The sequence below is a fragment of the Populus nigra genome, chromosome 3 (genome assembly GCF_951802175.1).
Source record: "Populus nigra chromosome 3, ddPopNigr1.1, whole genome shotgun sequence".
In the NCBI taxonomy this organism is placed as follows: Eukaryota; Viridiplantae; Streptophyta; class Magnoliopsida; order Malpighiales; family Salicaceae; genus Populus; species Populus nigra.
The window spans coordinates 3,559,640-3,630,348 of NC_084854.1; the positions used below are offsets into that span (position 1 = coordinate 3,559,640).

At 33.6% G+C, this 70,709-nt stretch overlaps 8 protein-coding genes across 10 annotated transcripts; 2 read left to right on the plus strand and 6 right to left on the minus strand.

The window, feature by feature from the left end:
• Positions 1-1,518: 1,518 nt before the first annotated feature.
• On the minus strand, positions 1,519-3,580 carry LOC133690051 (profilin). Its single transcript, XM_062110198.1, has 4 exons — positions 3,319-3,580; positions 3,048-3,185; positions 1,829-1,971; positions 1,519-1,720 (listed from the first exon to the last, which is right to left on the minus strand). The coding sequence occupies exons 1-3, from the start codon at positions 3,439-3,441 to the stop codon at positions 1,837-1,839; spliced, it is 396 nt and encodes a 131-aa protein (XP_061966182.1). The 5' UTR covers positions 3,442-3,580; the 3' UTR covers positions 1,519-1,720; positions 1,829-1,836.
• A 10,957-nt stretch (positions 3,581-14,537) lies between these two features.
• On the plus strand, positions 14,538-19,557 carry LOC133688533 (ATP-dependent 6-phosphofructokinase 6-like). Of its 2 annotated transcripts, none has more exons than XM_062108037.1 (13): positions 14,538-14,844; positions 15,159-15,205; positions 15,349-15,388; positions 15,490-15,552; positions 15,662-15,799; positions 16,071-16,229; positions 16,384-16,437; positions 17,088-17,156; positions 17,278-17,407; positions 17,515-17,780; positions 18,436-18,484; positions 18,579-18,733; positions 19,069-19,557. In XM_062108037.1, the coding sequence occupies exons 1-13, from the start codon at positions 14,749-14,751 to the stop codon at positions 19,243-19,245; spliced, it is 1,443 nt and encodes a 480-aa protein (XP_061964021.1). In that variant the 5' UTR covers positions 14,538-14,748; the 3' UTR covers positions 19,246-19,557. The 2 variants fall into 2 exon arrangements, with proteins under 2 accessions (XP_061964021.1, XP_061964022.1); XM_062108038.1 differs by having other exon boundaries at positions 15,507-15,552.
• Positions 19,558-20,205: 648 nt separating this feature from the next.
• Positions 20,206-23,150, minus strand: LOC133690007 (serine/threonine-protein kinase Aurora-1). The gene is made up of 9 exons (XM_062110146.1): positions 23,000-23,150; positions 22,693-22,809; positions 22,284-22,430; positions 22,100-22,195; positions 21,783-21,878; positions 21,584-21,680; positions 21,211-21,328; positions 20,800-20,872; positions 20,206-20,557 (listed from the first exon to the last, which is right to left on the minus strand). Exons 1-9 carry the CDS (start codon positions 23,033-23,035, stop codon positions 20,456-20,458), a joined length of 882 nt encoding a protein of 293 aa, XP_061966130.1. The 5' UTR covers positions 23,036-23,150; the 3' UTR covers positions 20,206-20,455.
• Positions 23,151-25,884: 2,734 nt separating this feature from the next.
• Positions 25,885-26,782, plus strand: LOC133690009 (oleosin Ara h 15.0101-like). Its single transcript, XM_062110148.1, has one exon. The coding sequence runs from the start codon at positions 26,156-26,158 to the stop codon at positions 26,603-26,605; it is 450 nt and encodes a 149-aa protein (XP_061966132.1). The 5' UTR covers positions 25,885-26,155; the 3' UTR covers positions 26,606-26,782.
• A 384-nt stretch (positions 26,783-27,166) lies between these two features.
• Positions 27,167-30,941, minus strand: LOC133690008 (uncharacterized). Its single transcript, XM_062110147.1, has 5 exons — positions 30,905-30,941; positions 30,157-30,443; positions 29,938-30,066; positions 29,751-29,841; positions 27,167-27,952 (listed from the first exon to the last, which is right to left on the minus strand). The coding sequence occupies exons 1-5, from the start codon at positions 30,933-30,935 to the stop codon at positions 27,783-27,785; spliced, it is 708 nt and encodes a 235-aa protein (XP_061966131.1). The 5' UTR covers positions 30,936-30,941; the 3' UTR covers positions 27,167-27,782.
• A 2,028-nt stretch (positions 30,942-32,969) lies between these two features.
• Positions 32,970-36,638, minus strand: LOC133690037 (signal peptidase complex subunit 3B-like). Its single transcript, XM_062110182.1, has 6 exons — positions 36,073-36,638; positions 35,928-35,975; positions 34,253-34,315; positions 33,727-33,780; positions 33,386-33,472; positions 32,970-33,270 (listed from the first exon to the last, which is right to left on the minus strand). The coding sequence occupies exons 1-6, from the start codon at positions 36,196-36,198 to the stop codon at positions 33,139-33,141; spliced, it is 510 nt and encodes a 169-aa protein (XP_061966166.1). The 5' UTR covers positions 36,199-36,638; the 3' UTR covers positions 32,970-33,138.
• A 1,034-nt stretch (positions 36,639-37,672) lies between these two features.
• Positions 37,673-52,477, minus strand: LOC133690036 (uncharacterized). 2 transcript variants are annotated; one of them, XM_062110180.1, is made up of 22 exons: positions 51,433-52,477; positions 50,037-50,152; positions 48,798-49,006; positions 47,697-47,816; positions 46,056-46,184; positions 45,849-45,974; positions 45,070-45,125; positions 44,888-44,987; positions 44,685-44,802; positions 44,175-44,384; positions 43,510-43,843; positions 42,345-42,438; positions 41,838-41,946; positions 41,183-41,454; positions 40,889-41,016; positions 40,522-40,756; positions 39,996-40,184; positions 39,576-39,865; positions 38,826-39,042; positions 38,487-38,729; positions 38,233-38,321; positions 37,673-38,123 (listed from the first exon to the last, which is right to left on the minus strand). In XM_062110180.1, exons 1-22 carry the CDS (start codon positions 52,275-52,277, stop codon positions 37,976-37,978), a joined length of 4,377 nt encoding a protein of 1,458 aa, XP_061966164.1. In that variant the 5' UTR covers positions 52,278-52,477; the 3' UTR covers positions 37,673-37,975. The 2 variants fall into 2 exon arrangements, with proteins under 2 accessions (XP_061966164.1, XP_061966165.1); XM_062110181.1 differs by lacking the exons at positions 41,183-41,454; positions 41,838-41,946.
• A 2,091-nt stretch (positions 52,478-54,568) lies between these two features.
• On the minus strand, positions 54,569-60,006 carry LOC133690088 (RNA polymerase sigma factor sigC). The gene is made up of 7 exons (XM_062110264.1): positions 59,761-60,006; positions 59,146-59,306; positions 58,455-59,024; positions 58,138-58,368; positions 55,868-56,008; positions 55,571-55,771; positions 54,569-55,327 (listed from the first exon to the last, which is right to left on the minus strand). The coding sequence occupies exons 1-7, from the start codon at positions 59,852-59,854 to the stop codon at positions 55,046-55,048; spliced, it is 1,680 nt and encodes a 559-aa protein (XP_061966248.1). The 5' UTR covers positions 59,855-60,006; the 3' UTR covers positions 54,569-55,045.
• Between the last annotated feature and the right edge of the window lie 10,703 nt (positions 60,007-70,709).

The following is a 70,709-nucleotide window of genomic DNA, read 5'->3' on the forward strand; positions in this document are numbered from 1 at the left end:
TCCCCCCCAAACATCCATAGTCCCTTTTCCATAACAGAGTTAGCATTATTCTCACTTTTGAAATGAAAGATCAAGAAACTTTGTTGTGTCGTCATGACACTCTCAAAGTCATAATTTTTCACACTCAAAATACAATAAAATTGCCCCATGATAAGGCATCTTATAACTTGGGAAGAATCCCACCAAGCACTAGTTTCATTTGGATGCACTCTCATCAATGACATTATCCGGAATGTTCAAAATGGTGTCAATCTTTTACCGTAAAAAAAAGGCTATCTTGCTTGGGGTTGATTTGGGGGTGGTTGTGTTTTTATGGGTCATGGTGGTGTTTTGTGCGAGGGTAGTTTGGTTTTTTTATAGGGTTATTTAGGGTTGGTGTTGGTGTTTTGATGTGGTTGGTGAGTGATTTTGCTTGTGGTTGTGGTGTTTGTGGAGGTGTTAAAGAGTTTTTTTAATGGCTATGGCTGGGTTTGTAGCAGGTTGTGTGGTGAACCGGTTGACCGTTTTCTAGTGAGTCGATCGAACAATTTCTGGGTGATTTGTATCAATCTTTAAGCAATAACTTCAAAACAGCAGTACGCACAATAAAGATAGAAGTAACTAAAATCCAGTGGTTCAATTCAAGATAAGCAAGTATAGTATAACACATCAAAGAACTAGAGTGATCCAATGGTTAGATCAAACGCAATCTATAAAGAGACGATCAGATCTAAAAATTGACTGGAGATACTCTGAGGTGTAAAAATCTTTTCAAAAATGTTAGAATCTTTTCTCCATCGTTTAGAGCTTATTGGTGCTTTTAGAAATATAGAATCCCTGTACACGACGCAGCTTCCATTGATGTGGATTAGTACTCACTTGTTTAAAAATGTCATGCAGTAGAAAACAGTATTTCTAACTATTGAACATCAGGCATGTTTGGATTAACTCTTATCATTCCATGGGATTTAACTCGGAGGTGAAATGATTTTTCTTTTTTTTTAGCATAATTGATTTGCTTCCTCTCTACACCTTCGTCAAGGGATTGTGGGAATGCAAAATAGTTCTCCACCAACAATGCCAATACTGTAATCGTTCAAAATGATGGTGTATATTTGTTCAGATTCTAAACCGAGGAGGCTGCAACTGCAAGCATCCTTTGTTTAAAAAAGATCTACCAGGGGCGCGTAAAATACCTAAATGGTAAAGTGGGTTCCTGTCTCTATGTCTAGCATTTCCAAATCATCATGTCTAGAGTGACTTGTCAGCTGCCATCAATTAATCAAATATATTATGTTAAAAGTAATTTTTATAAAATAAAAAAACATTTTTTTAATATTTTTTTTTTTTAAAGACACATTTTAAATCAATACCACGTCGTAACCATGGTGGCAAGGTGCACTTTTTGGGTCTCAGCAATGATGTTAGGCAGGGCTTTGTACGATCTGTTTTCCAAAACCATTAACATATATTTATTTATTTGAAAGGAAATGAGAGGAGTAAAGAGATGCTAAAATTAAAAATCAAGAAATACAAGTCTAACCAAAAACTTCAATCTCAAATCCATTAAATCCCTTGTAGGTCCACTATATAAATCAACACACTTCCATTCAGAAGTTTGATATTAAGAATACAAATATTTCATACAAGAGAAGCCATGACTGTCACTTCAGAGAGTGCAAAACGACCTCAACCTCACACTTGGACCCCGACAAATCTTCAACTTTAAACACGAGGGCAACTGCAAGAAATTCCAACTTCGTGTGGGTACATGCAAGCCTCCAAACCAAAAATCAACTTCCCAGAGAAAGAACGGGGATAGCAGAGATAAAAGAATCAAACCACATACCTAGATGACTAAAGACCCTGGTCATATAGATAATCACCAAGCCTCTCCACAATCATGTTGCATTGACCGGGAGCTAGAGGCTCGTCATACACACCAATGACAAGTGCCTGATTGGTCTTCTTGATGGTGACACCGCCGGAACCCTGATAAAAATAACGTCAATTCAATGGAAACACATAAAGGAGAGACAAATAAAGAAAGATCATGGTAAATAAAGGCTGAACGCAGTGTACCGTGCAAGAAGAACTGTAATGTTAGTCTTTCCTTTTCTTTAAGTTTATGTACAAAACAACCAGGCTAATGCGAATTCCACAAATGCAAAATTAAGATTCAAGTTCAGTAATGAGTCTCTACAATATATATTTGGCAAGCCCCTAGCTTTCATACATTTAAAGCCATCTTTTCATTCAAACATCTTAGCTGCAAACTAGGAAATGCACAATAACAAAAGCCAAATTTGCATTTCAAATCCACATCCAGGAATCACACCATTCTTCCTTTGTTCCATCCCCAAAAAGACCAATGACAGCGACTTTAGATAACCAACCGATCATTACATTTCAAATGCCAGCTTAATACTAGCTGTTAATTAAACCATTGCCAACTTGTACATAGCAAATCTAAATCAATAAGAAAGCAGCTTTTAAACCAAATAAAACACAAAACTTCTTACAATTTGATACGCCAGGTAATAAGTGGTAACATCCGAGTCTCAAAATCATTAAATATTCAGTCAAATTTGGAGAAAGTTTGATCTTTACGAAAATTTTAGTCCATGTGCTTGTTTATTAGCATTGCAACGACTGCAGATGCAAATTGACAATAGGAAGAGCTATCAGATTAGGGCGATCTTTAAGAGATTAGTTGTTGGTAGTTGTAGTCAGTTAAACATTGTAATAATTAAACAATTTAAAATTTCAAAATTTTCATATCATCACCATTACTAACCTATGCATTAAATGCCGTTGGATATTTGATCCAAAAAGTTGTGAAAAAAAAAAGTTTGGAATTCAAATTATCCAATTATCACAACATTTAACTAACAACAGCTAATCCCTTGCAAATGCCCTAACAACACCCGTTAATCAGACCCTTACAATGTGGTAATTGTCAATGCATGAAGATAATAATAATTATTATTAGTTAAAATTGGTAAAAAAAGATTCAAGATTTCAATATTAGCAATACAATTACTGAATAAAAAAAAGGGAGCCATCACCTTCTTTCCTCGAATAACAGCTCCAGCTTCACCCTGGATCACCATGTACTTAGTGCCACCAAGGAACAACCCCGTTGGTGCAAGAGATCCAGGTTCATCAAAATCTTTCATAATCGCAGCCACTTCTTCTGCAGTAAACTGCAAAAATTTATTTAATCATTGAATAGCTGTAACAAATCAGGCATGCAAGATGAAGCAAACGACATGTCGAGCAACAAACCAATCCGATCTGAACCAGATCGGAGAAATTAAGAACTGGATGAAATAAAACCTGAGGGAAGGTAGCGCTTTGAGCCCAGACGCTGCCGTCATGGCCGATGATAGCAGCGGAAGTGAGGGTATTACCGTCAATATCGCACATCAAGTGCTCATCAACGTACTGCTGCCACGACATTTTGTTTCTGGCTTTTGCGGTGGTGGTGCCGCTGTTTTGATTGATATGACAAGTTTCTAGTAGTTATGGGTTGAGGGAAAGGATGCGTGAAGAGGAAGAGAAGGGGAGAGAGAGATATATGGTAGAGAGATGAATGAAAGTGGGCTAAAAAAGGAAGGTTGCGTTATAACTACGCTGACGACAGCCAACGCGATCGCCCACCGTGGATTATTTTATTATGCGGTGTCCCCCTTCTCTAATTATTAGATTCTTAATTAATTGAGTTTAATTTCATCCCTATATTTAATTTTTTAAAAGAGATAAATAAAATAGAGTGATAAAAATACATTCAAATTAGTTAATACTAGATTGTTCACCCGCGCTGGGTCACGAGTCAGATCAAATTATTTTTAACATGTGAAAAAAACATCCAATTATTTCTGATACTTTTCTAATAAAAAGATTTTAAATTATATAGATTAATTTAATGTGACATAATCAACTTAATGGATCTAGAAGCAGCCTAAAAAAATCAGTAAAAGCATAGTTTGATTCACAAAAAATCAAGATAGTATCTTTTTAAAAAAATAATATTGAAACAGTAAGATATTAGATTGATGTTGGTCAGCTTTGAGTTAACTAGTCAAATCAATGATTCAGATCATAAGATCATGATAACTTTATAAAAAGCAAATTAAAATAAATTATAAAACTCAATTATCAATAAATCTAATATTAAAAAATAACAAAAACAAATGACCCGGGTCAACCCAGATTAATCTACCGAACCCATGACCAAAGTCATAAAACTATGATAACCCTATAAAAAATAAATTATGAAACTCAATTTTTAATAAACTCATTGTTAAAAGTTGAAAATGAAAAAAAAAATATAAAAAAAGGACACAATAAAACAACACGAGTCTATCTTAATTAATTTGCAAAACACGTGATCCAAAAAGACTATTTTTAACACAAGAAAAAAACATTCAGGCATTTCTAATATTTTTCTAATAAGATATTTTAAATTATGTATAGGTTTACTTGACGTAACATAATCAATTTGATGAATTTAAAAGCAACTTAAAAAAATCGGTAAAGCACATAGTTTAATTCATAAAAATTCAACATAACATTTTAAAAAAATTATAATAATGAAACGGTAAGATATTGGATCCATTCGGGTCAACTTAAGTTAATTCGATAAATTTATAATCCGAATCATAAGACCATGACGATATATAAAGTAAATCAAAACAAATTATGAAATTTAATCACCAATCAATCCAATGTTGAAGAATGAGATTGAAAAAACAAAAAAATAACAAACATGTGACTTGGATCATAAGATCGAGGTATCCTTATAGAAAGTAAGCAAAAAAAATGGCTCTGGTCAACCCGAATTAATCTATCAAATCTATAACCAAGATTATGAGAATGTGATAACCTTATAAAAATCAAATAAAAACAAATTATGAAGCCTAATTTTCAATAAACTCATTGTTAAATGTTGAAAAAAAAATCAATCTAAAAACTAGACAAAATAAAACAACAAGAGTCTACTCGAGTTAACTCATAAAATGCGTGACTCGAGTCATAAAACCGGGATAACCTCATAGAAATCAAATCAAAATAAATCATGAAGCTTAATTCATAATCAACCCAACGCTGAAAGGTGAAATAATAAAAAAATACCAATTAAGAAGACAAAAAAACTCGAGTCAATTGGATTAACCCGTCAAACATGCGATTTGAGTCATAATACCAAGATAACCTCATAAAAAATAAATCAAGATAAATCATGAAACCTAATTCCAATCAATCTAATTTTAAATGATGAAATAAAAAAATAAAAAAATTATCAATTAAAAAAATAAAAAAAACTCAAGTCAACCCACTAAACCCGTGACACTAGTTACGAGACTGAACTAACTAAATATAAAACAAACCACGTTAAATTATAAAATTTAATCTTTAATAAACTAAATATTGAAATGTAAAATTAAAAAAGTAAATATAGATTTAAAAAGAAAAAAATTATTAAAATAAATAATATTTTGTAAGGCAGTGAGCAGTAAAAGCACTACTTTTAATTTATACCATAATAATATTGAATTAATAATTTCATGAAAAGCTTTATCGCTCACATTTATCTCCCAATACAAGTAGTAACGTTGAGAATTAAATTATTCTTTTTATTAATATACTTTTTAAGAATGAGAAAGCAATTATTCAACCCCAACGAAAGTCCATATATATTGAGTGTGACAATGTCTTGACCAGCATTTAAATTCAAGTTTTATTCTTCTAATCTTCGAGAGTATTGATTAACTTTAGATTTTGATGGTGATCATAAGTGGTCCTGCATTTGATTACGATAATACCCTGTAATCTTTTTTTTTTTTTTTTTTTTACACCCCACGTAAATCAAAAAAAAAAATACCCTGTAATCTTAATCCTTTCAGGAAGTCACTGGTTGAAAATGTTACCATGTGATATTTTAAATAATAAAAACAAAATCCAATTTTTTTAATTTTAAATAACGAAATTTTCAATAATTAGCTTGTTAATTTCAAAACTTTCTTCAGCTCCTATTCAGGAGTTGTAATTTTATAATGGGGAATTTAGGGCTGTCCTCGTGATCAAAGAATTTTTTTTAAAAAAAAATTAGTCAACATCTAAGAAAAATTATTAATTTTTTTTAAAAATATTATATTTTTTATCAACTGAGGACGCTCTCTTGAAATCATCTGGATAAAGATTTAATATCGGTCAACATGGAAGCTTGCTTAACAATGTTTTTATCATGAAAAAAATCATAAAGAACATCTTAAAATATTATCCTATCCGGTTTAATACCAATTTATACATGTATTATTGTCATGGATAATGATCATCCATATAAACAAAATTTAAAAATTATAATTTTAAAGGATGTAATTTAATTGATTAGACTCTAAGTTTGTTTTTTAAAGATCACCAGTTCGAGTCTCATAAATTCAAGGGTCACTAGAAGTTTATGTGGTCATAAATTTTAAGACCCGTAAAATTAGTTAAAAAACGCATAAACCCGTTCAAATATCTATATTAATAAAAAAATAGAAATTATATATATATATATATATAAAAGGGAGGTTGAATTTTAAAAGTGTGAGAAAAGACAACTAGGTTAAAGATTACGATGGTGACAACAATATTATTTTTTGGTAATTATATGGAGTAGATAATGAGGACATTTGTTTTATTAGGGAACCAACAGTTTTCTGGATACCGAGATTAGATAGAAAACTAGTCCAAGTGACCGTCCTTTATTGCAGGCTAAACCAGAATTCGATTTAATCATAAAATAAAATGGACACTGTTAAGTTTTTAGCTGATGATGAAAAATTCAAAATACGCACTGAAAGCTTGATTAGTGTGTTCAACAAAATTAATATAAGACTCATCAGGAACTACGGACTAAAAGAAAAAAAAATTTCCCTTCCCTTTTTTATCCTCGTTTTAGAGCTTGTTTGACAGTGTAGTTGCGAGTGTTTTTCAAATAATTTTTCGTACTAGAATACATGTCAATAATATTTTTTTATTTTTTAATAATTATTTTTAACATCAGCACATCAAAATAATCCAAAACGTATAAACCATATTAAATTTAAATAAAAAAATAATTTAAAATTTTTAAAAATATGGATTGAACCGCATTTCCAAACATACTCTTAATTTTTATTGGACTCTAAAAGAATGAAGTTTGAGATAAAACAAAAAAAAGCTATTAAAAAACTAGGGATTAAATATAAAAAATTAATAGTTATCAAATAATTGGATTAAAAAAAAAATGTGATAAGGGGAGATTTAAAAAAATAAAAATTACATACGTCAACATGTAAATAGATAATGCATGTAGCTTCCTCCAAAATCCGATACCGCCCGTCTTTAATGTCTGAAATTATATTGTCAGCCTTTCTATCCCACTAAGGCTCGTGTTATTGATTTGTTTATTTTTGTGTTTTAAAAAAAAATTTAAATTTTATTTTAAATTAATATTTTTTAATATTTTTAAATTATTTTAATACGCTAATATCAAAAATAAATTTTTAAAAATATAATAAATATTATTTTAATATATTTTCAAATAAAAAATACTTTAAAAAATAATTATAAGATTTCTAAGGCCACAAAATACAGCTATAAAAACCCTTTTTCCTTTTTATTTTTTTTCCTTCTTGTCTCACTCCCTTTCTTGATTTTCGTGAAAAATTAATAAAGAAAAAAAGAAGCTATTGTAGCTATCAATAATAGTCTGCGAGGGAGGCAGGTCACTGTGTATCCCTTATAAGAATTAGTTTTTTTTAATAGTGGCAAGAGTAATGATAATAATAATAATAATTTATAATAATAATTATAATTATAATAATATGGAACTTCCCTCCATTCCTTAAACTCTAATTTCCATAACCATGCCTATAATAACCCATAAATTCAAATGTAAGATATTTCATTTATATATTGTATTATTATTAAAAATACAAGAACTTTTTTTATTTTAATATTTATTTTTACCAAAAAATTAATAGAGTTTTCTTTATATTTTTCAATACCAAATTATTTACTCAGTCAAATTTCATAACTTATAAATAGAATTTCTCCATATTCCCATCATTTTATTTATTGACTTAATATAATTCAGTATTATTCTATATCTTCAAGCTAATCTTTAATTAGAACATAACTAAAACTAAAGCTTTAGTTTGATGGTTTGTTTCTTTTAAAAATTGAGTTATAGGCTACAACTCCACAAAAGGAAGGAACTCGATTTTTATTATCAACATGTCCAACTATTTTTAATTGCAACATCAAAATTGTTTAGACAATTTTAGCATGACCTTCTTTTAATTTTTAATTTATAAATGGAGTTTTATAATTTCAAGAGGTCAATTTTATTAGAAAATATCATCCCTCACTTTTATTTCCATGTAAAACTTATTCTGATTTTTTAATCACTATCAAGTTCTAAGTTCGACGGGAAGTAAACAGCAAAGCTATCTAATTTTTCAATTTTTTTTCTTTCCATTTTTCTCACCATTCAATGCAAATATTTTTCCTACCCAAATTTCAAAATATTCCTTCATCACGATGTTGCAAGTTTTCTTTTCTTTTCTTTTCTTTTTGCAAAATTCCATAATTTTCATAACTTAAATATTCATAATTTAAGCTTAATCAAGTCTTTCCAGTATCATTAAACATAAAATCCCTATTTCTTTTCAATTCATTCTTCATGTATCAAAACAAGCTATAATAATGACAAAACAATATTCATGCATTTCTTTAAAATTTTCTCCAAATTTCTCTCTTTATGGCTGGCACCAAATCCTTTACAACACTAGGATTTTTTCTTTAATTACTCATTATTTTAAGTTGTTTTCATTATTTTCCATTTCAATTTCATCAAATAAGATAAATTTCTAATTTCCTTTAATTTTTCTAATGAACCATGACCTGAAATTCATAATTAAAGCATAAATTCTAAAGAGAATTCAATATAACTTATGAAATCAAGCTTTAAACACTTTACCTTGTGATAAAGTTAGTTTTGACAATTAACTAGTCAAATGTTTTCGCAACTTCCTCTTTTCTCCTTTTTGGCCGGTTCTAAACCCTTTTTATTTTCCAAATTCCTTCACTTATTTTTGGCTTGACGTAGTTTCCCCCATTACCTGGACTACTCTCACTCAAATCCCCTGCAATTTTAATGCATTTTCTCTCAATTTTCAGTGAAAAAGATTTGAAACCTTCCCCTCTCTTTTCTTCTCCATGCAGCCGGCTCTAAAAGAGAAAGATTAGGGGTTTTTAGTCTTAACCCTAGGTAGTTATTTTATTAGTTCCATTAGTTTAGTTGTTTTATTTGTGTCCCTGTATTTTTTTTATCTAGCAATATCTGATATGTATGTGTGCGCGCGTGTATATATATATACTAGTTTTATATTATCTTCTATTGTTTTTAATTTAAATTTTGATTTAAAATTTATTAGATGATATCATTGTATGTAGTTTTTACAGTAGACCCATTCACATGCATTACGTCATGGGTCATTTTTTTCCATTCAAGCATTAAAATCATGAATTCAAAATACAATACATGCTAAACAATGTCTTTTAAAAACAATTGAAACGAAAATACAGTGGACAAATATCCTATTGAGGCGAGAAATTAATAAATTAATCTGGGTTGATCAAATTTGTGACCCAGCTCATAAAATCATGATAATCACATAAAAAATTAAAATAAATTACAAAGTTTAATTTCTAATCAAATCATTGGTGAAGGATAAAATTAGTAAAAAAATATTTAATTAAAAACAAGATAAAAACTTGAGCGAACTTGAGTTAATCTGTTAAATCTATGATTCATGTCATGCACCACATTCAAATAATTTGTATCAATGAGATCATTTTTTATTTAATTATATGCAATCACACGTGTGAGACATTTTTTTGTATCAAATAACAATGTTTCTTCGAGAAAAAAAAAAGATAGGGACGTGGGACTAAAATAAAAGAAGCATGCTTAATTTCGTTTTAAGTTAAATAAGAAAAGGATTCATTTAAATATCAAAGGATGATTTTTTTTAAGTTTAAGGGACTAAAAAAGTATTAAAAAAAAAACAAATAGGCTAGCCGCATGAAACTCGGACAACAAAAGCATGCTTAATTTTTTTAGTTAAATAATATAAATATTTATTTTTAAAAAAATTAAATGAGGAAAAGGTCCTTTAAATAAAAAAAGAAAGAATTTTTTCTTTAATGTTCAAGGGAAATAATACATTAAATAAAAAAAAATGACAGGTGCTTGGCTCTATTGGCTAATGCCTAAAGCGCCTAGGCCTCAACAGAAAAGAGTCCACATTATATTTTTATATAAATAAACGTTTAAAAAACAATCAATGAACTAATTGAACCCTTTCATGCACCTAAAAACAACTTAAAAATTGGTCCAAAAATAAAAAAATCAACTTGAAACCTAAAAATTTCTCAATGTTAGATCTATTTTTTCAGGTTTTTTGAAAGTAAAAGAACACCCTCATGTAACTCATCTCGTTTAATGAAACTTGTTGACATCAAAATTATCTATTTTGGTGGTTAAAATTGATGCTAATTGAGATTTTTTTTCTATCACCAGAATTTAATGATTTTTTCTTGTATCTCAAACCAAGGACTGAGAAATAAGAAAATGAATTTTTGGATTAATATTGAATTTTAAAAAATTATAAGTACTGAAAATCTATCAATAAAAAAGTGAGAGGATTAAAGTTAGTTTTCGCATCAATTTTAAGAAAACCACTCAGTTTTCCCATTTTTTTAACTTCGTTCCCTTAACTTCCAATCGTGCCCTTCATCAACAAATCAGAAGGTATTCACCTTCAATTTGACCATAAAAAGATTAAATCGCTCTAAAATTTCTACTATCAAAATGAAAAAAAAAATCATTGAATGAATACACAGAAACCTGAGAGGCAATATATTGTATTCATGCACAGTAAAAACCCACGACTCTTAGTTTTTTTTTGTTAATGTTCATCGATCATCCTTAGTATTTTGTTCTTCAACCACTTTTTTACATCTCGAACATTTAATCTTCAGTTTTTAACTCCGATGAAATACAATCTTAATATGAACGGGATAGGGATAGGTTATTATTCACTTACAAGAACACCAATGGCTTTGCCAACTAAATTGAGAATGTCTACTGGCTATTTGAAAAGTTTTCGTTTAAATTCAACAATGGTAGTTTTTATTTAACATGATAGGTTATGACTTTTTTGTTTTAATATTAAGGATATTATTGGACTGATTTTCACGTATAAAAATTAAATGCCTCCCTGATTGAATTCGAACAAAAAGATATCATCAAGCCATCCACACCTGAATTTGGTGCTTCTATAAAAATTATTTTTTTACAATATCCTGTAAAATACAAATCCTAGCCGAAGAGTAAATCCACTTATCAACCAATCAAAGGTATTGTTTGGTATTGTTTTTACTCAGGAAAATGATATATCCCAAAATGAACTATCTTTCTTTTAGTTAATAGGGTGTCCTGTTTTAGATAAAAAAGTAAACAAAATTAATTAAAATTTCTTTTTATGAAGAGAAGGGGTTGAAAAATCATTTTATTTTTATGATATTTTAAGTTATATTTCACTCAAAATAATACTTATTAGATCAATAAAAAATATTGAGGCATCTGCATGGAGGTCTCGAAAAATTATTGAGAGAGTGTTAGGCTCGGACGAGTTGTTTTAGCCTGGTAGAAATTGAAAATGGGTCCAAACACGCTACCTGAAGCCCTTGGTTGTTGGGTCCAAGCAATGCCTAAACCCATGTTTTTAGGATTGTTAGGGGTTTTAAACTTGTTAAATTTGAATTTATTGTGTAGAATTTTTCCAATTAATATTTGAAACAAGAGGTGGTATATTATATGTTCGTTGAGGTTTTATGTTTTAGGTGTGTGATGTGCTGTATTTTGAGTTATAAATTAATTAATTCTTGAAGACTTAGTTTGTATATTTCATTATTTTGTATCATCAAGACTCCTAAATTATAAATATTCCATGAATTCTTCAAGCTCCAGATTCATAATGTCTTTATTCTCAATATTATTATCATATATATTTTTCAAAGTCTATTTTTTTAAAATATTATTACACTTTCTCTTTATAAAAACAAATTACTTGAACATTTAATAGTTTCTAAATTTATAAAAAAAAAGATTTTTTACTGTTATCAGTCACCTTGACCTGCTAGGTATTAGGTACAAGCTACAAGCTATCAGCTACCTTGATTAGAAAGAATGTATTAATTGCTAGAATCAAGAGCTTGACTGATTATTTAATATATAAATTTTATTTCAAAACTATTTGAAATATTTTTAGACCTCTTTACTAGGAATATTATATGTAGAAATCAAATTTTAGGAACAAGAAAAATAGTCGTGTTCATTGTAGTTTTTGGTGAGCCCCATGCAGTTTCAATAATAATTTTATCTCAAGCGTCTTGGTTTTCAACTTATCTCTCTTTTCAAGCTCCAAGCTTTATCTTTTTGGAATTTATTTTTGTAAAGTTAATTAATTATTTATAATTTTATTTATCCTTTTTACAGCTTTTTTTTCTAGCAACATCTGGTATATATATATATTTTCTTTTAATTTTTTTCTTTATTATTTTAACTCTATATCTTTGATTTAATTTAACACTCTATTTTCAAGTTAATATTTTATTAACTGGATTTTTACAATGCCCATAGTGCGAACATGATGGGCTGTTGTTCATTTGGATATGATTTCCAAAACAGTTAATACCCGCAGATTTATCGGGGGGCGGCAGCTATTTTATATTAAAATTTGTTAAATGTTTCCATGGGTTGAAACGAAATGGTCAATGGGTTAAATATTAAAAAAAAATCAAGGACTTTTGTTTTTTTACAAACTCACCATTTACTTTCATTTCTTGTGTCCACGTATAACCATCGGATCAAATACATATTCTATATTATCCTCTATTGTTTTTAATTTAAATTTCGATTTAAAATTTATTAGATGCTATCATGCTATTAAACAATGTTAATTAAAAATATAATGTATATTAAACAATGTTTTTTTTTAAAACAATTGAAACAAAAACACATTAAACAAATACCCTTTTAAAATATTAAGGCGACAAATTAATGAAGTGATCTTAGTTGACTAAACTCGTGACATGATTTATGAAATTATGATAATTTTATAAAAAAATTATAAATTTTAATTTCTAATCAAATCAATAATGAAGAATGAAATTGATAAAAAAATACTTAATTTTTTAATATATTCAACATCTTTGTCAACAATTAAATATTGACACTAAAAAAATAATTATTTAAACTACCTTCAAGTCTACAACATGTCGAATATTTTTTTTTTAATCCACCATTGAAGAATGATATTTGACATCCACTTGAAATATTTTTAAACCTAATGAAACAACAATATATATTATAATTCTCATAGAAATAATTTCATCCACTAATGAATGTCCATGATAGGCCCTTGTATAAATCCTCTAGCAATTAATGTAGCTTTACATTTATCAATTGATTCATCATGAGTTTTTTTTTATATAAAAAATATCCATTCACAACCTATTGCTTTTCTGTTCTTAGGTAAGTACTCATTTGTTTTCGTGCTCTTGGTGCAATATGTGTTTTTTCTTAGTTTTAAATTTAAAAGTATCTTTCATTTATCCTTTATTAAAGAAAATAAAGTGATTTCTTAACTTTAAAAAATGGTTTCTTTTTCCTCATTAATTTCTAAATGCATCATACAAATATTTCTTAGGGTAGAGCCAAAATCTTATATTAAAATATATTTCATTTTTATTATTATTAACTCATCCTTCCAGTAATTTCAAATAATTTATGAATTTCCAAGTTGCTCCTCTAAAATTCTAGCATCTCAAGGCGTCACTGTCTAATTTAACTCTTTCATACAATGGGATGCATCTCAAGGTGTCACTATCTAATTTAATTAACTCTTTTATTATACAATGGGATGAATGTGCGGATGGACGAGTCTTGAACTTCATAATTGTTAAAGTTTGGTCTCTTTTTTTGTTCATAATTCAAAGGTTTTATACTTCGAGAGATATGGTAAAGTTGAAATAAAATCGTTGTTAGAATTGTATTTGATAGTTTAATTTTTTAGATTAATATAGTTTTTTAAATACGATGCTGGTTTAAAAAATTATCGGACAACTCAAATATATATTGTCCATTATAATCGAAAAAAAAAAATCATGCTATGTCCTAATTGATTTTTAACTTTATGTTTATAAATTTGAAAACAAGAACTTCATATTTTTCATATTTCTTTATATATAATTAACGTGTTATTTTTAATAATATTTATATTTATTTAATTATAAAAATACCATCATTCAACTTGATAATAAAAAAAAATTCCCGATGAAAAATGATAAAACCCCCGAACATCAGTTAAAGAATTCCCATTTGGTTTCAAGGTTCTTAAAACGACAAGACACCAAAACCATCCTAGATAAACCAATTCCAAAACCAGTTGGCGTCCTGTCTTATCAAATGACTCCTCAAAACCCACGCCACCTGTTTCGTCATACCCCCGCCCACAAAATCCCCCGACACACACGACGTCGCTTATAGACACACACCCCCTTAACAAACGCAAGCTATGAAAAGCTACTTCTTAGTAACTTAGTTCTTACTATGCTCTTCTTTCTTTCTGCCACCTCTTCTTCTTCAAGCACCCATAAAAGAGATCAGAGATGGCTGGAGTTTCACAGATGAAACTAGTGAATGGTGTTGCTGGTTATGTGCTTGAAGATGTGCCTCATTTAACCGACTATATTCCGCATCTCCCTGTAATGTCATCCTTCTCTTTTCATTTCTCTTACGTCTATATCATAGACGCATGATTATACGTATTTTTATCAACGTGCGAATCTGTGCTTTTGATTGTTTGCTTCTGTTCGCTGTACTCCAAAGCACTAAACCTTGCACTTCCTTTTCCTTTTGTTTAACAATCGTGTTTGCTTGCTTAATCGGTAAAATGAATTTCAGATTTACTATTTAGGTTTTTGATAGTTGAGATTTTTTCCTTTTGCATAATTTATAAATTTCGTTGTGATAAATAATAACTCTATTTTCATTCTTTTTTCATTTTTTTTTGTGGCAGACGTATCCAAATCAGTTACAAGACAATCCAGCCTATGCAGGAGTCAAGTGAGTAAAAATTTTGATATGCATATATTTGACTTATAGTTGGCATGAATCATGATTCGGTTGTTGTCTTAAGGTTATTGTACTAGTTGCTGGTTTTTTCTATTTTTTATTTCAATAAATAAAATGGAATGATTTGATTTCAGGCAGTACTTTGTTAATGTGGATGATACTGTTGCTCAAAAGGTTAGTTGCTCTGTCAATGTCGATTTCATTTTGGTAGATGTCTATAACTTTTGATAAAGATATTGGCTGTTAATGTTTTTGTTGTAATGAATGATTTTTAGATTGTTGTTCATAACAGCAGTCCAAGAGGGACACACTTTCGACGTGCCGGACCTCGTCAAAAGGTATGGTTACCCTTTACAGATTGCTGTCTGAATATGTTGAAACGCTGATATTAATCATGTGTTTATGGTGTTTATGTCCTCACTGATAGGAGCTTGTTGTTCTGCTCAGGTGTATTTTAAGTCGGATGAGGTGCGCGCGTGTATAGTAACATGTGGGGGTTTATGTCCTGGCCTCAACACGGTGATCAGGGAAATTGTGTGTGGCCTTTACCATATGTATGGTGTCACCAAGGTCCTTGGGATTGATGTGAGTGATTGATTTCTATTATATTTGATGCCTAGACATGGTTTTGACACAAACACAGTTTTGTAATCCAATTTTTGCATTTTTCTCCTGCACAGCATGCATTCAGGTGTTTTTCCTATAGTTGTTAGAATTCTTTTGTTTACAAAGTAAGAATTTGAATGTATTGGTAGTGAATTCAAAAAATGAAATGTATCGAAGTTTGAGATGTTGTACTTCAAAATTTGGTAATGTCACACGCTCAATGGCATGAATCTGTTGTGTCGCATTGTAGGGAGGCTACAGGGGTTTCTATGCCAAGAACACCATTAATTTAACTCCTAAGGTAGTTGATGACATCCATAAACGTGGCGGTACAATCCTGGGGACATCAAGAGGTGGTCATGACACATCAAAGATAGTTGACAGTATTCAGGATCGGGGGATTAATCAGGTTGGTATTGGGTGGGACTTTCTTTGTAGATTGAAGTTGCCAAACAAAAAAAATGAATTTTTGAGTGCATTGTTAATTTAAATTTCATTTTTCACTGTAGTGTAGGCCTACACTTTCCATGTGAAGGCACTGATCATCTCCTCTTGTGGTCCAGGTTTATATAATTGGAGGTGATGGAACTCAAAAAGGAGCAGCAGTGATATATGAGGTAAGCTTTATGTGTAACAGTTGATTTGTTCAATGGCTTCTTTGATCTACCGATCATAACATACCACTAGCTGAAAATGATATATTAGACACATGGGGCACATAGTTTGAATTATTATGGCTGCTTGAATAATAAGGAATTCTTGAATGTGCGTTGAGCCACACTTTTCCATTGAATTTTTTCTCCTCCTCTAGTCAACATATTCTTCAGCGATTTTGAGCTACTGTCAGCATAAAATTGTTTTTTGATGATTTAGCTTGGATGGAATTACTTTATTATCTTACCAATTAATTCAATGCTACCATCCTTAGCAGGTTGCTTTTTTTTTTTTTTGAGAATGTTGGCGGGTTCCAATTTTGACACCCTATCATGTATTTCTTTCCATGTTCAACCCAAAAAACTGCTTCAGGATAAAAGGAGGTTCTGAATTCAGTATACATATAGCTCTGCTACTCCATGCCTACTGAAATGTTCTTAGGCTGTGTTGACAGATCTTTTTAACATTCTGGCATACCATTTGTACATCTGTGATATTGCTTTTCATTTCGCGATGTGATTTCCATCTCTCAATGCGTTTGATTATCTGACTGTAAACATCATTACCTTAATGTGTTTGCTAAATTTTGAACAAAGTGCTTCTTGATGTTCAGGAAATTAGAAGACGCGGCCTTAACGTTGCAGTTGCTGGAATTCCCAAAACCATCGATAATGACATTCCTGTACTTTCATTGACACATCTTTAGTTGTGATATCATTGAATTCTTTCCTGTCATGTTTCTGCACAACCCACATTAAGTATTGGAGAAATATGTTGCATTGAGTGTCCTTATTGTGATTCAGGTCATCGACAGGTCCTTCGGTTTTGATACTGCAGTCGAGGAGGCTCAACGTGCAATTAATGCAGCCCATGTTGAGGCTGGAAGTTTCGAGAATGGCATTGGCATTGTGAAGCTGATGGGTCGCCACAGTGGTAAGTTGAGGCATAGACAGATACAATCTCTGACAACCATGTCACACATTAGACCTCTCCATGTGTTGTTTTACCATCTCTCCAATCTATTGGGATTATGGATGCAGGTTTCATTGCAATGCATGCAACTCTTGCTAGCCGGGATGTGGATTGCTGTTTGATTCCTGAATCACCCTTCTATCTTGAAGGAAAAGGTGGACTACTTGAATTCATTAAACGTCGACTTAAAGAAAATGGACACATGGTTATCGTTGTCGCTGAAGGAGCAGGACAGGATCTTCTTGCAAAGTACTTGCAATCTATGAACCAGCAAGATGCTTCAGGAAACAATCTGCTTCAAGATGTTGGGTTATGGATATCTCATAAAATTAATGTAATACTTGACAGAAAATTTAGAGATAATCTCATATTATTATCACTTTTGTTCTCTGTTTTTGTGATTTCTTGGTGACTTTCAATTTCATGGCTATCTTATGAAATCACAATAGCTTAGCCTTGTTAAGCAATCAGTAATTTACTTTTCCCGTTTTCTTATGCAGCTGATGAAGCAAATCCTTTTTTATCTTTTCTTTTTAATCCTAGCAAAGGTCTTTTAAATGATATGTTACTTTTACTAGAAAATCATTCTAAGTAATGCTTAAGCATGATGATCATTTGATTAACATATTATACATGCAAAAGATAGAAATTTGTCAATTAATAGTTGTTGTCTACTTTATGATTTGCTTCTATTCCTGAATGGCTTCATAAAACTTATTTTTGTGTGTGTGTGTGTGTGTAAGAGCTCTTCTTTTATTGAATTTTAAATCTATATATACCATGGTATGATGACCTCAAGCTCTTAGAATTTCAATGCCTCTTCATATATTTGATAAAGAGCCATCATAATGTGTTGATCTTCAAATACCATATACATTTTTGTACTCTCAGATGAGAAGTTCTGATGATGATCATTCTTTGCAAATTTTATGATTTATAGGAATTTCTCCACTGGCTAATTTATTGTCCTCTTTTAAACTTCTGTGCAGGATCATTTTGCAAGAGTACAGAAGATGGCCATCACTCTCAAATATATAGGTATGTGACTTATATTAACGTTCTTTGTTTATTGTTTTTATGCTATAACTCAATTCAGGTGCAAAGGCGTAACTTTGACCCAACCATCTTGCAGATCCTACATACATGATTCGTGCTGTTCCAGGTAATGCATCCGATAATGTCTACTGCTCACTCCTTGCTCAAAGTGCAGTTCATGGAGCAATGGCTGGATATACAGGCTTTACAGTCGGACCTGTCAATGGTCAACATTCTTACATTCCTCTTGAGGTAAATTCCTTTATGTACCAAAATAACAATTATACTTAATATTGTGGAAATAACTGATAAAAAATCATCAGCTGTTATAGATTTTTGTTTTTTTCCTGTCAGAAGCCCACTAACTTGACACTGACTGGAAATTTTACATTGTTTGCCTCTACCTCTTGACTACTACCATAAATTCGAAGCCTTGCAATCACAGCTGCAAGTCTCAGCTCTCTCTTCCTTTGTTCTGTATCATTTACTTTGATCAACTTCTATCTGTGATGGGATCTTTTGGAAAAGATGTTGATTTTTGACACCAATGCTTACTGTTGGAGTTATTTATTCATTTTTGTTTTCAGCGCATTAATGAGAGGCAGAACCAGGTTGTGATTACTGACAGGATGTGGGCAAGACTCCTTTCTTCAACTAACCAACCAAGCTTCATAAGCCCCAGAGTTGTTGCCGAAAGCAAGAAAAATCATTACAAACCTCCAACCCAGTTATTGCATGGTGACAGATGTGAGAACAATCACTAATATTGAGAGATTCCTAGAATGATATCACCATCAGCCACTTCCAATCAACATCATACAAGCTAAACCTCAGGTCACAGGAGTTGTTATCTTTGGATTTGCATCGTAATATTTATTTGTTGTGTGGGCGGATCTTTTCTTAAACATGTTCTTGGTGGGAATTTCTCTGGATATATGTCTGATCAAATCTTAGGATTTTTAAATCAAGTTATCCTTGCTGTATATCTTTTTGCGATGTTTATATTCAGCAGTGGCCACAGGCCCGTGCAGAAACTTTTTAACAGCGTAAAATAGTGAGAAAATTATTTAGCTCAAGGGGGAAGTTTCACTTTCTGCTCTGTTTCTCAGATGCAGCCTTTGTTTTGATTGATTTATAATTTTTTACAAATTTTTTTATCTAAGATGATTTATTTACGGCTTGGTGAGTTAATTTGGCATATCAGGTGCTAGTCATCCCCCAATAGAAGAATAAATAAATAAATCTCGTGGCTGTTGGCACATGCTGTGCATAGAAAGCTGTGTTAACAGTTCGCAAAAAGAGCAATTGCCTATGAAGTTGCAGTACTGTTCATGCTGTTGAAATCAGAAACAGGCATGGTTATGATCAACAATAACGTCTGAATGGGTGCCAAACGGGCACCCTTCTTTTCTTTTTCTTTTTTTTTTGATTTACGTGGGGTGTTCGGGCCAGTGGTGGCATCACGACTATTCCCCATGACCCACTGGATATCCTGCAAGCCCAGGAGCGGGTTAGGCACCGCGGGGGTGACAGGCGTGCACATAGAGGGTCGAACCCGGGACGGGAGCGGAACAAGTCACACGGTTGACCACAGCAGCTAGACCCTCAAGTGCGGTCCCCCATTTTTTGTTTTACCTTTTTGCGTTCTCTTCCCCGCAAAGTCTCACTACTGAATACTGTTCTAAAAAATTTGTGCTGTGCATGTCACAAAAAAATGGAAGATCTAGAAAGAAGAGAATGTGCCCCTATATTAACATAAAATTGAATGAAATAGATTCAACACACCATTAGTTTTTTTGTTCTATGGAGCTTGGAGACAACATGGGCAATGAATGAGCTCTTACAAGAAAAAGTTACAATGATCCGGTTCTTCACAAATTCACACAGACCTCTCGCCTGGAGGTTCTTTGCGTTCTTCTCTATAATCTTGCACCATTGGTCCTTGAAACAGTTAGGCATCTAGAGAAAGACAAATCAACCCCTGAAGATGCCAGAGGGATCAGCATTTTGAACAATCCAGGGATGATCAAGTAGCTTATGTAACGGTAGGCGCTCTGCAGAATCCTTTACAAGCATCTATTGTTCGAAGAGGGGAAAAAAATACAAAAGAGAATGAGTACAGATCCTTCCAAAAGTGATAACATAGTATTATTTCCTGCATTGTTAATTAATTCTGCTAGCAAGGTCTAATCACAGCTTTCAATCCCATCTCCAACGTATTTTGGGCAATTAATTTGTAATGTTGAAATTCAAATTAAGTTCTACCATGGAAGATGCAGCAGTCACTGTGGGTTAAAAAGCAAGAAATGATTTTTCACCTGACTAATAAGGTCCTTTGCTGCAGATGAGACAATTGGTTTTGGAGGGAACTTTAGATCCACTTGCACAATCCTATTGATAAGGTAACAGGTATCAGCAACACAGAGTAAAACGAGGATTATAAGTTTGCTCTAAATAATGCCACAAAAAAAGAGTAAAATAGAAATAAATTCAATAGCAAAGGTTTCAACAAATCACTTTATTCTTGTTTCTTGTTTATAGCACAGAAGCAAGAGACTCTTAATTAGAGAACAATATGAGAAATGCAATTAGCAAGTGATCAATATAAAAAATGAGAAGCATTTAGGACCCTTCATTGCCTTTAAATTGGACAAGTATTTATGTATTCTGAACGAAGGAATATTTTGCAGTTTTCTTCATTTTCTTTCATTTCTCCAATTCATGCTTACCTTCTGTATGTGTCTGAGTGTTCCTTGGCCTCAAATGGAGGAACACCATATAAAAATTCATAGCACAAAACACCCAGGCTCCATATATCAACACTCGCATCATGCTCTACACTTTCCACTGCACCATCAACAGAACACCAATTAAAAAAAAAAAAAACAGAATACCGTAACAGTTATTTTTCAATGGAATCAGATAAAGTTATTGCTTTGGAAGAGCTGTTTCAAGATTATTCAAAAACCATTTCTTTCACATAATCAAATGGTATATGAATGGCTTCACTCAAATCAAACCATACAAGTGACCCCAATACAAATCCAAGAATAAAAACAGGAAGCTCCATTGGCCTTTAAATCCAATGGCTTACATACATACCCATCTCTGGTGGGAGGTAGTCCAATGTACCACACATTGTCTGCCTGCGGTTAAAAGTGTGCACTGACCAACCAAAATCTGCAATCTTGAGCTCACCCTGATAACAGAAATCAATGTTAACTTTGTTTATGAGCACATATAATTCAATCAATCATCTAATAGATAACGGAAATTCTATCAAGAATAGCTGTCATATCACCTGTGCACCTATTAACAGGTTCTCTGGCTTGATGTCTCTGTGTATTACATGCTTGCCGTGACAATAAATCAGTGCCCGGGCTAATGACGCAACATACTGCCACATTTACCAAATCCACACCCAACATAACTAATCAGTATTCGCATGATCAGACATGACAGTGCAAAATGTAATTTTCGTGTCTCAAATAGGAAGTTGAAGGAAAAATCATGGTTTGAAGCAGATTAACTGAAGGTAAAACATGCTGGCACAAGGGTATTAACAGTAGGACAAGTAAACTGAAGATAATTGAAAGAGACGGCTTTAAAATAACTCACAGTAGCAGCACGTCTTTCGCTGAAGTATTTACACTTTTGCAATTCTTTGTAGAGTTCACCTTTGGCTGCATATTCTAATATCAAATAAACTCGTTTCTGCCACAATTTCAGGTAGAAAAAACACAAATCAGTCAAATTTACCAAACACTTTCAAAAAATCAAACGAGGATCGTAAGAAACACACCTGATCGTAAAAGTAACCATAAAGGCGCAATATATTGGGATGCCTAAGATGACTTTGAATTTCAACTTCACGACGGAGCTGATGTTCAACCTGTGATTGCTGCAACTGACTCTTAAACAGAACCTTCAAAGCCACAATATGATTGCTCTGAACCAGCAACAAACATTAAAAGATCAATTGATTGTACAATGATCAGTTAAAACAAAATCCTGCTAGTTTCCTTAAATTTTCTAAGGTAACCCAAAATCAAAAAACCTAAAAAGTAAAAATTAAAAATTCATTTTAACACAAGAGAACCCAAATAAATTCACATATAAGCTCCAATTTATGAACAATAATAAGCACAGGTTTCAAATTTAACTAGATAAAAATAAAGGGTTTTTATCATCAATGAAACTGAAAAACTCACCCTTTTTTCTCTGGCTAAGTAAACATGACCGAACTTTCCACGTCCAAGTGGCTTTCCTATATCAAAATCATTTAGCGTCCATCTCTTCTTCTCTTCTCCTGATACCTCAGTACTGGCCTGTACCAAAATTAAAAATAAAAAAAAACCCACAATTCAAAACCCTAAATATAAACTAACGAAAAGATTCAATTTCGATCTATAAAAGAGAAATTAAAGAAGAGAACCGGTTCCTTTACAAGATGAGAGAACAAAAACCCTAGATTTTGAAATCAAGTTAAACTAGTCACGACCTTTTACAATAAATTACCTTCTCTTGGGGTTGGGTCTCTGAAGCAATCGCCATTAGAGAAATATTTTTAGAGAGAGGAAGAGAGAGAAGAGTTTTTTTTTCGAGAGAGTGAGATTTTGCGAGATCAATGAGAGACGGAGAAGAAAATGGGGGGTTCCTAAGAACAACTTTTTTTGCAACGGTCGAATTGGTACGTGGGACCAATCCCTCTTATTTTCCTTTTTCAAATTGTTTTGACTTTTTTTTACGTAGAGGAGCGTTGGCTTGGATTGGGTCTTGGAAAGCGGAAAGTCTAATGTGACAGAGCAGTGACACTCATGGTTACTGACATGTGAACTGTCCGTGTGATTGGGCTTTTTCAAAAGGTTAAGTGGAGAATAAGACGTGAGTTAGCACTAAAAATTCTTTGGACGGCCCGACGGCATGATATTTTATGGGTTCCACTGTGAAGGCAAAAAAATACCTGTGTTTTGGGGCATCTTTTTTCAAAAGCCAACTGATTATATAATAACAAGAGTGTTGAAAGTTTCTAACAGGGTAATTGTGCTCTTCAATTGGTGTAACTTAATTAATTTTCGTTTCAAAAATACGTTGGTTTAATTAAAAGTTAATACTTTTGTGTCAATGATTCGTATTCATAAAAGGAAATGGTGTTTTCCATAAATCCGCCCATTTAGGTTTTTTTTAATATTTACATATATTAAGTTACAAAAATTTTCTTAAACCAACATGATATTAACAAAAAACCTGAATATAAATACAAAAATATCCCTGAATGTAAGCTATAAAAAATTCACTTGCAAGGACATGCAAGCCATTTTACTATCTTTTAAAAATAATAAAAAAAGAAAACACCCCTAAACATAATTTTTAAAAAATTATGAATCTAAGGGTATAATGGTTATTTTATTATGCATTATAAAAGAAAAAAACGTAATTGCTCCCTTTAATTTTAACAATAACAAATGGATTATTGTGAAATTACTAAATTATTTTCAATAACATGTTTTTTTGGCTTTTTTATAGCGTATTTCACCTTAAAGTTAAAAAAGCCACAATTTCCTTTGTTTTTTTTATTCACTTTGGCCCGTGTTGTGAATTCACACTCTCCTAACAAATTAGCTTAAATTCACATATAATTTGGACATATAAGGGCTAAATAAATAAATAAATAAAAGACAAAAAATGTTATGAATAATGGGTCGTAGCGTTTTGGAGGGGATTCACAACGTGTTTTGCATAGTAAATCCTCCACACTATTTAGATTTTTTTTATGATACCATGACTTTACAAACATAATGTCTTGAACATGATTTTAAATCAATTTTTAACATGAAAATTAAAAAATTATTATGATTTTTTTTAATTGATAAACAAAACGATGTTATTTGTACTTTATAAAATAAACTAAAAATATATATGAACTTATAAATAAAAATAATAATTATTAACACTAATCAAATATTATAACAAGAAGCTAATAATTATAGATGCACATTTAAGTATTTTATATCAAATGTCTTTTTTATTTTATTCGTTTTCATTTATTTTATCCTAGCCAATACATGTTATTGCTAATAAAAATTAATCTTTATTTTTATAAAAACTTCATATTAATACAATTAATTCATATAAAATATAAGTGGAAAAAAAATCGATACAATTCAAACTAATTTTTTCAAAGTATAAAAATTGTTTTTGAATGCCGGCAACATATCATTGACTGGTTTTTCTCGAGTCACTTTACTAACTTAAAAATCAAAGTTCTTGTTTTTAAACCATCAAAACTCTATTTTCAACAACTTGTTATTATATATGAAAACACCTCTAATATATATATGTATATAACCTAATAACCTTAAAACACTTTAAAAAAAATAAAAATCAACTAAATTAAAATAAATTAAACAGAAATCAATCTATTTTTTCCGCAATGTTTAGAGAGAAAGCTTATGTCTATTGAACTTCTTTTAAAAATAAAAACATAGTGACACAAATATTTTTATTTTTGGTGATGAAGATTTGGTCAATCGATAATTTTCTCTCTTCTTCATCATTAATTGACAAGTTTCTCTCTTATCTTTCAAACTTATGGACTGAAAATAAATAAAATAAACTTTTAAACTAAAATAAAAATTCTAAAGGCTTCAAGACTGTGAAAATTCTAAAACAAGTATTTGCATTATATTTTCTTCATGTTTTATATTTTGTCCCCCATCTTTTAATTTTATCATTTTCACTACATTCTAAAATTTTAACTCATGCAATTTGACCACAAAAGAATTAAATAAAAAAAACCAGCAAAAAAAATTTAAAAAACTAAAAATGAAAAAGAGAGCGACTTCACTATTTATAAGCAGTGATGTTGACTTAAAAACACCCCTATTATTTTAATTGTTTAATTAATACTGATAGAAATGAAACTCATAATTCTATACGAGTATATGTGTACTCTTATGTGAGTGTTATGATTCATATGATTTTTTTATGGTGAAGAAATTTTATTATAAATAGATGAAGCAAATACATCACATGATTGTTTGGTGATTTAATTAAATCAATATAATAACCTTCATAATAATAATAATAATAAAACTTGATTTTGTGAATAATAATAATAATAATAACAGGAGGAGGAAACCATGATAAAATCATATACACTGATGCTTATAAACTATAATTTCTCACGTTTATTTCTATTATGTTTATAATTAATTTAAATTAATGTAATGTACGGGCTGGGGATGTGGTGTTTAGCTGCTAGGCTATTGGATAAATCAATAGAACTCCAAATAAAATACTGGACAGCTGAAAGTCCATGGGCCAGACTGGACTCCTCAAAAACTTCAATACTTAGCCATTCCCTCTGAGACGTGTCAGGCATTCTTGAATTTCACATTACATGCAAAGCTGCCCATTCCCCGAACAAACGCCACGAGACTATCCACTCCACACCACCTCGGACCGCCTACCATCCCCGCACCATCTTCAAGGCGCCACCTTACACTTTAGTACACTTCACGAGGTGATACACCTTCACACCCTGCCACGTTCCTTATCTCTGCCTCCCTATAATACCCGACACCCAACACAACATCATCATAATAAGGGGGGGAAAACGTATGCTCTTATTTTCCCAGTCATTGCTGTGTGTGTCGCTCACGAAAGGAAGTCATGCCTCATCGATCAAGGCCCATGTCGAGGTACGAGCCATCTTCAGGACAACCAGCTTCACGCAAGGTGGTGAAGTTTATGACTGCAGGGACAATAGGTGCAGCACTGTTGGTGTTGTCCGGGTTAACTTTGACTGGGACAGTTATAGCCTTGGTCGTGGCCACACCAGTTCTGGTGCTGTCTAGTCCAATTTTAGTCCCGGCAGCGATTGTTGTTTTCTTGGTCGCTTCTGGGTTCTTTTTCTCAAGTGGGTGTGGCTTGGCTGCTATAATGGTAACGCTGTGGATATATAACTATGTGACTGGTAAGCATCCACCTGGTGCTGATAAGCTGGATTATGCTGGAGGGAGGATAGCAGAAACGGCCAAGGATATGAAAGATAGAGCTAAAGAGTGCGGTCAGAATGTGCGACAGAAGGTTCAAGAATCTAGTCATACTCAAACTTCTTAATTAATTGAAAGAGGTGGTGGGTTTGCCTGGGTTAATGTGTTTTGGTTGTCAGTTTCTTATCACGTAGTTGTAATGCTCTCCTCGTTTAATTTGCAGCTGATGATTTTGGCGTGTCAATAAATCCCACTTCTGTTTGTAATAACAGGAAATAATCAAGTTTTATCTTTAAAAAAACAAGCTGCATTGTGTAGATCTTGCTTTCTTTTTTTTCTCAATCTTGTGTACAAAAGCGAAAACCCACGTTGGGTGGCAGCCTCTTGGACCTAAAATAACGAGAGATCAAGGTTGCGTCTTTCTGCATTGCTATAGAATGACCATTCTGCATCAAACCACAGAACGTCTATACCCAAAGGAAGACTGCACCAACTAATCTCGAGAATAGTCATTTGCTTAAAAAAAACACCATGATTTTAAACTGCAAGTTGTAGAAATCGAGAGGAATCGTGGCTATTGTATGAAACCGCCAAAAAACTTTCAAGACAGAAGTTATTCCATAGATGCTGTTGTATTCATGCCTGTTCAAAATGCAAATCATAGTGTTCATTCTTATGGAAATGGGAATGAAAAGCAAGAGATACTTTTTCTCCAAATATGGCAATGTTCAAATGCTTCACAAGTTTCAGAAACACGAGAAGTCATAAAAGAAAAGTTATCTAATGGGGGCCTCTAATGTTTCCTGAAAGAAAAGGAGACTAACGGAAACAAGAACAAAGTGCTCTGTCCATTGCAATTGCAAAAGCAGGAGAAATTACTGACCACCTTGCTGGAGGAGCGTCTTGTGAGTAGCATTATATGCTTCATGGTTGAGAGGAGGCACGCACATTGTGGAAAGTTCATGACATTCAATCAAAATTTCCCCAAGGAACCTCACAGATGCATCAGAACTCCAATGAAACGAATTGAAATATTCAATAGGAACCATCGGTCATGCTAAACTTCCAACAAAAAATAGGATTTACGGGGGGAGATTGTCTGCTCAAACTATTACTGGCTGAATAATGAAAACATCAACCGAGTAAAACTACACAACAAGGTTATGCATGACAAGTTAATCTCCCATTCCTATTGACCAAAAACAAGCAAATGACATGACACTTCTACATCAAAAGCAGTGAACACGCCACTAGAGGACATCCGTTACCTATTGCAAAACGTAACACAGGCAATGATTCTGAAATCAAGATTCTTTGGAAACACTCTGATTCAATGTTTCTCGCCTTATATCCTTCAGCAGTAGACACGATGGAAGAAAATGAGGAGTGATGAATGCCACTCCCAAACAGAGCACTACCAAGACTACTACCCACCAAGCCTTGTGTGGGATTCCCAATAATAGTTCATCACAAACTGTCATACAAAAGAACTATTAAGAATATGGAAAGGATAGAAAAGAGTTCATGGTCAGTGTAATATGTAACATGTCTTTATACGTGAAATTGTGAGATCATAAGCATTATGGCTGAAACATAAGCTTCACAATATAGAGCGATGAAACATAACAAATTTCATGCAGTATCTGTAAAGGATACCTTGGCTGTATGGCAACATTAGAAATCAAGAAACATAACACCCAACAATTCTTGCGATGAAAAAAGCACAATCTCAGTTAACTAATGGGTAACACGTCTGGATAGCAATGGAAATAGAAAATGAAACAAGGAAGCTGCTATTGTAAAAAGCGAAGCTTGTTGACATCTTGTGAAAAGATACAACAACGAAGTAAAGAAAGCCAATGAGAAACCCAAGGATAACAAGTTATCTTAGAAGAAATCTAGCAATTTCGAACCAACTCCAAATATCACTCAAAATTGCTCATCTTGGAACAAATTGAAAACTGTTATGAATAACAAATCAACTTAGGTCTGTTCAGAAGGCCCTAAGTTGTTGATGGTGCAGGAATTTCTTAAAAAAATATTATTAAATTCCTGGTTGTGCTAGGATTTCCTGGCCTGAATGACCACTCTCTCCTCTCTCTCTCCTCTCTCTCACCCCCTCTCTTTCCTTCTCTCTCCCACACATTTTCTCTCACCCACATTCTCTCTCTCCCTCTCTTCTCACACACCTTCTCTCCCCCTCTCACCCTTTCTCACCACATAGGCTATCCAATACCAAACTCAGGCATACACCTCAACGTATTTTCGAGTTTGCAGCGGCGTGCACACAAAATTTTCCATGCAGAGCATGTACCTTTTCTCTCACCAATGGTTATTTCCTGCTCATATGGCACCAGCAATCACCAATCTCTCCATCAATGACAAAGTCAGACACTACATTCTGTCTACAACCAATCAATTGTACTGCAACTCCATTCGCCCTAAGGTAACGATAACACCAGTCTCCATGCTCGCCTTATGAGGTAAGGTAACCAAGGTCTCTAAATACCCTAGGTCACTAGGTAAATAGAAAAAAAATTGGACAATTCATTCTTGAACAAGTTAAGAACACATACATTCTCTCATTTCTCTCATACATTACTTCTTCTACACCTGCTAACTTAAGCATCAAGTACAAATACACTTATACTTAAGCATCGGAGTGTCCTATATCCAAAGAGGATTTGTTTTTCAGGTACAACCCAAATCAGAGGTAACAACCTATATTCAAAACCAGTCACCAGCCCAAAACCCAGCCATGAAAAGCCCAATTTATATCTGGAGTTTTTTACGACTTCATCAGAAATCAATATTGTTATGCTGGTGGCATTAGCAAAATGCAATGTGAACTTGCTTCCTTAAAGCGATATCACAAAAAAAGTTTGCAGATTGAAATGACACATAAAGTGACACTACCACCACTGCAAATATAATGATTGCCTAAAAAATGTCACAGATGAAACCCCAAGATTGGCAAGATAGATAGATTGACAAGAAAGGTGGAAAAAAAAACAGGAATCCATGTGAACTTAAAAAGGGTCACAATCATCAATTATAAATGAAGAAACTAACAAATGAGAAACCGGTTAGCTTAATGAAATTCCGAAGCGACAATAGACAATAATTCCAGGAGTTGATATATGAAGCAGACTTCTATTAAAATGCAGTGAGCATGCAGTGCCACTCATATTCAAATTTCAAAGAGCAAAAACAAACACTCAAAATAGAGAATTTTATCATTATGCAAATTACATGAATCTAATTTGCCTTACCTATATTGAATGTGATGTCTTTCCTCTCCTCTACATTTGGTATTGCCACTACCCCCTCTGGCTCCACCCTCACCAAAACACACAATTTAGTCTGCATGAAAAAAAGAAAAAAAGAAGGAAGAAAAACCACCCTCCTAATCAGATCATGATGTAAGAGTGAAAAAATGTATTAGAAAAACCAACCAACCTGATTGCTATCAAGAATAACATCAGTCTTGAAAATCAGTTTCTCAGTATTTAACAATCTTCTTGCAACCCGGTTCATTCCGGGGTCAGAATCATCTTTCTTCAATTGTATAGTAAAGCTAGCAGGTATCTATTATTCAACAAATTGGAATCAACGACTCACAATCAGAATCAGAATCATGAAAAAAACCAACCAAAAAGAAAAGGAAAATATACATACAGAAGCTGGATACGATATCTTCACTTCATACCAAGTATGTGATTTAAGCCCTTGCAGCTCGTAAACTCGAGAACCCAGTTGCAAAGGAATAGTTTGCTTCCACAGTTCCTCCCCTACAATCAAAACCTTCCTGTCGTCTCCTCCTCCATTTCCGAAACCTGGGCTGCTGTTGATGCTGCGACTAAACCCAACAATGCAGAGCACAAGCAGCAGATGTGAAAGCATGGCAGTAAGGAATTGAAGCCAGCAATCTATAGAAGATGGAGAGTTGAATCCATCAATTGGGTCTGCAATAGAGTGGAAAGGAACTAAACGGTGTATAATGAAGAATAAACCACAATTGTTTTAGTGGTCTTATTAGTAAGACCATAATAGTAATATCATTTCGCCCTAGGAATGGCAATGGTTAGCAACTATGTTAGGTTTTTTTAGCCGAACCTATCGGGTATTAATCAAACCGACCCGATTAGGTTTTGGATATCCATTGGACATCCCTACCCGACCTCCAAAACTTGGATACAACATTAAGCACAAAAATAAGGATATTGCAAAACCTAACAAAAAACATAAAATCAGCACTGAGCAAATACTTGCCAATCGAGCGGAAACTATATTCAAGCCAGAACACATGTATACTGATAATAAACCAAATATACAATCATAATTGTTTTTTTTTTTAAAGGCAGTCACAACCACCAATCTTTTGCATAATGCAAAACCAACTTCCAAAACAAGTGTGAGTAAAGACCTAATGTAAAACAAGCAGCCATATCAAGCATGAGAACTCTTCAAGCCATATCAAGCACGAAATTTGTTCAATGGAACTCACAGGACTTTTAGCATCTTCGGGGAGACACAATAACTCAGCTGCTGCCTGCTATTGTTGCTGCCGACATCTGCTGCTGGCCGGAGAAGTGGAGATTGGAGAAGAGAGTGAGAGGAAGAGGCAGAGAGCGAGAGACGGGTGACTGGTGAAGGCTGGAGCAGATTGGAAACCTAAATTTTCAACATATATATCTCTTGGTACAAAATGCAAGTCTTTTAAATTTTAAGGTTTTTTTTATGTAGTTCGGGTCGGGTAGTACCGAACCTATCCCTAACCTGAACAATGAAAAAAAAATCTTACTCGTTCATGTCGGTTTGGATCAGTATTTAATTATTTATCGGGTTCGGGTCACCATCTCTAGTTAAGGCGTAATCATATGATTCTATTATTTTGAGTATTTCTCTCCTTTTGGGTTCTGCCTATTGCATGGCCATCATTCTTTCCATTGAAGAACGGCAAAACCATTCCCACTGGCAGCATCGGCGATATTCAGGACTTTTGTTGCTGGCAGTCATGTGCCATGTTGCAAATTACTTCCCTAAGAAATCTTCTGAGCCAATTGATTGCTGATGAAATGGAAGAAAAGCAAAGTTGCAGCTTTGTTTACGCAGGCATTGTGTTCTGCAAGCTTCAACATCTTGTCCTTACTATTCCTGTTCAAAACCAAGCTGTATTTTTTAATGAAAAATGAGAAACATTGGATGTGAGGGCATCATTAATCATTCTCGTTTTTCTTCTTCTCATAGATTTTTCTTGAATTCTTACTTCCAATCCTAGGTTGAATTGGTTGTTGCAATCCATGACCTACTTGCTGAGCATGGTCTCTGCTGTGCTGGTGAGGGTGGCGAAGGGGAGGAAGGAAAATAGAAGAAATGACAGGGAAATGTATGAGCTAACTCCACATGTAACTCAATTCTGAGGCCCTATCGAGCTATGTAAATCAACAAGGAAAGTCATGTGTTGTAATTTTTGCGTGAAGCCAAGTAAATAAATATGAGAATTAGTTTTGTTTATTGCACTAATTGGTAATTGGTTGATATTTGTAACTTGCAAAGCTGGAGGACACCAGCTTTTTACAATGGAATTGGATTACAAGATTGTGTGTTTGGAAGGTAACCTGTGCTGTTTTTTTAGCTTCTAAAAGTATAGTTTGTAATTAAAAGATATTGTATCTTAAAAAAAAACTTTAACACCTCCAAACCAAACATACATAAAACAATTTGGAAATGCATTGAATTCTTTGGGTTGATTGTGAGTATGGTTAAATTATATTTTCTAAAAATTTTAAATTTTTTTAAAAGTTTTAAATTAATATTTTTTTATCGTTTTGACAATTTAATATCTATTAAAAAAAATATATAAAAAATATTATTTTAATATATTACTATAAAAACCAATATATACGACTTTAAAATAGATCTCCATCTCCTGTCTCAAATTCAACACTCATGCTTATTATTATAGAAAGATTCCAAATCAAAATTGATTTGAGAAATAAAATTGGGGCTAAATATCATCGGATGGAAGATTGGTAAAGCCCAAAAGACCAACACTTTTGTAAAATGTCCCCGCATTCTAAAATAATTGGCCGTGGTTAAGAGAATTTATTGAACTGATGAAAAGGTGAAACGAGAACAAACAGGTGTTTTTAAGAGAAAAAAAGACCCCAAATGTCAAATTATATTTAGCAGGCAAAATAAAGAGGAGGACAAAGTGAAACAATTTGACTTAGTGGTGGAATACTCAGCTAGCAGGTGGTAATTGGGCTTCAAGCCTTCCCATGTTGGATATAGATTTCTGGTTGTTCAACTCGTTTGATCAATTAGAAATGTTAGCATGGATTCCATTTCAACAATGCGTTCACAGGTCTTTACATTCTTTAAACAAAATTATTGATTGGCGATCTCTCTACAGCTCACAGAGATTATGGGGTTTTATGGCGCACTTAATAGACAAGTGGAGAAGGAAACACCGAAAACCAAAGACAGAATCCAACACGACCAAAATATAAACCCAAGTGCTCAAATTTCTCTGTCGTCCCCATTCCCACCTCAGTCATGAAACTTTTTACCCGTCTGTTGTTTTCTTAATTTAGCTGACCTTTATCATCCCATATAATGGCTAAAGTTAAAGCAAAAACATACACCAAAGATGCCCTATCCTCGCCTATGCTCCTCAGGTAAGCGGAATCCAGACAAGACTAGTTTGTCAGCAAACATCTTGCCAGTCTTAGGCATGACATGCCAGTGCAACGTTAGATTGAATTCTTTACCGCGAAGATTGCTTCCCTGCACAAGAAAAAATAATGTTTAGTTCTGAAACATAGCAGTAGCAGCACATGAGGTGGCTCGTGGGTGTGAATGCCCAATGAAATGAAAAGAAATCACTCCATGCAGATGGTACCTGATCAACAAAACGGTACTTGTTCTTGGTCTGGATCCAAAACTTTGCATGCTCTTTGGCAGGTATAATAGCGTCCCAAAGAGACACCTATCACAAGACATTCAAAAATATTTAAGTAGTGAGCATAGTCTTATGCAGTAGACCCTGACATTTCAGGACATGAAATACAGATGCCTCAAGAGGATTGTGTAGTGCCTGTACGTGTAACAAGGAAAATGGAAAGGGAAACTGATTCAGCTCCAAGCACGCCTCGTAAATTTTTAAAAATTAAAGTTCAACGTGTGAAAGATGAGAACCAAAATGGAAAAGAACATACTTCTAATTTCAAGCACCTAGAGTACCTGGTTCAATGAATTCTGGGGAGTTTCATACTCAGCCGCTACAAATATGAAAAGCTGCAATAAATGACAAGTTCATTATTATTAAATGTTTGAGTTGGCTATTATGTGATCATTATATACTTGAATAAGCATTGAACAATACCAATACATTTAGGCGCCCCATCAATTCAAAATCCCTGGTGGACATGACCAAGGCATAAAAAAGATTTGTTTTTTAATTATAAACAAGTCAGTTTAAAATTCAAGTCATTCATCCCAGCAGTGTCCCAACTATTTAACATAAGAAGTTTTACATTGGATTTCCAAATTGTCATAGGGCATCCAAAACTCAATTTGTCAGAACATGGAAACTATAATAGAGAGCGATTGGTTCAGTAAATGAAATGTACTCGCTACTCGGATTACACTCATGAAACAACCAGATGGCTTGCCTTGGCATGAGGGTTAAATATTTACAGCTCTGAAATGAAAAGACTATAACACCTATCACTGAGGAAAAACAAATATACTCCTTCAAATTTCGTACCTGCTTTGTGTTCCATGTAAACAGTGACTGTAAATCAGCTGTTATATTCATGGTCAGGCTGACCTGCATTAAATGATGGGCAGTTCAATCAGTGTTGAATTATTGCTAGCTTATCAAGTAGTCCAGAATAAAGTGCCTGCATCTACACTAATGCATAAAAAATGGAAGATGGTTTGACATCATACATTATCTTAAAATAGTCAAGATGAACAGGGAAGAAAGAAATATCAACATTATCAAGCAGGCCTGTCTTCTGGAAGAAGAAATTCCACCATCTTGCAAACTTACAAGCATCACTCTATAAGAAGTTATTTCAATCAAAATTCCTTCTATCTTAAAAACATGCATAGCCACAGAAAAGCCAAGAAGCTGATCGCATATTAACTCAGTGGTTAATAGGTACAAGGTCATCACTTACCCTAGTGTATGTTTTTGGCACTTATTCAACCAATAACTAAAATTCTAGCATGATGAAAGTAGTGATCAACTTTTGATATGAATTTCTTGAAGCAGAAAAAAGATGGAATTGTAATAGGCCAAATCCAATATATAAGCTGAAAAGTTAAAGGATGGAACACTGATTACAGAAGTTCTGTTCTAATATCATTTTAACCTAAACGTTCATGTATCAAGTTGTAAACTACTTCAATTTTGTATTGAATGATTTTTAATACTATCAAAATTTTCTGCAAAATTTTGCATATTATGATCAATTTCAGCAAAGCAGATAGTACATACATGAAATATTTCCGAGATATGACTTTTGACCAATGATGAGACTGATTTGGCAATTTCCACCATGGGATTTTATAGTCAAGAAGGAGAATTTACCCCAAATATTGAATCTCTCTCTCTCTCTCTCACACACACACAGAGGAGAAAAAATGCAGGTTGAAAGCAGGATGTCCATAAAGGAAACACAAAGGATAACCAAAAAAAAATGTCTGTCGGGTGTTTGGGACACCCGTGAAGTTGACATCAAAAGCCTTTGGGACTAAGTTCCTCAACAACAAAGATTCATGGCCAGGTCATCTTATAAGCTGAAAACAATTTTATTTTTTTAGATTTAGCAATTACAATGTTCATGAATGTCAACAATTGTGAGAGGCAAAATCAAGTCTAAACCAGCATGTGGGAGAGACCAAATTGTTCTACTCAATTTTTGAAATCTCTACCTAAGTGAATCTTTTAACATTAGGGTTTTCAGAAAGTGAAAACCAAGACAGTATCTTTAGTTATTGGAATCAGTCAGACATACTAAAACCTGAGCACGCTAACAAACAGAAGATCAAACCAATAAGGAGAGTGCAAACCTCTAAGAACAATACTTACAATATTAACCAAAAAATAAATAAATACACTTGAGCTACATATCATAGAAATACTAAAAACCCAATTCAACAAATAAATAAAAACAAATTTTAAACTTTAATAAAAAAAATCCATTCAACCTAGAATTTGAAACCTGCTCATAAACAAATTTATCCACCTTTTAAAATTCCACGTAGCTTTTTATATTTAGCAACAGTAGCTCTTTTTAATAAGAGATTCCACTTAAAAATTTAAATAATAATAATAATAATAAGCACAAATTATTGTTCATCCCATCAATTTATACAGTTCAAACTCTTAAAAAAACAAAATAAAAAAAATAGGTAAAGAAAGAATCAATTACCTCATCGTTTCCGGGTGGCTTCTTTTGAAACCCATTGAATTTCACTATCTACAAAACCCGAAATAGAAAGGCAAAAAAAAACATGATTTCAAAGATGGAATTAGATCCACCAAACAACAACGAATCAACAGAATAAGAAAGAAACCTGGATTTCGGCAGAAGGAGAAGGAAAATTGAAGTTGTCGGAGAAAGAGGCGATGACACACATTAACGCCAGTATAGTGAGGGCGAACGTTAGCAACACGTTCGCTCTGTATACGAACGAATGCATTGTTTCGATGTCGTTTATACAACAAGAATCTTATTATTTTGAAACGAGTAGTAGTAGTGCTATTGCTATATTTCCTTCTTCCTCTTCTCTTCTATTCTGTTGAATTGAACTAATATCTCTGTGTGTTTGCGGTTTTTGGTCTGGAATCAAGGAGGCGTTTTGTTTTTTGTTTTTTTGAAAGAAGAAGAAGAAACAGAATGAGTTGGGTGTTTTGGTGCTTTTGATTGGCTACTGCACGTCTCCTATGCAGAGGCCTCTTTGCTTACATGGCAATTTTAGGCAAGCCATTTATCTTGGCCAATTACAGTATCATCCCTGTACCATGCTACTTTGATTGATTGAGCCCCTATATTGTTTATTTGATGTATTGAGTCCCTTTACTATCTATTATATATACAAGGGCCCTCCATTTATATACATTTGAGACGTCAAGTCTAGGTAAGAGCTAGTGTCAAATTTGTTAATTAATGGATGGAAACTTACAAAATTTAATTGTGGAAGGTCAATTTTGATTTTTTTTAAATTAAGGTATCAATTTTCAAATTACTAGCGCGCACATCGTTAGAGTTTTTACTAGACAAGCTGGGCTGGGCAATTCACTCTTTCGCAAGGCCATGTTGAAATATATTCCCCTCAACCATCTCAATACAAAATTAATTTTAAAACACATTTTTAAACGACAAATCTACACTACATCTCCCGAACCCATTGATGGAACTATATAATTTTTATATATATTAATTTCTTATTATAGGAGATTCCATTTGCTGGTATTGTTGATCGAAATTCTCTCCCTACTCTCTGCTCTCTCTTCTTAATATAATCTTTCTATTATAATTTCTTCTATTATATTTTTTAGCTTTTAAATTTAAAGGAAAAAATTCACTTATATTAATCGCTCAGATCTTATGATGGGATAGAAATGAAAGTTTCAAAAATTTTAAAAGCCCGACACCGAAAAAAATATATTCATATGAAAAGATTCTAGACATCTCTTTACGATCAAAGTACAGCAAATTGCTGTGCATAGCATTTCAAATTATAATAATAGTTACTTTTTAGAATGATTTTTATTTAGAAATATATTAAAATAATATTTTAAAAAAACATCAGCCTATCGAAATCATAAAATAAAGAATTTAAAACAAAAAAATAATAATTTATTTTTAAAAGCACGTCAAAAGAAGAAGCAAAGAGGATCCGATGATGAGTTAGAAATGGAAAGTACCGAGATTTTTAAAGCAGAATACTAGGAAAAAAATATTCATATAAAACGATCCGGAACACGTACGTACCTGCTGCACCTCCTATGAAGGCAGGAAATTTTGCCTATTGGCTACCTTGAAGACAAACAAAAACGGAATTTCATCCGTCGGGTTAATTTTTGGCCCTCTCCTTCAACCATTTCGAGTTCTGGTTATTTTCTATCCTGAAGACAACACGAGCATAGCTTTTCCATCACATTAAGCTAAGCTTGTGAGAAATCTGATAGAGCTTTATGGTATTAGAGATCAGCACATATACAAACTGAATATAATAACGAAAGGGTATTACCCCTTCATATTTACATTGAACTCTACAGGGCAAAATGACGAGAGAATGCAACTACAATTCCAAAATAAATGACGAGTGTTCACACTATTTATATATATTTTTTTCTTTCTATTTTCTATTCCTACATCTGTGTCAGCCATTTGCCTGGTGCTCTCAAAAAGCATACAAAAGGAGAAGAAAAGGAACCTTCATTGTCAATGTGGAATATGTCTTTGACATATTATCATGACTGCCAGAATAGCTCAAAATCGTTACTATACAGTGAGCGGTCTTGAATCTCCAGATTTGCAACGTGCCAATTTATAAGTTGAGACTGTAAGATTTTACACACAACCAGTCCAGCTGGAAAAATCCACCATTCACTTTCATCCCTGCAACACAACCGCCACAGAGAGATCAGTGCGGAGCCGTGATATCAGTCCTCTCTCACTCCAACTTGCCAATTAACTAAACTTTCTGGAAGCTATAGAATCAACTTACATGCTAATACTCCATGTCTGAAAGGGGAACTTCTTACTCGAAGATGATTGACTGTTATAGTGAATATATCCACAAATAAAAGCAACCACCTGGCAGAAAATCAAAGTAAAGGTTAAGGGATTTATTCCTTTCACAGAAGATGAAAAACAAAGCACATGTTCGGCAACTGAATAACTAGCAGCAAACATCATGTTGGGTTGCTCATATGATGAAAGAATGAAAGTCTGACCAAGTGGATATATATGGCAACTTACGACATTAATCAAGGATGTAACAATCCACAAAGCATAGATACGTGCAAGGCCTGCAGAGCGCCTAGGTCCATGACTGAATAAAGCATTGATTCCCGCAGGAAAGGGCATAAGAATGCCAAGAGGTAAAATAAACAAAACCAGAAAGACACCCGCCAATGAAATTGAATACAGCTGGAGTAAAGTAAGCAACACTAAGCTAAAATCTCCTAAAAGAAGCGTAGAGATGACCAAACCAACAAGATCCTGCAAGAAGACAAGAACGAGCATAGATGAAGTTGAATTGCTGGTAAAACTAACAAGATAATGAATACGTACAGAACTCATTGATACAAAAGCTACCTGATGGCCAACAGGTTTAGTGTTATGAACTATGAATGAGATGAGGTAAAATAAATCCCTCTTCTCTTCCAGCATTCTTAAGCTGTTAGTATCTATAATCCCCCCATAAATCCTTTTCCGCCGCATGTAGTTGTCCCTGTTTCTGTGGGCTTGGGATACAAACACCTCTTCTCTCCAATGACCAGATGGATTTTCTTGGTTTGTGTTCTTCATGAGGCTGGAAAAAACCAAGTCAAATGACATTCAAAATTAAACGCATGGATATAACCATACAGAAATAACTATAAATATGTGCACCTTACAGCTATTTTCTCTAGAATCTGCTCAAAGCTCACCATAAAGGTCAAAGTGTTATTTAATTGACATGTACTAGTATAGAAAACCACAAGGTATATGTCATACAACCTCATATTCCATGCATGTTCTTTACTGCCCCTGCAATGAATGCATGTCTAAATTTTCTACTCCCATAAACTCTAATCTGCTTGTCATAACACACAAGTTGGTTTATAGCTTTTTTATGAGAAACTTGAAAAATTGCCATATAGTCACCATTTCACCACTTCTACACTCGCAATGATTCAGAATAAGGACAGCCCACCACAATATTATACACCTTGATTGACACAAATTTCCATACTGAACACAGACTAGGTGGCTCCTAATATTGACAGGTTATCGGGATAAAAAATCAGGAGGCTAATCAGATAAAAGGAAATTATACCCCAATAAAACATAATAAACCATTACCGTGAGTCTTCTTCAATTTGTTTTGCACCATCAATGCCTTCAACAGATGTATGTTCACTTTCTTCTTCAACAGCATGAACCAAAAGTCCATACTGGCAATGACCAGAAGTAGTAGCCTGAAACCACGCAAGATCAACATGCACTCCATGGTTTCTCAAAGCTGGATTAGCATGCGTTTCAAGCCATCTAAGGACAGGTCGAAAAGTTGCTATTAGCCGCCCACGACAAACCAAGCGCAGTTGTGCATTCAAACCAGCAGCTATTCGATACCAAGTGGTAGAAGGGACCATCTGCAAGCCATAAGGTAAAAGGTAAATCAATTTTGAGCTACAAATTGCAACATGTTGATTAAGCTCCCTAACCTTAAAAGTGTAAATGACAAACTTGTTAGCATTGAGTTCTTGGAAGCAGATGCCAAACCTGGCTCATGAGGCTGGTAAGAATATTGTCACTTTGAATTGAGAAAGGAGCCATGTAACTTCCATCACCTCCAAAAAGTATAGACATTGGAAATCTTTGATGTAGGCGAGCAGGAATATCAGTTCTCTTCTCATCTCCACCAAGGTAGAAATCCAAGTATCCGAGCATTAAATCAGAGGTTGCAGCTACCTAGAGAACAAAGACCATATTTGAGCCAAATATTTATGATTCTTTTACACAAGGTCTTAGGCTTTTGAAGGAACATAAAACATGTTTTAAATCCTGAAAAAAAAGTTTCAAATTGATACACAACAATAAAACATATCACCCTCTCCATTCACTTAAAATAATATTCAAACAAAAATGTACAATAACAATAAATGGCTAAACTTTTAATGTCTGTGCAACAAAATTTGAAACTAATAGAACCAAAAGTAAGCCACATGACATGCATGTTTTGAAGGGAAAAGGAATAGAAAAAATGGGAGGTGTGAATGGGCAAAAGAAAATCACCACACAAACAAACCTTAAGCCCTTCATAGAGAGCCCGTGAACGGCAAGAGCGCAAGCAAGCATGGTCATACTCCGATCGAACAAACTCTCGCAGTCTTTGCAGTTTAATTCTCCGTCTCCATTGCTGCCATGACCATGCAAGGGGGTACGCAAGAACAGACACTAAAATGTAAATTGCACCTTCCCACCATTGATAAGCAGCTATACCATTAATCTCATCCACAAATGTATTGAATGCACCCTCATATCTGATAGACCATCATAAATAAGGTGAAAACATAGCTTTGCAATGATAATTGATATCAAAACCCCAAAGTTTGGCAGAAGAACTGAGCCAACTGAGCCATTCCTGTAAAAAAACAGTATGAGAATTAACTTACACAATCTCTTTTATTTGCTCAGGAGGGGTATGGGGAAGATGCCAAGGCTCACTGAAAGTATTACGGCCCATAAAATACATTCTGTGCACATGACTCTGAGACTCCTCAGCTCTATTTGTTTCCAAAACCTGAAAAGTGATACGCAACTTGTCAATCTATACATAAACTAGTGAAGCCCTCCCTTCAAATTCTTCTATATAAAGATCAAGGGAAGGGAGATATTCAAGGCCTAAGCTGGGTTCTAAATGCAACTTTTAAATGAACAGAAATTAACATGCTGAGACATGGAGAAACCTCATTTAATGACTCTAGGAAGGGAAAAGAATGATCTATCTGAGAGCCATGTTGAGTGGGAGCTGGACCAGGTAATTCATCCACCCCAACAAATTTCATCCGAGCAACGCTGAGCACCAGCGCTAAGAGGATGAGGAGACCCAAAAGAAGAAGACAAAACAGCCATGGCCCACCAAACGTGTAAATCAACTCTTCTAGGGCTGTATAACAATGTGGCATGTGAAATCTCTCCGAAACACATTTGTAAGGACATGGAGTTTCAGCAATACCACCTGGTAAAGCGGACAAAGTGAGGATTTGCACTGTTTAGCATTATGAACACAAGTATAATGCATGTGCCTGCAAATGCATGGTCATGGTGTCTTCCAGCATTGTGTGTGAAAGCATGCAAGCCCGAACCTCTGCAACCCCTCCCTCCAAATTATTTGTCCATCTCAAGAAAATTCAACTTTAGCAGACGTTTGTTGCTTTGACATAGAATAAAAAAGTTTGTGCGGTCTAGTATCTCCTTTGCATATAAAGATGAATTTAGGAGACGGTAAAATTTCAGAGATTAAATTTTACTATGAAATTATACAAGTTTCAGGCAGGCAGCCATCCCAGTATGTCGTTTTAGATCAGGCAAAATGCTTAAGAACTCCCAATTTTAAAATACCTCGAACAGCAATATAAGCAGCACGACGAGGAAGATCATCAGCAGGGCACGAATGACAAAGCACTCTACTAGATCCAATTACATTCTTATATGTGCCAACTGGACATTCCTGAAGAAGTACAGGAAAAAATGAAGACTGGAGAAAACAGCTTTAAAGTAGTTAATAATTGTTTTAAACGAGATGTCTGAAACTATCACCAAAAAGATTATCATATCAGAACTCCCTAAAAACCAAATACCATTTGTCATGAAATTGATACCTTATTTCTGATTAGATGATTGCATGGTGCATTTATATGGTCTAAAACAATTCACCTTCAATTTTTTTACCTTGCTACAAATGCAACCAACATTGAACATCGCATTATTTTCTCAAATACGATCATATTCAATGATAGCAAGATTATAATTCCTAACACCCACGCATATACTCTCAACATAAGACATGCCACTTGCAGTAATTAACTCAAGAAGAGAAATCACAAAGTCAAGAAATCATGACACTACCTCACAAAATATTCCATACAGCCCCTTTGGGCAAGCTTTTCCCGTCACTGTTCCGTTTTCCCCAGCATGACCATCATCTCTTCCCAATCCTCCCCTGCAATGAAGAGTGAAACCCAATCAGATCAAGAATGCACGTCTCAGAGCCAACAGTTAAAATTAACATCAGTAGTTCAACTTAGATTATACATTCACAATGCTCAAGGTGCAGAGGGTAGACTGCATTTAGTAAAGGATTCAGTCCCTCCAAGAACTCAAAACAAATGATAAAAATCTGTTTGTGATGGGCTGAAGGGAAGGTGAATATGTATGCTATTTGTGATCTTTGGGAAGAGTCAAGAAAAAGCATATGGTAAAGATAACCTAATACTTGCTCACACAGCAATTTATAGCTTCCATTCGGTTAATGCCTGAAATATAATGTTAACAGAAACATTAACGAGCAATGTTTTAGGAGGATCATAAAAGCTTTCTCGGTAATGAGTTCAGCATATGACATGGAAGCTCTATTTGTCATCCTTGCCTAGTTTATGCCAGTGCGTGCAGAAGCCCCACTATATCTTCCTATAAGTTTATGTGAGTATGCAGATTCCCCACTATATATTCATATAATCAATGAGAAATATAGTCCCTTACCACATTGGCTGGTGTCTTTAGCTATGTTGAGACAGCAGGTGGACAGCACCCACTCAACTACACAGCCAGTCACTCAACATCTCATATCAAGTAGCTCATATTAAATATCTTAAATTCATAATTATTGTTTATATGACCATTCAATAACCAAACTATTCAGCATCCTTGTTAGTCTTTAAATTCCTGTGGTTTCAGACACTGAATCCTTCTCTTTAACATTTGTCTTTCCTTCAAATGGCTTCTAAACTTCATTAAAATTCATACTAAATAGCTTTTGAGACTAAACTAAATCATAATTCTCAAGTTAATTTTTTCCAACAGCCTCTTGAAAACTTAATATTAAGAACAAATTAATTTTGAACATCAGGCAAATCTAATGATCAAAATATAGAATGAATTAAATAATCAATATTATCTGATAAATTTTCACTGTGTTTTCCAATATTTCTTGGAAAAAGAAAACCTTGTGGATCAGAATTATCTGGCACCACCAGAAAATGCAGTGTTTAAATAGATCATATAGAATACAAACCAAGTGTGGATGCTTCCATTCACACGAGCAATGGGCTGGTACATGTCCCCAGTTGGAATGTCTGACCAATGGAAGTGAACTCTTCCACCACCACCTCCACCGCCCCCCTTTGGACTACCATATCCCCCAACACTTGAAAGTACAGCATGCTCCCCAAGATCTAGTGTATGTAAGAACAGAAGAATAGTTCCTCCAGAACCACCGCCAGGACCTCCAGCAGTACCTTTCATGACAACCAGTTGGTCTCTAGTGATTCCTTTAAAACTTTCACCATCAGCTCTGACTGAACCTTCAACAGACAAACTTGACAAAGGATGCTCCAATGAACCCATTACTGACCAGACAGGTAGACCAAATGAATATGAGTGAATCAGTTTGAAGGTAAAATAGCAAAGAAACACAAACACAACCAAGTTCCCTAAAATGCAAATGGGCAACTTAACTATGTTAAAAGTTGCCAACTTGAATGCACAAATATTATTATTTTTAATATATCCAGGAAAGAGGTGATCCAAATATCACTCTGTTGAGAGAGATCCCTTACCATATTTCATGCAGAAGGTGACCATTTTTGAATGACACGGATAAAAGATAATACATCATATGTATGTCAAAACAAAGCTGAAAGTTATTAGCTGATAAATTGATCCAAAGCACAAGCTTACCTATAATGCCACCACCTGCAGTAGAACCAGAAGAGTTTTCCTGTCCACTTCCACTACCAAGTTCACAAGGTAGCTCTGCATCACCATATGAAACACCACCATCAACACAACTATCATTGTAACACGCAGACCCACCTTTGCCACCATGGCCACCACCACTGCCAATCCCATTGCTTAAACCATTACCTCTACCCACACCACCAGTGCAGCCTGCATGAGTACAGTGTTATCAGCAATTCTGTCTAAATATGATTCTTCAATGTGAACACAAACTTATCTTATCTTTATTCAAACACAACAAATGAACTCAAGAGTCTTCTCACACTATCCAAAATGCAGCTTAAAAAAATGTGGGCATACATGTCTGTGCGAGGGTATTCAATAAATCTATTGTGTGTGCAGGGAAAGGTGGAATAAGGAAGGATGGGGAGGGATGAGATTCCGTGTAAACTGAAATAGGTAGACAAATGTCCATTAAAAAATATTGTACAAAGAAAAAAAGAGTATTACCCATGCCAGATGCACTTATTGTTCCAGAAGATGGAACAGATATTGCTCTTGCCTGATTAAAATGGACAACAGATCCTTCTATAAGTCCCTCAACTGTAATATCCTCCACTCGGCATATCTGAAATATATGGGGAAAAAAGTTAGATAAGCTGGAATAAGTAAATTCCAAACCTTATAACATGCAACTTCTATTCAAGGATCACCTGAAGGGTAAAAGAAAGAGATGAGTTCACATTGCAATCTTCAGGAGGATGAAAAAGTTCTGCAGGGCATTCCTCAAGTTGGCAATGGAGCCTTGGCGTACTACAGAAGTAAAACCACAAAACTCTGTAAGTTCAAACATAAACCAGAGAGGAAAAAAAAATCCAACAAAATATGGACTTACATTGCATCACTTGTTGCATTCTCGACAGGACCACGCAACACAGATCCAGGTGCAACCTTGTGAAAAATTAAAAATGCATAATCAGTCATCAATAATTAGAACACAAACTGGTCATGTCTGCACAAACATTGCACAACAAAGGTTTCCGGTATTAGAACCGGGCTCCAACAACATTACTATCAGTAGAACAAAGAAAGAAAGAAACAGACTTATTGCCACAATAGCTCTCACAAAAGAAATACTCCATCCCACAGTCCCTCAGAAATATACTTGGCGAGAGCAGAATGTTTTAGGAAGATTGCAATTAATACATTGACACAAACTTTCCAAAGTTAACCCTAGTCCACTTGAATATTCAACTCGATAGTTCATTTTAGCATACAATAAAGGCTATGGGATATTATTGGAAAACTAAAACAATTTTTGTTGACTTTTAAAAATTGACAAAAATATTGAACATCCAAAAAAAGCATGTGCTATTGAGTAAGAATTAATGAAATTAACTGCACATAATAAAAATACATCTCATCCCAGCAGCCATGACTGCTAAAGACAGATGAAACAGTGGAAACACTTTTCAAGTACTGCAAATCAAACCAGTTCAGCAGGCAAAAAATTACTATAAATCTGAGAAAAGAGAACAACCTCAACGTGCTAGAATCACAGTTTTCTTCCCAAAAAAAAAAAAGATACTGAACCACTAAGTAACCAACAAGCAAAGTGAACTTGTAAGCCATCAATACAACTAATTGTTACTGTTATTATAAAACACAGCTTACATGAATACTATAAAAAAGTGATAGAACCAAACGTTGAGCTTCAATCCAATTGCCTGATCCAGACAAATTCAATAGACCTTGACCATGAACCCCCAGATTGGCATTAGAATGTATGACAGATGATTCCTGTTTAACAAAAAAAAGGATTGGCATATCATTTGCAAAACACAGCAAAAGTAAAATATGCCAGTCACAATGAGAAAGTACCTTAAGAACAACTAGATTGCTAGCCTCAAGCAAAGAAGTCGCAACAGTTACATCTTCACCGCCATCTATGATCATTTTGGAATTCCACATTAAGAACATTTTCACACTCATGCGTAGAGCCCCATAAACCTGATGTGTGAAAACCAATTATCATGCACATCAAAATCAAATTACATACAAGCACAAATAAAAAATGGTATGCATAGATATAACAGAACGAAAATCTAAACAAAGCATGGATAGAGTGTGGAATAAGCAGAAACTTAAAATTCTCATTGACATATATGAAAAAAAAATATACCGTCAGGCTAGAAGTGATGATTTTAAAAGCCATAATTATGAAACCATAATTTCACTAGAAATGAAGAAAAAAGCATATTAAAAAAGGTTAGAATAATACTAGAGATGATTTTCAAGTTTTAGTTTTTATAAAAAATTAACAAATGAGTTCAAAGCCTAAAACGGTACCAAAATGTAGATGTTTCCATGCATAGACAGAGAGTAATATGTGCATAAAAGAGCATACAAAGGCATAATTATGCAAGGCAAGAGCCTGCAAAAGGGGAAAAGAATGACGGGTCAATTACTATAACATGGACAAGTTGAGAAGTGATGAAATCTCCAAGACTGATGTGGTGCTGTAGAAGCAATTTCAGCTCTCAAACAAATTCAAAAGAAATCTGAAAGCTATTCTTTTTGAGGCATGGACAAGCTGAGAAGTGATGAAATCTCCAAGATTGGTCCAGTGTTGTAGAAGCAATTTCAGCTCTCAAACAAATTTGACAGAAATTTGAAAGCTATTCTTCTTGAGGCTTTACTACAATATGTTTCTTATTTAGAAAAACTAGTTACTTCAGGTTATGATGAATTTAGGGTTGCTTGGGAGCTTTATGATTTAGAAATTATTTTATTTCCAATTTAGTTTTTGGTATACTAGGGTTCCTGAAGGTCCAATAGACACCACAGCATGTTCTGTACACATTTAATGATGCAATTGAAGATGAGAAGGATAAAAGGAGTTGGAATCAAGGATGTAACTTCAAGCTATTGGCAGAAGAATGGAAGCTTTTGTACTGCTTGAACATTTCAAAACTTGAGGTCAAGTTTTTCCCAACAAAGAGAGAATGATGCAAGGGCTATTGAAGATCTCAAACAAATTACCTTTTAATGAAAGCTGTAGAATTTATTTTTCTCAAGTTCTTATTCTATGTTATTTGTTTTTCCCCAGGACATCTAGTTATCGTAAATCATTGTGTATTTAGTACTAATTACGAGTTCCATTGTCGGGACTTCACTCCCTAAGTGTTATGGTCTAATAGAGATTTTGGGGGAGCATCTATATGAGGAACCATATTTTGTCGTGTGGAATAGAGGGTTTTGTCGACAGATAATTGAGAATTGATGATAGTTCATTTTTTACTTATTCTTTCTATGTTACCCTATATTCTCTCCTTATTTCTTATCTCCTTTCTATTCCTTGTTTCCTATAAGAGAAACCAAAGAAATGCACATACACAATCAATGTATAGTTGTGGGTTTTTCTCAATGCTGGCTGAACAAGTACAGTAGTAAGTGTGGGTTTTTGCTGCATTCATGAATTCATCAATGCATATACACAATCAATGTATAGTTGTGGCTTGCCTTGATTACAGAGTCACTCATTAATAGCTCTTCCGCAAATAATTCAAACTCTGACGAAGCATAATGAGCTAGCCCAAAGCTTAGGACTCCACTGCATAACAGACTTATTTGTCCTTGGACCTACATATTCACCAGGATTAGCTTAAAATGCAATTATATCAACAAAAAAAATACTTAAGATCTTATCAAAAATCCAAATGCAAAAGATTGTGGCAAAAAAAGATAAGGATAACTAAGATAACAGAAGAGTGCAACAAGAGATATATCCTCTCCTTTGAGAATTGATGCCTTAAACCCACTCTCTCAAAATTCTAAGGTGGGCCAAAGAGAAAATATAAAAAGCCTCACCTAGAGCTCCAACAGATCCAAGAGCCAGTGCAAACTATCTTATATAGACACAAAGAATGAAATATAAAAAAGCTTCACCTAGAGCTCCAACAGATCCTACAGCGAGTGCAAGCTATCTTATATAGACAGATATACAAGAATACAATAGACATATAAACCATGGAAACGAGCCTCTCAATGTGGGAATTCCTGTAACTGTCCAGTAACACCATTGTTCTAAGCTTTTCATCATTCTCATCAAGTACAATTTTAAGAATTTTCAGAATAGTTGTGCCTGAATGATGTTACAAAGCTGAAAACTGACAAACAATGGGACAAATGGACCAAAAAAGTTTGCTTAAGTATTTGATATATACATGTTTACATGTTATGCAGGAATTAGTTATATGTCTGGACCTGTTTGCATGCACATATAGTTTTTAGTAAGAATTCATCTTTTCTGCCTATCATCATATGCATGGGACACAAAGTATTGCACATTCTAAAACCAGCACTTCAGATACTTCCTATTTCTGCCCTCTATTCTTTTCCTTTAAATGTGATCACCAACCACCCTCGAAAATAAAATTTCTTAATCTTTGCAATTTCAGATCATTCATGTTTCTGCACTTAATATTGTTCCCATTTCTGCACTCTATTCATTTCCATTAAATGACACCAACAAACCCTTCAAAAAAAATGGTCCTAATCTTTTCCAAGGCTAACAAATTTTCACACATATAGAAGCTAATACGTAACTCGAATTTCAACAACCTGAACACGACTCCAGAGCAATGGAACAGTAGCCCTGGCATGATTTCGAACATAAACATTTGTCCAGAGAGGCTGATAAGGAAACTCCAAAAGAAGTGTATCTGTATCTGTTGACATATTGTGATTGCTCACAGTAAGGCTCCGGGCAACAGCATCATATAAAGTTCCAGCACCACCTGCATTTTCTGGACAACCGAAACTATTCCCTCCTACAAACATAACAACAAAGCATAAAGTTTCAGTATTTGCCAATTGAGAAGTACAATTGAATTGAACAGTAATAAGACAAGCTCTCCAAACTATTCAAATTGTCACACTTTTTAAAGTCATCAGATACACAGCTAGTAATCACACCCCAATAATTATATCCAAACAAAAATGAGTTCAAAATAGAAATTTTGAATTATAGGAAAAGCGTTTTGCAAAATTTTTGGAACAACAAAAGTATAAGGCCAGGAGAGAAACAATATAATAAACCCAGTACCATGTTCCATCCTCTCACATTCATATAGTGACTACAATGGATCTAGTGAATGATTTCTCAAACCAAAAGGCTTATAACTGGACAAGACAAAGACTTCAAGAAAGCAATTGGGCCGTGAACGGAAAAATACAAGTGTTGTTTAGAATATACACATTGAAAAGCAGGACGATAAGAGGTGACCAAGATGAGGAACAATGAACATCATCATCGAAGGTAACAAAGACATACAATGACAAAGAGAGCAACATGTTCTGTGCTTCAGATTAACATGTGCAACACAGAACAATCAACATAATTGTCCAGCATCTACAACAGTGAATGAGATACTGTGTGGTATATTAAGACATTTATGAGGAATATTTTGTCCAGGATGTACTATTTTTCCTTTTCTAATTATGCCAGAATACTCAAGTCCATTGCTGTTTCAAGGCATCACTTTGCTTGATTGATAACATATATAAATGAAAAGAAAAAAAAAACCCAAATGCAGATTCCTTCCTCCAAGACCACCGTAAAGGAACTTTTGACATAATTCCCATAATAGAAAAGGAAAAATGCAAATGCTATGAGAATGAATGAATGTTCAAACTAACTTTTAGTTAAACTTGCAGATTTCAGTCTCTGATAGGAAAGCACCCACTCAAGACATCAACAAGTAATGGCAACTAAAACCAGGAATTACTATTCAGACAAGTTTGTTCACAAGATTTCACCATAAAAATCTACACATGACAAGGAAGTATGATGGGTCTCACCATGCACAAAAATTTGAGGGTCGTCATGCCTACTGAAAATGTCAACTGAAACTCTTCCACCACCGCCACCAGCAAAACCATTACCTCCACAAGCGCTTATCCTGCCACCTCCAGTCCTGCTCTTCAAATAGAGATAAATCATTGAGACATTAAAACCCAATGGTGATACCATGACTGCAGAAAATGCAAGTTGGGAAAGACATGGTCAACATTGTAACTGCAGCTGAGTCTACCATAAATACATGGATAATATGATATTAAACAAGTCAACCTCTCAAACTTACTCCCCATGCATGCATGGATGCTCACACACATGCAGATATTCTTTTAACTTACAAGGCATTCATGAATAAACAGACACATAAAGATGCAAAGCATATATGTACATTTGATGGCCTTGGTTATCAAACCCTTGTATAGTTAACTCCGTCTCCACCAGCACATAAATTGTAACTGCATTTGACATGCAGGAATTTAGGGTCTCGTTCTCCATAGAAACATCATAACTAAAGGCAGGTATGGATAAGTAAACTATCCAACTATCCATGCCATCCAATGCATAAGCCACAAATATACTGGCAATTGATTGAGATAGCACAAAACAGCATCCACTACTTTGCTAAAAATCACTTCAGAATCAAGTAAGCAGGGCCACAGAATAGCTAAAAACTGAAAGTCAGTAGACCAAGCAAGGCCACTATATGATAAACATTCACTTATGTCCGGCCTGGATAATACAATAAACAAACATAACCAAATGGAGAGGCGGTCACTGAATTCTTTCAAGTAATTGATAAAGAAAGGACATCTATGAAAGGAAATCAGCAGATCTTCCCTTTATTTAACACAAAATGTTTAATTAAAGCAATATGTGAGGTCTATTTTATGGTAAAAATGGCTATTGATTCACATTTACCCTTCGGAGCTGATGCTACATCTTATATTGCATAAATGAGTAGGATAACTATAACCTTAAATCACTCTTGATTTTTCCATAAAAAGGCTAATGTTAAACTCCATTATCTTCATTACAACTTACTTTCCACAAAACTCTTTCACCAGCCGTCCATCAGCTGTCCATTAACCAATCTCCATTAATTCTTTCCAACTTCTTAAGCCATTAAACCCTAATCTCCTCGGCAACCAAAACTAAACAATTTCAAATTAAGAACTCTACATTATTGCACAAGGCTTTTCTAACAACCTTTTCATTAATCAATCTTTTCATTTATTGTTTTCCAAGATTTAAATCCACAGAACTCCAATTCCACCAGCCACCAAAATTTCCCAATTACCCAATTAAAAACCCTATATCATCCCAAAATAAAACTGAATCTTAACAATAAATCTAACACAAAATAAAGTAATGAATGCAGTTGGTAAGCAAGTAAATTACATTTTATAAGCCTTCAAAAGTATGCTCCCACCCGAACCGCCACCTCCCTTGACACCGCCATAACCACCATCAGCCAATATAGCTCCATCCACAGCCAAATACTCCTTCACTTTCATTTTCACTCTCCCACCTCCTGCCCCTCCATAATCCACTTCCTTACTCGTACTCCCCCCTTTACTCCCATAACTCCAAGGATCCTGCAAACTTGACCAAGAATACGCATCTCCTCCCCAAATATCCTCCGGCAACTTCTCTTTATCCACCAAACAACATGCCCCTCTCCCTCCATGCCCTCCGCCCGCCCCTTCTAAGCCCTGTGGTGTTCCACTCGTTTGCGGGGGAGGATCTCCAGCTAATCCCGTCGTATTCACAACCGAACCATTAAAAAAACTAGCGTTATTCGCCACAAGCTCAAAAGTCCCGGTCACAATAGACGAATTGACTGATAAATTGAAATTCCCTGAGACATTTATCGTTATTGAACATCCAAAATTAGGGCAATGAAACCTCACACCAGGATGGATATAAAAATCTCCTTTCCCTTCTATGTACACGTCACGAGTGAGGTTCACATCAGCAACTATTTGACATACAGTATCAATCGAACCGATGCCTCCGAGATCGTCAGTGCAAGATGCCGACGGTGGATGCGGCGGCGGTGGAGGTGGTGCTGGTGGCGAGTAGTCTTGGTGGAAGAGGAGATTGGAATCGAAATCAATTACCGAAAAGGAACCCGATTCCGAATCCGAACCCGAACCCGAACAAAGAACTCTAAGGTTTGTGGTTAGGGTTATTATTGTAATTAAAATGGGTATAAAGGTGAAAATGAACTGAAACCGAGCCATTCACTGGTCGTGAAAGACATTAGAATTAGAAATTAGGAGTTGAATGTAAATGGAAACATTGGATTGTGGAATTCAATATCATCATGACAAAGAAAGCGATGAAATTTCTTCCTTTTTTTTATAGACGATTGAAAACCCTAGAAATGGATTCTCTGCAAGTGGAAAGGTTTTTTTTGGGGGGGGGGGGGGGAGAGGAAATGACAGTACACAACGGACAGGATGCGAAGAGAGAGAGAGATAGAGAAGAGGGCGCTTTATTGGGTGTGGTTAGATGTACGATAAAATCAACCTCATGTTGGAATTGTGTCGAGTTTTTATTGATTGAAATTGTGATGGTTTTCCGTCGGTGTTGGCTGATTAGTGATTTGACCAATGGGACATGCTATGTAGACTATTTTGATGAGATTGAGTGCGTGCGAATTTTTTGGTTTAGTGGATTCCACGCGTATGAAAGAGCGTCTGACGTGCTTGAAATATTGATCTGGTAGAGAAAAAGGAGTGCGTGTAAGGGTTTAAGGCCCTTTGCGATCAAATTCGTTGCTTTGGGATTTGAGGTTTGTTTTCACACGCGGTTATGAAACAAAGGAGCGTAAAATGTAGTGCCCAAAACCAGTAAAATGAGTTGAATTCGTTCAGGCAATATTAAAAATTAAGGAAAAAATTAAAAATGTAAATTCAATATTTTTTTATTTTTTTTGAGTAAATTCAATAAAACTATGATTGTTTCTTATAAAATATTTTGCAATTTATATCAAATAATACAATTAATATTTAAATTTATTTTATTTACTATAAAACTTTTTTTTTATTCGAGAAAACTCTACCCTCTAGAAAGCATATTTTATGGGCTTAGGTGAGTGAGTAAAATCTCGACTATCCTAAACTCTTACAAGAGGTGCACGCTCTGACTCGAATTCGAGAACTGCTATGCAGATCTCAAGTCCTTTGCCACCACGCTACACCCCTTGAAAACAAAACAATAAGGAATTATAAAACATTTCCAACTCATGAAATTTAAATTTATAATATTATTCAATTATATTAATAATTATCTTCATCTCACCACCAACATTATCTCCTTCTTTATCGTTACCTTTTTTTATTATTATCAGGATCATTTTATTGTTATTATCTTTTTTTTTTATCATCACGATTATCATATTACAACCACCACAACTACAATCGCCTCTTATCATCATTATTATTATCATTGTCTTACCGTAATCTTTTTCTTCACTATTATTATTATATCATCATAATCATTATTATCATAACTACCTTGTCATCATTATAATTAATATTTTGTATGAAAAATATGTTTTTGGCTAAACATATAAAAATATTTTACAAGAAAGTATTTTACATGTAAAATCCATCTATAAAATATTCATGCAAAACAAACGAACCTTAGGACAATAATTTAAAAGAGAAAAAAATGGGTTGGGGTTTAGCATATGGACTCGGCCAGTATGTACCTCAACTCATGATAACAGCAATTGAGACCTCATTTTACTTTCTCTTTCCATATGATAATTGTTACTGCAATAATATTCATAAGTCACGTATCTTGAATCAACTTGTGTTTTTAAAAAGTTAATTCATTTTATTAAAATTAATTTTTGTATATATTTTAAATTATTTTGATGTATTAATTTAAAAATTAATTTTTAAAAAATAAAAAATTATCATTTTAATATATTTAATGAAAAAATTTAAAAAAATAATTATAAGTACACTTTGAAATAGATATAGATGATGCAATTCTCCTTATTCCCACCGCATGTTTCATAAAACTAACCTTTAATTAGCTTCTATGATTTCCATAATTACATTTAAAGCAGGTAACCCAACAAAAAAAAAATTAGGGTTCTTTGTATTTTATCCCTATTTCAGCCAATTTTATACATTTTTATGCTTCTGCCAGCATCACCATGCAGTAACGACCATGAAAACAATTCAAAGCTATGCCCTCCCCGGCATCGTCCCACACAGAAAGAAAGAGTGCTGATGAATGCAAGCGATCGCAATTCAACAATGGATTGAAAAATCATTTAGAAACTTTACTTGAAAAACGAGTAGAATTAAATCAGTAACGACTATAAAATCAAATTTAAAACTCCACTCGAAAATAAATAGGAATAACTCAACAGTAAATTAAAAAATAACCTGAAAACTCTGCTAAAAAACGAACAAAACCAAATCAGCAATAACCATAAAGTCATCTCGAACTATGTTTGAAAACAAGTGACGTGAAAGTGGCGTTGAATTTCTGGATATAATGGCCGTCCAAGTGATGTTGAATTTGTCGTGTACTTCATAGAAAATAAATTGATAGCTCTCCTACACTGCCCCAGCCAGGCAACCATCCCAACATTTCACAGCACATGGTACTAGCGAAAATTCGGAGCTCAAGTATAGCTCCGAGAGGAACTGTATAAACTGTTTGTGGCTTCGAGAAGGACTATAAATATACATGTATATCAGTCACTATCCCCCTCCCGAGAAATTGAGCGTAAAGAATGAAATATGGAACATGTATAATGTCGTTCTTCCTGTCTGGTAGAAGTAAAAGATTTACTGCAAGGTGGAGTCGGTGTGGCTGGTGAGTTAATTAGAAGATTTGTAACGGAATAATGTGGAGTCTCGGGAGACTCAAACTCAGTCAGGCAGCTTTCCATGTATCTTCGAATCTCTTCGAGATAGCAATGCCATCAGTGCGTCGAGGGCAGGTCAACTGGCCTATTTTGCATGGAGCAGTAAAGATGAGACTACAAAATCATGTAACGACTTAGATTTCTGCGGATTCCTTCATCCCTTAGTTTCATCATGATTTTTTTCTCAATCTTCCTCACACGCTCTTTGCTCACATGGAATAGCCTCCCGATCTCTGCAAGTGATTTGGGTTGATTGTCCTTGAACCCGTATCTCAGAACCATCACTTGCTTCTCTCTTGAATCCAAACCTCTCAAGAGATCATAGATTTCTTCTCTCATGTGCTGCCTCATGACAGCCTCTTCAGGATTCTGAATTGACATATCAGGGATAAATTCCTGCGTCATGAAACAAACATCATCTTGGAGTCAAAGAGGAGGTCTCAATAAATTGAAACAAGTATTGACAATTAATATGCAGGGGTACATCAAATGGTTTTCATATCAAGCTTTTACACTCAAATGAATAGGAATACCCCTTCTGCACCAACCCAAACTGTTATCAAGAACTCCTATCATTACAGCATCCCCCGATGCAAGATATCGATATGAACAGGATACACGCAAGCAAGATAGCCTTACCGAATATTTAGCATAGTGACCTTCTCCTATTTTCTGATCAAGTGAAGCCACGACTCTGAGACATTTCTTAGCTGATTCGATTTTAGCCAAAGATAGACCTGTGAATTTAGCAACCTCCCAGTCATCTGGGTATCTGCCATGGCTGTTGCTGAGGGCTTTTCGAGCTTTTTGTATCTTGTTTATTGACCGGCTTAATGCATACTAGAAAAACAATGAGCAAGAAACCAGTTATCAGATGAAACTCCAGATTTCACTAGTACGATTCCGTTTCTCAGATACATAAAAGAAATAACATACAGGAATTTGGATCCCTCTAGCATGCCGCTCAACAATCTTTAACATAGATTTCCTTATCCAATACTGGACATAGGTTGAGAATCTGTACCCCCTTGAGGGATCAAACCTTTCTGCACCTTGTAAGAGACCCAAATTTCCAGCCTGAAAATTGGAACTTGAAATTTTTTAGCAGAGCAAACTAAAGGCAAGAGTATGTTTACAGACACATCTTCAAGTAATTATTTTTTTGTCTTCTTCGTACTAATTACTTGACCATGTTTATTTTTATTTTATTTGATAAAATGAGATGCAATATATTAATAGAAAAATGAGCCAATTGCTGTTATGGAAGCCAGGTAACAAATAAGCCTAAAGGCAACACAAAAATAATGAACACAAAGGAAGGCAACCAAGTCAAATATGGTCAGCCAAAAACAAGCCTAAGAGATCTAGAATTAATCAGCAGAAAATCAGCACAGAACATTCAGCAGAAAATCATAGATCCAAGCAGATCGTAGATCCAAGCAGCAGCATTCCAATCTCAAAACTCGAGTAAGAGATGTCAACAACAAGCCTCGTATAAAATAAACCTTTCCCAAAAAAACAATTGCACCGAGGCTAATGGACTATCCAAAGGGCTCAATCCAGTCAAACTATTAACTGGATTGGATGTTGAATTAGCAAAATGCAGCCATCAATGAAATAAGCAAAATGCAAGGCGAAATGAAATAAGCATAGTGAAGCAACCCAAAATCATCAGCAGCATAGAGAGAGACCACCAGAAATATTAGAGCAGCAGCACAGTCAACACGGACCACCAGAAATCTGCAGCAATGTCATAGCACCCTTTCCTACCTCAGCAAATTCATAACCTCACTGAAGCACACACCAAGCAAAAAACCTAGAAAATAGTAATAATCACATCTCGCAGAACCAAAGATATATCAGACTGAAAGTACCAACAACAGCTACTAAAGATAGCAGCAAACCATATTGCAGACACATGTGATCGTCTGAATTCAGCAAGAGTCTTACAGGGACAGCAGCATGGGATGCTCAGGATTTGTGGGATAAAACTAACAACAAAATCATCCTTCCTAGAAGAATCTGATTTCGCACACTGACATGGAAAGCAGAACTATGCCGCATGAGGATTAAACCACCAAAATTACCAAATGAATACATATTTTCTAGCAACGGAAGATCAATTCCATAACACAAGCTTTTGATGTAGAATCATCAACACAGTCAGATTTGGTTTCGCGCAAACAAAAACCTGAGACTACAAATCATAAATCCAAGAAGAAACCTCCCTATGTTTTCAAGAATTCCTTAAACCTCTTACACTCTAAATAAGGAAAGTAGCTTCTAGGTTTTCAAAAAAAGAAACACGAATTAAGCCTTCCTGAGCCTCTGTTCCAACTTTCTCCGTAGAATAATTTATTGAACCTTCTACATTATACGATCAGGATCATCACGCCATGACAAACCACACGAGATCCCAGGCCTTAAGCAAATAGCTTTCAAGATTCTAAGAAGGATCACCATCAAGTGTGTTACTATCAAGATCGGGAAAAAAACTGTCTGATTGACCTTGCAGTAGCATCACGAATGGCAAAATCCTTTATTATTATTTGTATTTCGAAGAAACTCCAGTGAAGCATCTACTGCAGTGTGATAACAGGCTGCACCTTGAGATTTTTGCACTAGAAGTGATGGTTGGAATTAAGTTTGTTCTACATAAAGTAACCTACTAGGCAATTGAACCGAACATGAAATGAAAATAATCAAAAATATAAGCGGCCACACATTTTGGCAACCCAAACTAACATATGAGGTTCAAGAGTGGTTATCCTTATTAGAACTTCTGGAAAGGGCAGATAGAAGATAAAGATGGTAGGTATCAAAATACTGTTATCACCATAGTTTACTTTTTCATTGGAAACAAACAAAGAACCTAGACATAGCTTTAAACTAAAATGTCATCTCTTTGGCTAGATCTTGTAGCTATTATATAGTCAAAGGTTCGGTCATTCTGTACGAGGAGGAGCTGATTTCCTTGTCAAAAATCGAAGTCCTCAGTTTTACTCCCATATAAAGCCATTGTCTCTCTTATATTTCATGATCTAAATAAAACTAAAGAGTTATCAGGAAAAAAAGAAATGAATTTTTTTCATTCAAATTATCTAGAAGATGTTCTAGTTCAGAACCCAGAATATATAAGCTGCTATTCTTTTTAATGCACGATGCTACACGATTCATGAAGAAAGATCGAGATAAAGTTGACAAACCTGAATTAAATCTTCCATGGCTATTCCCATTCCCCTGTAGTTTCTTGCAATGTATAAAACTAATGAGTGAGTGTTCTTTATGAGCTCATCTCGACAGTACCAACCAAATTGCAATTGCTGCTGCAGCACCTTTTTGTCAAGTCCAGTTGCTTCAGCCCAGCAACTTAAACTGACTGCTTGTCCGGTTTCTTCCTCTAAAGTTGTTCTGATTCTCTCCAAGTCTGAAGCCACCTGAAACACTATAGCATGAAATGGAAATGCTAATCTTTAAAGAAGGCAAAAGAAAACTGAGCATATGTTAAGGAAGTTCGCACAACCTTGACTCCCCTTGTCATTTTTGCCTCATTTCTTGCTATCAAGGATCGTCTACTACTAGAGCTTGATGTTCTTTTCACAAAGGTAGGCTTTTGAAGATTATTTTGGACAGTCTTTGAAGGCAGAGACAAAGAAGTAGTTTTTTTTCCGTTGTCTGAGGCAGCTCTTTCTCTTCTAAATTTTCTTTCTTCCTTTTTCCCAGTGCGAACAACAGTTTTGCCTGTGAGATCATCTGACATGCTATCTGTTTTACTCTCTCCTGTATTCTCAGTAGGAACAGCAGACAAGTCCAAAACATTGGAAGTTTGAAGAGTCCTTGACAGACAGGCATTGAAAAATTCTAGAGCTCCAAGTCTTCCTAATTGCAGCAAAATGTCCCTTTCCAACTTCAGTGCATCCAAGTCAGCAACCAGCTTCTCTAAAGTATCAAGATTGTCCAACAAAAAGCTAATACGCGATGTCATTCGCTCTCTCAAGCGTGTATGTGAGGTAGAAATTTCCTCTTCAACAGACACTTTATCATTACCCGTCATGTTATTTATGCTAACATGAGACGTCTTGTCCACATTCATCTGTGAGATTGAAGATCTTGCTCGTCAGAAATCAAATAGCTAAGAACGCTACGAAAATAATATGAAAACAAATCTGAAATATTAAGTAATCCTCAACTTGATGAATGTCTAAAACACAAACCTTCAGTCTTTCCATTTGCAAGCAATCATTTTCCACGTTTTGTGCTGCAGATGAACAAGCAAAAGACTTGAAAGAATGTTTGTTGAGAATATCACCCTCTTCGGAAACAACAGACAAAAAAGACAACCTTGCCTGGTTGACAGAAGCCTCCATGCCTCTAGCTGCACCATATTAAATCAAGATTCACTAACATGAAGCAAGCATGAAAACTAAGAAAGTAATGATTGTTGGTGGACATAGGTAGCCTACAATCAATCAATGAAAAAGCAAAATAAATCAAACATTTTTCACTAAATTGGAATCCTAACATAAAATTGTAATCTCAGCAGCCCAAAATCAATATCCTACATTTGCATAAAACTATCATTACTCAGGACATGAACTAGTGAAGCCTCGGCAACCAAGTAGACCAAAAAACTGTTGAAGTTCAAATGATAACATTGCAACAACATTTTCAATAAGAGCTATTAGCATGGTACAAAAAGCCAATCTCACATGAAAATTCACATCATTACCAGGGCTATTTAGCTGGCTACATGATTACATGCAATTGAATTCTATACTGAATTGGCTTTAAGACACAGTGAAAGAGGACAGTGAAGCTAATGAACTCACCAGAAAAGGATGAGAACATGGACGTAGAATTGGTGGCAGAGTGAGACTGCATAGGAGAACCCCACTTAGGAGTTAGCCTAAAACCCACACCCATTTTGGTAGAGAAATATCTGAGTCCATCAAGTCCTTGTGGACTTATCAGAACTTAAGGATGGTAGCAGGAAGGAGAGGAGAGAATTCGTGTACAGAATTGGACACGAGTCATGTTGTCATTTCTCCACCACCGGTTCTTGATCCTCCAAAATGTGTCACGAAGTGGAAAAGGTGTCTAAAAATTTGTTAGACGTTGCAGTTATTGACTATTCTGTCAGCCCACCTAAAAATATATGTAGTTTGGATTTGGGTTCGATTTATGTGGGCAGTGACAAGTTCTGTCAGCAAAAACTCTTATACATGGATTTTGAAATAAGCCCAGGATTGAACCCACAGCTCTTCACGACTTCACAGTCACATGTTCGGCCCGGTGTTGTCAAAAAGTAATTTACGAGTGCTACCACCCAAAACCGCGCTTAAAGGCAAGGTTGTCAATTCCGTTTCGGTAGGTGTTTCGTTTTTTCAATTGGAAAGGAATGTTTCAGTTTCGGAGTGTTTCGGCGTGCCGTTTCGGGATTGTACTGTTCATATATATATATATATATATATATATATATATATATATATATATATATATATATATATATATATATATATATATTCAACAAACATAATTCAAATTCAAGATAAATTAATTATAAATTATGCAATACAAACACAATGCCAAACAAATATAATTTTAAAATTTAAAATATTTCTAAATAGTCAAGATTAAATAGATCTTTAACTTAAAGTAATTCAACTTAAACAAAATATCAAAATATTATGAAAGTAAAATGTTTTAACACAAATATTTTAAATATAAAGTTAGGTCAATGTTATTAAGGCTAATGAAATCTAAAGCATCTCTTGTTTTGCTCAAATTCCTACAAAGTATAAACATGAAAAAAACAACATGAATATAAACCATATATATTAGTGATAAATCTAATTTGAAAAAATTAATATCATTGTTAATGAAAATAGTAATAATAATTTTCAATGTTATTATTAATATCATTGTTATAGAAAATAGTAATAAAAAAGAGCTTTTTATAATTGGGTGGTTTAATTAATTAAATTGAATAAGGTTCAATTTGATTCAATGGCTTTTCAAGAACGGAACGGAACATGTGGAATGGAACAGGAACGTTTCGGGCGGAATTTAGCCGAAAAATCCGGAACGGACCGAGATTTAAAATGAGATGAAATTTGTTCCGTTTTGTTCCGTTTTTTGAATTGGTATGGAATGTTTCGGCCATTCCGGGCGGAACGGAACGGAATTGACAACCTTGCTTAAAGGAGCTTTTCTCAACGCCGTGATATGAGAAAAGGTATTTCTAGCTATATTTTCCAAATTTTGAAGTATAGACAAAAAGAAAATTTACCTTAAAAAACACGATTTAGTGTACGTTTGACATGACTTGTAAGAAATAGCTTATGACTTTTGAGTTATAATTTCAGTTGTTTTCAAAAAAGAAGTATGTTTTCTTCAACTAACGTGAGAGAAGCCCAAGTACAATATATATATAGGTATAGGTATCCAGCAAACAATACAACAGTGAATGCCATTTTTACAAAGCTATTTTTACAGTGAATGAACAGTAAAAATAGGTCTAGATGAACTGTGAATACCCATGTTGTTTTAGTTTTTTTTTTTAATTGTTAATCTGATAAAAATATTATTTTAAAAATAGGTCTAGCTAAGTTAGAGCATTCGCAGAGAGGGCTTTTTTTTTGCCCAGAAACCTGGACAGTGGAAATCTTGAAACATTAGGGCATGCTTTGAGCAGAAGATCGATGGCACAGTAATAGTAATGGAATGATCGTGGGTATGTTAGCAACATAGCATGCTATCACAGTTCAGAAATGAAACATTAGAACTCATGATGGACGCCTCCCCCAGGATCGAGGTCCTGGCTTCTAGCATATGCTGTAGCCTTTTTCTTTCACTCTCTTCAGTTTTTAGTGCTGAAAATAAAATAAAACGGACACCTCCATCTCGAAGGATGTTCACGAACTGTGCTGTGATTAGGGCATGAGTTTTCTCTTTTATAGAAATAATGAAAACTGGAGTTTGATTCCTGCGTGTTTCTTCGGTGCAGTGAGTTAATCGAAGGAGAGATATGGATTTTAATGGCATTTGCCATTTGGGTCTTGGAAATGCCAATTATTCGGACAAAAATAATAATTAATGTTATTGTTGATAGTGACTGCATGGAGAGATATATTCAAGTGGCTCCAATAAGACGTTGATAATGATGTGTCTAGGCAAGTGGTAAATTGCTTCTCTTAGGGTGACTCTTGGTGTTTAGAATTCTGGTGATGTGAGGTTTTCGGAAATTTTTTTTAATCCACAATATATTAAAATAATTTTATTTTTATTATTATTATATAGCGTCGTTGTTTTCTTCCCCGTGAGTTTTAAGAAATTGTCTCTGGTTTTACTTTATTCATCCCTTTTCTTGGCTTAGAGTACAAAGCTTTTTTTCTTGTAGTTGGAAAACATAATCTTTGGCTGACGTCCTGGAATAGTTTTTCGAGAAAAAATAATCTGATGCTATTTTGAATGAAAAAATAATTTTTCGAGAAAAGTTGATGATCAAATCTTGATAAACCAGACATGTATTAACTGGGTTAGCAGATCAGCCCATGTTTTTTCCTTTTTATATTTTTTCTTCGATACAGAACAATTTAGAGCTCAGACATGTCAAGTTTCAGGTTGCCTTGTCCGACCAGTATAGGTTTTACAACTATGTTTTTCGATGGATGTTTGGCCATGTACTATAGTCGAATAGGATCCGAGAATGATTAACCTGTTCGTTCAAAAAAAAAATACTTAGTCTGGTTATTGGATTTTAAATTGTAAAAAAACAAAAAATCATTATATTTCAAAAGTTGGACTCCTTTTTAATAAGGAATGTTTGTTTTTTTTAATTTCAAACTGTTTTTCAAGATGATTTTTTTATTGTTTTGATATACTAAAATAAAAAATTTAATTAAAAAACATGAAAAAAAATATTATATTAATGTGTTTTGTAAAAATTTCATACGCTGCATTGCCAAATACTCATATGTTCTTATAAAAATATAAAACCCCTCATAAAGAATCTCGTTTTTATATATAAAAAATAATATAATTTTAGATATTAACAAAAACTACAAACCCCGTCTCGAAAACATTGTATACCTTTTTGTAAAAACTATTTATTGCCATAGTTAAATTGCTATTTTGCTCTTTAATGAAAAATTGGATGCATTGGCCTTTGGAGGTAAAATGATTTTTTTCATAGAGTAAAATTGTTATTTTATAATTATTAAAAGGACACCCTGTTATTTCAGCAATTTTTTTAACAATTGAATTACTTTGTGACCATTGAAAGAAAAAAAAACTCAGCTATATGGTCTAGAGGCATTTTTTATATTTTACTTTTTTAGTTATGGTATAATGACTTTATTACCTCTATATTCCAAATTTTAAAAGCACGACTTCAGGTGTTTATTAGTAATTTCATGATGTTTTTTTTCATAGTAATCATCTGGTCACGGGGAATGTTATTTTTTATAAATAAAATCATGAGAAAAGAGAAAACAAATGATGATGCATGCATTAAATAAACATGTTCTTTGCTTATTTTAAAATCACAGCATCGCCTTAAAAAAAAATTTCTCATGTCAATAAAATTTTTTCCTGCCTTATAGCTTCACGCCGATCACCGATATTTCTTTTCTCGAGTCATTTTTCATGATTATTTTTTTAAAAAAATAAATTTCTTTTTATTTTTATCATTTAATATTGATTTTATTACAATTAAGCTTCCTGATTTATCTTAATAAGGGCTTCGTAGTTTTATCACAATCTCAAATTCCTAGAATATAGGTTTTGTAGATTAATCATAGTTGGTTCAGGTTAATATAACATGTTATTATCTTAATATTTTTTTATAAAAATATATCATTTAATATATTATTATTTAAATATTTTTAAAGTGTTTGTGCCAACACACATAAAAAAAAATCTTCCTGGTATCCTTGTATTTATTTTAAAGACTAAAAAATAAATCCGACTCATAACGTATCGCTGGTAAAAAAAATAATAGTATTAAATTATTCCTAGACACCAATGTTAACTAGAAGAGGCCACGCAGGACAACCCTTGACCGTTCAACACGGCAAAATCATTCCAGGGAAAACACCAAGATGTCCCTCTATTTTACTCGGATGGCAATCAAAATTTGGTTCGATGTAGCTCTCCGAGGAGACATTCGCTAAACACAAAGATCAGAAAACACGGGCCGATGGATTTTATAATTGAACAAAAAGCATTATCCTTGTAACTGTTCTTGTGACGAGGACAACCTAACACACCAGCTTGGATAAAAAATACCACTCCACTTGCAATTACTGGTGTCAATTAATTAGTGTTGATTAATTCCGTAAGCCTTACACTAGAATAATAATCTAAAGTTTATTATTTATCTTACACCTCGTTAGATTTGACAATGCTTCATGTGCTTTTTGCAATAACCAAGGTTTATTAAGCCTGGTCAGTACCAGCAGGTCAATTCAATAACTCCTGGTCTGATTCTTGCCCTAAACCAAGTCTTAAATCAAACAAGGTTAATTTGATTAATACGGTGGTTTAATACCTGGTTGGATTAGTCAAAATCTAATTTTATTTTAAAAAATATTAAAACAGTAAAATTTTAATTATTTTCTAAAAAATAAATGATATTATTTTGGATTAACTTGAATTTACTTACCCAATTTGTATTCTAATCACAAGCGGATGTTTTTTAAATGTATTTTTTATTTAAAAATATATTAAGATATATTAAAATTACCATAAAATAATAAAAATAATATTCATTTAATATTTTTTTCTAGATAAATATATTTTTAAAAAATATTTAAAAATAAAAGCTCTCACGCTTTCAAAGGCAACGACCAGCATACAAGTCTATGATGCTTACGTGGGTGGAATGTGCTTCAGTACTCTCTCCTCCCTAAAAAAATAAAAGAAATGCCAGGAATTGCGGGGTAAAAGTTCCATTATGTGATGGATGACAACATGATGGATTCCAGGTGAAGATTTTTTTTTTTTAGCTTCACTTTGAAAATCACTCTGTACTATTTTTTGTAAAAGGAAATTATTGACATGGCTTGAATTTTATTAGATATAGAGAATTTAAACAAGAAAGAAAGTTAAATTACCTTGCACAGGCTTCTCAATGCGAGAAAAAATAAAAATAAAAATAAGATGTTTGTTATGAAATGGTTAAAAACTATTAAATTAATCATATTTATTTTTTATTTTTTATTTTTTAAAAATTCTTACTGTATCGTTAATTTTTTTTCTTTTTGTGTCTTTAAAATCCTGCTTCACTGTAGGGTATTATACTGACCATCGATATAGATTTATTCAAGTTTTTTTATAATTTATTTTTTTTTATTTTTAGCCTTTAATATCGTATTCACTATAATTAAACCTTTTAATTTATTTTAAAATAAATTTTATAATTTTATCATATCTTATATCACAGTTATTAGCTTTCTTATAGGAAAACGTTGCCAAGCTTGTTATTTAGTTTTTAAGTGGATAAGTAAAGCTAACAAGTGGAGCTCTCGATTCCAAACACATTAACAAAGTATTCTGACTTTCTCAGCGATAAAAAAAGTAACTTCCTTTCTTGTCCCCTGGTGATAGTTACATTATATATATATATATATATATATATATATATATATATATATATATATATATATATATATATATATATATATATATATATTATCTTTGATGATTCTTGATGCGTGTTAATGAACACTCTTTAAAAACAATTATCGTGTCCAGTATGCATGAAAAAATAAATTGCAAGGAGAAATCAAAATAACTGATCAGTAGAGGGTCCAATATTTAATAAAAAATTATAGTTTCGTAAAATATTTTCATATGTTACTGTTGAAATGGTTTAAAATACATATGAAAAAAAGTAAATTATCCCGTAAAGACAAGTTTTTAGTACCGTGTCATAGCGGTTGTTTTTTAAAGTGTTTTGCACTTAAAATATATTAAAATAATATTTTTTATTTTTTAAAAGTTATTTTTGATATCAATATATTAAGATGATCTGAAAATATTAAAAATATATTAATTTAAAGTAAAATAAAAAATAAAAAAAATTAATTTTTAAAAAATATTTTTGAAATATAATGTGAAACACATCCGTAATGGCTTATAAAGCAATGCTGAGTATTAAAAAATAACAGTATTTTTTAAAAAAAAAAATACACGTAAACCGTTCATGAACTTTAAAAAATACACATTTTTTGGGTTAATTGACTGTTGAATCACACTTTAAGCTCGTAATCTGTGTCTCGACGTGTACTCTTGTGGTTCTTCCTTGATTTTTTTTCAAAATGTTTTAGCATTTTTATAATTCACATGTAAGTGTCATGGTTGACGGATTTTCTCTTACAGATTTCACTGCAGGCCTCTTTACGAGTCATTTATATCGATAGTGTTAATTTCAAATATTAGCAACTGGCACGTTTAAATATAATATGTCTTCTTAATAAATAACAGAAGTTAAATTGTTAATCATCCGACAGTCATGTTATTTCAAGGTATAGTAACTTATATTATTTTTTTTAATGTGGATATTTGAAGAGCCGTATGCACTTCAACTAATTTTATGAACCATAAAATTAATGATTATATAAATTTTTATTAACTATAAAAATTTATAAAACTCAAACTAGTAATTTTAAAAAACAAACTCATAACTTTTCACTTGATTTAATGAGTATTTAGGGTTTCTTTTGAAATTTTTATTTCTCTATTTCCTTTGCTTGATACCTATCACGCCAACAATTATAATTTTTTTTTTCTACTATCAGATTTATTATATCACATTGGCTAAAAACTAATGTTTTAGTGGTTTATACAGTTGAATACATGTTTAAATTCGTTACGTGATTGAACTCACTTCAACCATGATAATACCTATCAAGAAAACAACTTCTGTTCATTTGGAAAAAAAAAACATTTTAATTACTTTTGAAGTTTGAAGATTTCAGTATGTTCTACCGGTTGTCATAGAAATGTAGAGTCCGAAGAAGACGGCCTCGTTGTATGCAGCAATTTTGGTCGAGACCATGTTATGATCCAAGATTCGAATTTCGAGGAGGTTTAAAGAATGAAAAAAAAACCGGGGGCATAGGCCCATATTTTATGTGACACTCTTAGCATGTGATTGGAAAATAACTTAATTTCGGTGTGCGAAAGTATCCGAGAACACTTACCGCTACCACAGAAAATTTAAGAAGAACTGTAGCATTCCGAGGCACTTTTGCCGAGCGTAACCTTCCTCCATGGAAGCAACGCCACATTCTAAATTACCCCATGTGAGTGACAAAAGATGTATTTGTTATCAAATTCCATTTGGTAACGAGTTAAAAAAGAGATCAAATTATTTGATCATCATATCAGCTAATTAGTTTTAGTCTTCTTTGCCAGTTGTTTGTCTTTAAATAAAAACAGAGCCATTTTGTTTTTTATACCGACTTGATAGATTTTTCAAGCTAGTCAGTTTATTAAAAATTTAGTTAAGTTGTTTATTTCTTATCTAATTTAACCAGTACAAATTAGCTCGGAACAAGGTCTCAGTCTCAAGTTTTTTATTAACTTGTATTTCAAAGCCTAGCGCGGCCTGATGATTTGACCCAGGATGCAAACGATTCTAGACCTTGACCTACCTGGTTGAAAAAAAATACAAAAGAACAAAAATCTCAGTTGATTTGGTGACATGATAACCCGGTCAACTCCAACTGCATCCGCAAAAAAATTGACAATCAATTTATTAATCTTTTTTAAAGGAAAAAATTATCATCTAAATAATATTATTTTAATTTTTTTAAAAAAAATATGTCGATCCAGATAAACATAAATCGACTTTTCTGATTTATATTTTAAAATCTTACCCTGAATCCACATCCATGTAGAGTTATAGAACTGTAGGTTTTTTGTTTTTGTAGAATTAGCATAATTAACGTAAAAGGTTATTTTAAAATTATTTTGATGAAATAACATAATTTAATTATGTTGTGATTTGAAAAGACAACTACTATAACCATATTTAGTAAATGTATCATTTTTAAAGTGTGACATGGTCATACTCTAATCTTCTATCTTTTATCTTAATTAGTCAATTGGTTGGAATTAATTATATTAACAAATGGATTATTTTGCATAAAAATTATAAAATTATAAAGTTTTTATTTTAAATACATTTTATAAGTCAAAATTATCTTGTCCAAACCATAAATTTAAAAATAGACTCAAATTAAAATTTTAAAAAATTATTCTGAGCAATCATGTAAGTCTGTCATAACTAAATGAGAATATCCTCCAAATAAATTATATAAAAGACATAACATATGTATTTATGGATCAGTAAGACATATCCAAGCCCAAGAAGAGATATGACCATGCCAAACCAAAATAAATTTTCAAAATAATTGTAACCTTTTCATTTAATATTTGGATCGCGTTTAAATTTTACTGGAGTTTTTAAATATTGTTTTTTCTAAATTATCATTGTATCATTCCACAAATCATCAAATATTAAGATATTAAATATCTCATAAGTAGTCAATCTGATAAGCTAAAAATAACATATTTTAACCCTATCACATTTATAAAATACAACATCATTAAACTATGATTTTTCACCCATTTCTTTTTTAATTTTGCCATCTAAAAAAATGCCCAATTTATCAAAAACTATACTATTCATATGGATAATCTTCAAGTTTTCTGTTTTTTTTTTTTTCACAAACAGTAAAGGCAAGAGATAAAGCAATGTCGGCATCATGAAGATTTTGTTGTTGTCGTCGTCTGGATTCATGGAGTGTCAGTGAGGAAACAGCAATATTAACTGTGATACCAACCACGTGTACATCCCTTTGACCGTAAACGAGGTCGGTGTCACGTGATCGTTCGCATTTTTCTCTTTAATTTGTTTTTTTATTTCCAGTTCGTGTCCGTGCAAGATTTCAATATTCTTGTACGGAAGGCTCATTTTGTCTGGCTGTCTCGCAACTTCCCACGTTATCTAACAGATGGCTGTGGTGCCGTGCCATTCATTTCCACGGATCATGGAGTTGCAAAGGAAGGGATTTTATTCCTCGCAATCAGCCTTTCCCTTGACAGGGTAAATCTTTGTTTGGGAGAAAGAAGAGGTCAGGAACGAAAGTTCGGTGAAGGGATTTTCATCCTCTTGTTTGGATAAGAATGAAAAAAAAAGAAGAGGAAAATAAATTATCGCCGAGAGACTAGCTGTAGAGAAAAATAAAATAATGTTTTAAAGGTGTTATAAAATTTAGAAAATATTATTTTATTATTTTTCTTCCATTTTCCATCTGAATTGGAGGGAAATATTTGGTTCGTGTCATTATGTCGGGACTATGAAGAAATTAAATTAAACCTTCGGAAGACGATCAAGAAACTTACCCTTACTCCATAATCTTTGCATAGAAGGCTTTATTCGAGATACATCGAAGGATGATTTTTCTTCTCCTTTTTGAAACAAAAAAGAATAAGGGTGACAGCCTTCTTCTCATCAAATTTTCTAGCCATCACATGCTAGTTGAAAAAAAAAAAAAAACTAGATCTTGATCTTACCGACCAACAATGCAAAAACACTTTTTTAAAAAAAAAACACTCAGTGTTGAAAAAGCTACCAGGTATTTCAATTTCTCAACCTTAATTTCATTAAATTTGCTGCTAGTGCAAGATATATAAGCATGCTCGAGAATAAAATAAGGCCGAACTCTTACTTTTAAAAAGAAGATTCACATCAATCCCAAGAATGATATTTTCTAAATAAAATAAAATAAAGCAAAACTAGCTGATCCTAGTTCGTAGAATTTTAATCATACGACGAAACAGTTGATAATTGTATTCCAGATCCTGATAAAAAAACAGAAAGATGAAACATCTGTTAGTTTGCACTGGTGGTCGAATTAAGCCTGGCGATTTCTCATTAACATGGTTTTAATTCTCCTTTTCTTTTCTTGTTCCGCTATTACGACGTCGTATCATCGTAAATAAATATCTGGAGCAGAAGCGCAAGTTAAAGAAGGGAAGGAAGGAATGTCTACAATGCACGAGGGTGCCTCGCTTTACTATGCCGCCATCTTTGGCGGGCCCGTAACTGCCAAGTAGCTCATGCGTTCATAAAAACAGCAGAGATGTCGTGACAGGTGGCAGCAGTGCACCCACCCAACTTAATGCTCCCATTTCCGCATGGCTGCCACTTCCTGCTTGCCGTCCACGTGTTCCCTCACTCCTTAAGTGTAAGGTCTCCACAACCCTGCAGGAACATGCTCGATACTTCTCAAATTTATCAACCCATGAAGAATGATCTAGACTTATCGCGATATTCCGTGATTTTTTGGCCTTGTCGATTACCTTTTAATCTCCGTTTAATTTGTTTTATCTATAATAAGTATATATAAAAACATGATTTTTGTAAAACTTTTGATTTGCTATTATAATAATAATACTTGAATATCATAATATATTTTAAATACTAACGTCTAAAATTTTACCTAACCTCTAATCAAGAAAAAAACAATACTGGAGAAATTCCTAAAACAAAAATACTACAGCCTAAAAGGCATTTCAATCTTGTTTTCCATAGTTTTTCCAACTACTAACCTTATAAAACCTTGATTAACATTAAAAAAAAAAAATCCATAAATCACCGTTAATCAATATAGTATATTATTAACACTTTATTTTACTTACATAAACTTGAAAATATTTATAAAAAACACAAAAATAATAAAACCACGTCGAAATTAAATTTAAC

Coding starts and splice junctions, on each gene's coding strand:
- LOC133690051 (XM_062110198.1), bottom strand. CDS start 3,441: ATGTCGTGGCAGCAGTACGTTGATGAGCACTTGATGTGCGATATTGAC. Junction 3,186..3,318: donor AAAGCGCTACCTTCCCTCAG/GTTTTATTTCAT, acceptor AAATTTTTGCAG/TTTACTGCAGAAGAAGTGGC. Junction 1,972..3,047: donor CTGTTATTCGAGGAAAGAAG/GTGATGGCTCCC, acceptor TATTTTTATCAG/GGTTCCGGCGGTGTCACCAT.
- LOC133688533 (XM_062108037.1), top strand. CDS start 14,749: ATGGCTGGAGTTTCACAGATGAAACTAGTGAATGGTGTTGCTGGTTAT. Junction 16,438..17,087: donor GAGCAGCAGTGATATATGAG/GTAAGCTTTATG, acceptor CTTGATGTTCAG/GAAATTAGAAGACGCGGCCT. Junction 17,408..17,514: donor GCTGATGGGTCGCCACAGTG/GTAAGTTGAGGC, acceptor TTATGGATGCAG/GTTTCATTGCAATGCATGCA.
- LOC133690007 (XM_062110146.1), bottom strand. CDS start 23,035: ATGGCGATTGCTTCAGAGACCCAACCCCAAGAGAAG. Junction 21,681..21,782: donor ACCTGTTAATAGGTGCACAG/GTGATATGACAG, acceptor TTCTGTTATCAG/GGTGAGCTCAAGATTGCAGA. Junction 20,558..20,799: donor CAAAGGACCTTATTAGTCAG/GTGAAAAATCAT, acceptor TTCGAACAATAG/ATGCTTGTAAAGGATTCTGC.
- LOC133690009 (XM_062110148.1), top strand. CDS start 26,156: ATGCCTCATCGATCAAGGCCCATGTCGAGGTACGAGCCATCTTCAGGA.
- LOC133690008 (XM_062110147.1), bottom strand. CDS start 30,935: ATGCTTGATATGGCTGCTTGTTTTACATTAG. Junction 30,067..30,156: donor AGATATCGTATCCAGCTTCT/GTATGTATATTT, acceptor GTTGAATAATAG/ATACCTGCTAGCTTTACTAT. Junction 27,953..29,750: donor AGACATCACATTCAATATAG/GTAAGGCAAATT, acceptor TTTGTATGACAG/TTTGTGATGAACTATTATTG.
- LOC133690037 (XM_062110182.1), bottom strand. CDS start 36,198: ATGCATTCGTTCGTATACAGAGCGAACGTGTTGCTAACGTTCGCCCTC. Junction 35,976..36,072: donor CTCCTTCTGCCGAAATCCAG/GTTTCTTTCTTA, acceptor CGGGTTTTGTAG/ATAGTGAAATTCAATGGGTT. Junction 33,781..34,252: donor TTACATGGAACACAAAGCAG/GTACGAAATTTG, acceptor CATTTATTGCAG/CTTTTCATATTTGTAGCGGC.
- LOC133690036 (XM_062110180.1), bottom strand. CDS start 52,277: ATGGCTCGGTTTCAGTTCATTTTCACCTTTATACCCATTTTAATTACA. Junction 39,043..39,575: donor CAAATTGAAGAAGACTCACG/GTAATGGTTTAT, acceptor GGTTTTTTCCAG/CCTCATGAAGAACACAAACC. Junction 38,730..38,825: donor CTAAACCTGTTGGCCATCAG/GTAGCTTTTGTA, acceptor GTCTTCTTGCAG/GATCTTGTTGGTTTGGTCAT.
- LOC133690088 (XM_062110264.1), bottom strand. CDS start 59,854: ATGGGTGTGGGTTTTAGGCTAACTCCTAAGTGGGGTTCTCCTATGCAG. Junction 59,025..59,145: donor TGCAAATGGAAAGACTGAAG/GTTTGTGTTTTA, acceptor TCAATCTCACAG/ATGAATGTGGACAAGACGTC. Junction 56,009..58,137: donor CCATGGAAGATTTAATTCAG/GTTTGTCAACTT, acceptor TCCAATTTTCAG/GCTGGAAATTTGGGTCTCTT.